We start from the raw sequence: 72,089 nt of genomic DNA, 5'->3' as shown, positions 1-72,089 counted from the left end.
AGAGAAAGGAGAGGGTAAGAGTCGGTTTGGATGGTTGGGCGGTGAGGCGGCTGGGTGGACACACGGACTGGCGGCACTCGACGTTCCCGGCTGGCGGCGGCGCGGCTGGACGGTGGCTCCGGCGTGGGCTACTCACGGCCGAGCAAGAAGGAGAAGGGAGAGAGGAGAGTTGGCGTGGAGGGTGGAGTGGCCGGAGGTGGTGAGGGAAAAATGAAGGAGAGAGAGTGAGTGGAGAGCTAAATTATTGGTGTGACTAATGGGGGTTTGACCAACTTTCCCTTAATGCCCATCTTGCCCTTAATCTAATGGCCAAGATCAAGCCTAACACAATTATCTAGGGGCATTCTAGACCAAAATTTTTTTGAATTATTTAGGCTGATTAGACCAAGATTTAGTCCCCAAAATACCCTCCAACAAATCCCAAAATTCGGAATACAAGGCATAGACTTAGGGGCAAAATCGTAATTTTCCGATTCCGGGCCGAATTTCCATTTTTCGACCGTATTGATCCCAAATATAGTTGGCCACACTAAAATGACGTTGTCCTCGCAAAATAGTCGTGTACGTCCACGAAATTCGACGTCCAAGTCCGAATTCAATTTTGCGATCAAAATTGCTCAATTACAATTTTAGGGTCTCTCACTAACGTGCGGCCGTTTAGGGGTTACGCGTATCGATCTAGGGTTACTCGAGTCGTGACGGTCTCGATTACCAAGAGAAGGTGAGGATTTATTGCTAGTTCCTGAGGTCGCAATCGTTCGGATTAAGTTCGGGGTTTGTTCGCCACACGTACCCTCGGTCGTGCGGAATCACCCGAGATATGATCGTACGTCGTTGGCCAAACTCAATCCGTCACCTTCCTAGGATCGGCCCATATTGACCCAAAATATTTCCTGATCGTTTCTCGGAATCGTTACCCGATTCGCGATCGAGTCCCTGATCCACGCACCATTTTCCTAGATAGCCATTCCCTTTTGGTCAGTATCCCGAGAGTGATCAATTCCGGGGAAACTCACTAAAATGAAATGAAAAATAATATCCATTTCATTGATCCCGGGATTGGGTCGAAATTTAGAGTGTTACACAAAACGTCTGTTTCCCGCCATCGGCTTCTTCCCGAAGCGGCGGTTGTCCTTAGCCGGGGTAAACCGCGATCCAGATGCGGCGGCTCTATCTGTTACATCCTGCTCGATAGCCTGAGCCCTCTCATATAATTCCTCATAAGTTCTCAAATTCACTGGTATCAACTGATTGCGAATGTCGGCTCTTAGTCCATCCCGAAACCTTCGCGCCTTGTCCTCAAGATGATCTACCATCCTTGGCGCAAACTTAGACAGCCTAGCAAATTCTGCCTCATACTGATCCACAGTCATCTGGTTCTAACGCAGTCTAAGGAAAGCTGTCATCTTCCTTTCTCGGGCACTTACCGAGAAATACTTCTCGTTAAAAACCTGAACGAAGGCCGTCCAATTCTGATCCACGGCCATAGGAAACACTCGGCCCTGCGTGGCTTTCCACCAGTCATTCGCATTACCTTGAAGCTGGTACACTGCCAGCGTCACTTTCTCTGTTTCAGTGCACCCTAATAGAGCAAAAGCCTTTTCCAACTCCTCGACCCATTTAGAAGCAGCCTCAGGATCCCCTATTCCTTTAAACTTCGATGGTTTTAGCTTCAGAAATTGCTCCACCAACTGATGCATCTGTCTATTCCCAACTACCTGAGCCTGCCCCTGATTGGCCTGATTCCCATTAACAGCAGCAGCTGCTGCGGCCTCAGCAGCTTGGGCAATGTTGGCAGCCCTTTCTTGAGCTTGCCTTCCCATCAGATTTCCTATCTCCTGTAATGTCCGAATAACCTCATCAAGCCTTGGGTCTCTCGCTTCTTGGCCCATTGCACTCGACTGCCCTCTTGTCCCTATTCCTCTGCTCATCCTTATGGGTTTCCTCACTACTCACCTACCTGCTATAATTCCATTCAGGAATTAGAGACCTATGCCAAACTATACCAGTCTATGGTCTTAGGCAAAAATCACAATAATCAATCACTCAGCAGGCAGTCAAACACGAGCAGCATGAAGTCTCAACCAAAGAGATATGCGTACTTACCTCGGGTCCTGCCGCACCTGCACTTTACGGATCATTCACAGCAATCACTCAATCATGCAATTCAAACAGTCTGGAGGTACACATAGCACACAAGTCTCCCTATTTAGCTACCCAAGGTCATCGCTCTTTATCACTCCAGACTTCGACCGAGTTGGATCGAGCTGACCTTGCTCTGATACCAAATCAACAGGGGATGTCACGCCTCGAACCCTACGGCACGCGACAACCCTACCGCGATCGAATTTGTGCGACGTCCCAGGATGCGTCGCCGACCCAAAACCCAGAACAGAGAATAATACACATGCGAAAGCAAACCAACACCCGTACATAAATGAAACACGATCAAGGATAGCAACGAACATTACAAATACAAACTTACATTAATGCCAGGGGATTTACAATATCCAATACACAGAGATACACACAAACCAAAATGGGTTAGCGGCCACTAACATAAAAAAGGGGTATGTGGCTCGGGGCGGTCAGGTGTTATCTAAAAGGGCTCATTCAAAAAGTGTCGACCCTAAACCTAACTATGGTCGAGGCTAAACCCTAGGGCAACTAGTCCGGGTCGGATCCCGAGGACTCGGACGACTCGGACCCGGAATCCATCAAATCCACTGGCTCCTCCTCGGAATCATCCTCCGGCTCTGGCTCCAGCTCCATCGGCTCCGGCTTGGGATCGAACTCCCACTCCATCGGCTCCTCCTCATCAGGATCGGAATCCATCTCGAAGATGACTGGCCGGGGGTAAAATCCTCCTCGGATACGGCTTCGGGCTGGCCACCTCCCCATCAGCTGACTGTGGATCCCAATGACCTAGCCCATCTATCGGGACATCAAAAGTCCTAAGGGGTCCATAAACGCCGAACAGGTCCCGAAAACACCAACCAAGATACTGATGAGCCTGGAACTGTGGCTCGCCCACGTCGACCCAAACGGTAGTAAAACGTCTAACATAAGTCTCCCCGTTCCCAACGGGGTACTCGATCACCGAACGCTCTATGCGATACGGGATCCCAAAACGTATTGATACGCCGACCATCCTCAAGTTCGGGGGTCTGAAAAGTGGGGTTTTAACAACAGTGAGAATAAATCTCAGCGAGTAGGCCCCCCTAAACCTAAACTAGACTAACATGCACCTCCAGACAAGCAACTAATCAAACATCAGTCCAGCACTCAAGTGACTTAGGCCCTCGGCCCAAATCAAACATATTATTGACGCTGCAGGTTAGGCACATAATACTAATAACACTGAATCCAGCAATGCACATCCACATATCGATTGGCCATGATCACTTGCTATGCACATGCTTACACCAAACCATACGTACTTCGCACACATACCATTGCCATGCACATGCTCATGCTCATTTGTGCACACCTGCACACGTACCAATTTCTCAATTCACTTCCGACCCGCGTAAAACGCATCAGGTCCGACCCGCGTAAAACGCATTAGGTCTATCCTTTCTCAATCAACCTCCGGCCCACGTTAAACGCATCAGGCTCATGACACAACCCGTGTAAAACGCATCAGGTCCGACCCGCGTAAAACGCATCAGGTCGGACCCGCGTAAAACGCATCAGGTCTATCATTTCTCAATCAACCTTCGGCCCGCGTTAAACGCATCAGGCTCATGACACAACCCGCGTAAAAAGCATCAGGTTGGCCATCTTCCGGTAGTCCGGGCATCGTCCTTCGTTAAACGCCTCAGGACGGGTTCAATACCCCGCGTAACATGCATCAGGGCTTATGTGATCACACATACACATTCCACCAATTATTATCTGAACCCCGCATAAAACGCATCAGGGCAATTTAGGTGATCACATGCTCATGCCAATCGTGCACACTTACATAATGCACATGTTATGCCAACACCCATTATGTACAATGCATGGCCATAACATTCCACATTCGGGCATTCGTAAAATTCACATTGGGCACTCAATTTAACACAATCAAATGCTCAAGTCATGCCACGATATGCTCAATTCAGCCACGGCACATAATTAACCCACAAAAATCACACAATCAAGCCATTATTGAAGGGCAATTTGGGGAATGAGCAAGAGTGATGGGGGCCTTATTGTCCATCATTTTCGGCACTAATAGGGGCTGATTAAGACCATTTTATCTTCCAAAATTCCGAACTAAGGCATGGGGCTTAAGGGCAAAACGGTAATTTTCCACTTTCGGTCCAAAATTCCATTTTTTGATTATACCGACCCCAAATATGATTGGCCACACTAATATGACGTTGTCCTTGCAAAATAGTCGCATACGTCCGTAAAATTCAACACTCAAGTCCGGATTCAATTCCACGATCAATTTCGCTCAAATGCGATTTTAGTGTCTCTCACTAACGGGCGGCTATTTAGGGGTTACGCGTATCGACCTAAGGTTACTCGAGTCGTGACGGTCTCGATTTCCAAAAGAACACGTGGATTTATCGCTAGTTCCGAGGGTCGTGATCGTTCGGAATAAGTTTAGGATTGTTTGCCACGCGTACTCTCGGTCGTCCGGAATCACCCGCGATCCGATCGTACGTCGTTGGCCAAACCCAATCCGTCACCCTCCTCGGATCGGCCCACATTGGCTCAAAATATTCCCTCGTCGTTCCTTGGAGTCGGGGCCCGACTCACGGTCGAGTTCTTGGGTCCACATATCGTTTTCCTAGTTAGCCATTCCCTATTGGTTAGCATCCCGAGAATGATCAGTTCAGGGCGAGACTTACTAAAACGAAATGAGAAATACATATCCATTTCATTGATCACAAAAGTGGGTCGAATTCAGGATGTCACAGATTTATTCTCATTGTTGTTAAAACCCCACTTTTCGGACCCCCGACCTTGAGGATGGCAGGCGTACCATCACGTTTTGGGATCCCGAACTATATAGACCGTTCGGTAACCGAGTACCCCGGTTGGAACGGGGAGGCATATATTAGATATTATACCATTGTCTGGGTCGATGAGGGCGGGCCACAGCTCAAGGTCCATCCTTATCTTGGTTGGTGCTACTGGGACGAGACTGGCTTCTACGGACCCCTTAGGACTTTCAACATCCCGTTCGACGGGCTAGGCCAGTGGGACCCACATCCTACTGATGGGGAGATAGTGAGCCCCGACGCCGTATTCGATGAGGATTCTGACCCCCGGCCAGTCATCATCGAGTCCGATATGGATTTCGACCCCAAGGAGGAGGAGCCGATAGAGTGAGAGTCTGATCCCGAGCCGGAGCCAATGGAGCTGGAGCCAGAGCCGGAGGATGATCCCGAGGAGGAGCCAATGGAGGCCAAGTCCGAGCCAGAGTCTATGGACTTTGAGTCTGAGTCATCCGATGATTCATCCAAGTCTTCGGGATCCGACCCGGACTGGGTACCATAGGGGTTAGCCTGACCATAGCTAGGGTTTAGCCTTGAACATAGTTAGGTAGGGCCGACACTTTTTGGAATGAGCCCTTTTAGATAGATTACCTAACCGCCCCGAGCCACGTATCCCTTTTTGATGTTAGTGGCTTACTGACCCGTTTTGGTTTATGTATATTTCTGTTAATGGATATTGTAAATTATCTTTATTAATGTAAGTATGTGTTTATGGTATGTGTTGCTACCTTGGTCAGGTTTAATTATGTACTGGTGTATGATTGCTTCCGCATGTGTATTATTCTCTTATTTGGGTTTTGGGTCTGCGACGCATCCTAGGACGTCGCACCAATACGACCAATGAAGGGTGTAACATCCTGAATTCGACCCACTTTCTTGATAAATGAAATGGATATGTATTTCTCATTTCGTTTTAGTAAGTCTCGCCCGGAACTGATCATTCTCGGGATACTGACCGATAGGGAATGGCTAACTAGGAAAATGGTACGCGGACCCAAGAACTCGACCGTGAATCGAGCTCCGATTCCGAGGAACGACGAGGGAATATTTTGGGCCAATGTGGGCCGACCCAAGGAGGGTGATGGATTTGGTTTGGCCAACGACGTACGATAGGATCGCGGGTGATTCCGCACGACCGAGAATACACGTGGCGAACAATCCTGAACTTATTCCGAATGAACGCAACCCCCGAAACTAGCGATAAATCCTCGCGTTCTCTTGGAAATCGAGACCGTCACGACTCGAGTAATCCTAAGTCGATACGCGTAATCCCTAAATAGCCGCCCGTTAGTAAGAGATGCTAAAATCGCATTTGAGCGAAATTGATCGGGAATTGAATCCGGACTTGGGTGTTGAATTTCACGGACGTACGCGGCTATTTGCTAGGACGACATCGTATTAGTGTAACCAATCATATTTGGGATCGGTATGATCGAAAAATAGAATTTCGGACCGGAAGTGAAAAATTACCATTTTGCCCTTGGATCCTAAGCTTTAATTCCGAAAATTGGGGGCTTAATTTTGGTCTAGATCAGCCCCCTAGTGGCCGAAAATCCTTGGACCATAATGCCCCCACCACTCTTGCTCAATCCCCAAAGTCCCCCTAGATATTTTGTGTTAGAACCAATCTTGGCCATTGATCTTGGATGTGAATGATGGGTGCTTGAATTTCAGCCCTTAGATCAATGTGTTAGTGGAGTGGTTAGTTTGGACATTGTGAGTGGAGTGGTTCAACCACTCCCACTCAAGGCTTTGGCTTAAACACTCTCTCAATCTCTCTCTCCTCTCATTCTCTCCCTAACCGGCCACTCCCCTCTCATTCTCGCCACTCTCTCACTCTCCCCTTCTCCCCCTTGCCGAGTGAAGCAGCCTTGCCGGAGCAGCCCAGCAGCGGCCACGCCGCCGCGGCTCGCCGCCCGCCGGGACCGTACGCCGTCACCATCTCGCCTTACCACCACCACTCGACCATCTCTCTCTCTCTCTCTTCCTTCTCATTTCGGCGCCATCACCAGCCCCCACCTTGGCCGTGCATCGCCGTTCGTGCACCGTCGCCGCCGGCCGTGACCGCCTCACGTGCGCCGCCGCGCGCCACCTCAGCCGACCTCGCCTTTCCTTCTGCATTTCCATGACACCACCACCGTCACCAGCAACCCCCCTTAGCCGCCGTGATCAGCCGTGGGCCGCCAACCCACCGTTCGTCGCCGTGAGAGTCGCCGGCATTACTGCTAGTTTTGCCACGAGCCGGTGACCATCCAGCCCGTTCTCCCCCTTGTTCAGCCACTTTTGGAGCTTAAAACCTTGTGAGTGGAAATCCTAATCCTTAATTAGGCTATTGTGCAATTCTAGATAGGTTTAGGGGTTTAATTAGGGTGTTTTAGGGGTTAATTAGTGGATGGTGATTAGGGCTGGTAATGAGGTGATTAAGGTGGCCTAATGTGATGATTTGATGGTGATTTAGTGGCCTAGAGTGGACTGATTAGTGGCTGGTCATTGTGGGATCAATGAATTACCATGTGTGCCTTGATTTGATCATGATGTGGCTAAATTCTAAATGAATTGTGATCAATTATGTGATGCAATGTTAAGTGTTAGTGTGGCCGTGAATTGAGAGGCTTTGTGGGCCATGGACTTGTGCAATTTTAATGGTTTAATTGTGTGATTTACGAGCGCCAATTATGCACCGTGGCTGAATTGATTTAATTGATTAATTGGGCACATTGATATATTAAATTGAGCATGTGGCTAAGTTAAAAATGAATGCTCGATGTGAAATTTATGAATGCCCGAGTTTCGGATGTTATGGCCATGAGTGGTGCACATTAAGCATTGGCATAACATGTGCATCATGTGAGTGTGCACGATTGGCATGAGCATGTGATCGCCTAAATTGCCCTGATACGTTTTACGCAGGGTTCAGATAATAATTGGTGGAATGTGTACGTGTGATCACATAAGCCCTGATGCGTGTTACGAGGGTATTGAACCCGTCCTGAGACGTTTAACGCCGGACGATACCCGGATTATCGGAAGATGGCCAACCTGAGGCGTCGTTCACGCAGGTTGTGTCATGAGCCTGATGCGTTTAACACGGGCCGAAGATTGATGGGAAAGTGACATACCTGATGCATTTAACGCGGGTCGGACCTGATGCGTTTAACGCGGGTCGGTGATTAAATGAAAAATTGGCTCGTGTGCGAAGTGCATATTAATGAGTATGAGCATGTGCATGGCCAGTGATTATGGCCAATTGAGAATGTGTATGTGCCATAATTGATTTACTCGGTGTTACTATTGTGCCTAACCTGTAAGGTCAATGGTATGTTGATTTGGGCCCGAGGGCCTAAGTCGTTTGAATAATGAACTGTATGTTTATGTAGTTGCTTGTTCTAGAGGTGCATGTTAGCCTAGTTTAGGTTTAGGGGGCCTACTCGCTGAGATTTATTCTCATTATTGTTAAAACCCAACATTTCAGACCTCCGACCTTGAGGATGGCAGGCATACCAATACATTTTGGGATCCCGTATTGCATAGAGCGTTCGGTGATCGAGTACCCGGTTGGGGATGGGAAGACTTATGTTAGACATTTTACTACCGTTTGGGTCGACGTGGGCGAGTCGCAGTTCCAGGCTCATCAGTATCTCGGTTGGTGTTTTCGGGACCAGTTCGGTATTTATGGACCCCTTAAGACTTTTGATGTTTCGATAGACGGGCTAGGTCATTGGGATCCACAGACAGCTGATGGGGAGGTGGCCAGCCCCAAAGCCGTGTCCGAGGAGGATTCTGACCCCCGACCAGTCATCTTCGAGATGGATTCCGATCCTGAGGAGGATGAGCCGATGGAGTGGGAGTCCGATCCTGAGCCAGAGCTGATGCAACTGGAGCCAGAGCTAGAGGATGATTTCGAGGAGGAGCCTGTGGAGGCCGAGTCCGAGCCAGATTCTATGGATTCCGAGTTCGGGTCGTCTGACGATTCGTCCGAGTCCTCGAGATCCGACCCGGACTGGTCTCCCTAAGGTTTAGCCTTGACCATAGTTAGGTTTACGGCCGACACTTTTTGGAAGGAGCCCTTCGTAGGTTTAGTACCCTGACCGCCCCGAGCCACATACCCCTTTTTGATGTTAGTGGCTACTGACCCATTTTGGTTTGTGTATATCTTTGTGTATTGAATGTTGTAAATCCCCTGGTATTAATGTAAGTTTGTATTTATGATGTCGTTGCTATCCTTGGTCATGTTTCGTTTATGTATGGGTGTTTATTTGCTTCCGCATGTGTATTATTCTCTGTTCTGGGTTTTAGGTCGGCAATGCGTCCTGGGACATCGCACAAATTCGACCGCGGTAAGGTTGTCGCGTGCTGTAGGGCTCGGGGCGTGACATCCCCCGTTGATTTGGTATCAGAGCAAGGTCAGTTCGATCCAACTCGGTCGAAGTCTGGAGTGATAAGGAGCGATGACATGGGGTAGCTGAATAGGAAGTCTTGTGTTCTACGTGTACCTCCAGACTGTTTGAATTGCATGATTGAGTGATTGTTGTGAATGACCTGTAAAGTGCAGGTGCGGCAGGACCCAAGGTAAGTACGCATATCTCTTGGGTTGAGACTTCATGCTGCTCGTGTTTGACTGCCTGCTGAGTGATTGATTATTGTGATGTTTGCCTAGGACCATAGACTGGTATAGTTTGGCCTAGGTCTCTAATTCCTGAATGAAATTATAGCAAGTAGGTGAGTAGTGAGAAAACCTGTGAGGATGAGCAGTGGAATGGGGATAAGAGGTCAGTGGAGTGCAATGGGCCAAGAAGCGAGAGACCCAAGGCTTGATGAGGTCATTCGGACACTACAGGAGATAGGAAATCTGATGGGAATGCAGGCTCAAGAAAGGGCTGCCAATATTGCCCAAGCTGCTGAGGCCGCAGCAGCTGCTGCTGTTAATAGGAATGAGGCCAATCAGGGGCAGGCTCAGGTAGTTGGGAATAGACAGATACATCAGTTGGTGGAGCAATTTTTGAAGTTGAAACCACCGAAGTTTGAAGGAATAGGGGATCCTGAGGCTACTTCTATATGGGTCGATGAGTTGGAAAAGGCTTTTGCTCTATTAGGGTGCACTGAAGCAGAGAAAGTGAAGCTGGCAGTGTACCAGGTTCAGGGTAATACGAATGACTGGTGGAAGGCCACGCAGGGCCAAGTGTTTCCTACGGGCGTGGATTAGAATTGGACGGCCTTCGTTCAGGCTTCTAACGAGAAGTATTTCTTGGTAAGTGCCCGAGAAAGGAAGATGACAGCTTTGCTTAAACTACGTCAGAACCAGATGACTGTGGATCAGTATGAGGCAAAATTTGCTAGGCTGTCTAAGTTTGCACCAAGGATAGTAGATCATCCTGAGGACAAGGCGCGAAGGTTTCGGGATGGACTGAGAGCCGACATTCGCAGTCAGTTGATACCGGTGAATTTGAGAACTTATGACGAATTATATGAGAGGGCTCAGGCTATCGAGCAGGATATAACAGATAGGGCCGCCGTATCTGGATCACGATTTGCCCCGGCTAAGGAAAACCGCCGCTTCGGGAAGAAGCCGATGGCGGGAAACAGGCATTTTGTCCTTCCCGTAAAGAAGAACATCGGGAAGCCGAACCACCCACAGAACAGGTTTGGGGCATGTTTCAAGTGCGGGAGCATAGACCACCAGATAAGACATTGCCCTCAACAACATCCAGTAGGACCGCCCATCCAACCACAGCAGCCCCGAGCCGGAAATCAGGCAGGAAATCCCCTGCCGGCTATTCAGGGTAGACCGCCAGCGTAAAGAAGGTGTATGCGATGGCGCGAAGGGAGGGTGAGGACACACCAGGCATGGTCACAGGTACGGTCTCTCTCTGTGATCATGCTACGTATGCGTTGTTTGATCCGGGGGCTACCCACTCGTTTATATCAGAGCAATTTGTTAGAATGATTGGAATTGAACCGGTTATGCTTGAGGTTATGCTTTGTGTGACGACCCCATTGAATGATAAGGTGTTAGTCTCGTTAGGGTGTCCTAACTGTAAGATAGTGATTGGGGGTAGAGAGGAAATGATAGACTTGGCAGTATTGACCATGTTCGATTTTGATGTGATTATCGGAATGGATTGGCTAGTTAAGCAGAAAGCCGTGATGGATTGTAGTAGCAGGGTGATCCAATTCAATTCGATTGGACATCCTAAATTTGAGTTTATGGGAAACCGAAGAGGAACCTCGATCCCTTGGATTTCTTCGCTTGAGGTAACCAAGTTGTTAGATGAGGGTTGTGAAGGGTACTTGGTGAATGTGGTTGATCCGACAGTCGCGGAGCCAAAATTGGAAGAGATACCCGTGGTGTGCAATTTTCCCGAAGTCTTTCCTCAGGAATTACCGGGTTTGCCACCCGAAAGAGAAGTGGAGTTCGTAATAGAGTTAGCCCCAGGAACTGAGCCGATCTCAAAGGCACCGTACCGGATGTCCTTGTCAGAATTAAAGGAGTTAAAGGTCCAGATGCAAGAATTATTAGACAAGGGTTTTATCCGCCCAAGTGCGTCTCCTTGGGGAGCGCCGGTATTGTTTGTAAGGAAGAAGGATGGAACCTTGGGGTTGTGTATTGACTACCGGCAGTTGAATCAAGTGACCGTCAAGAATAAGTACCCACTGCCGAGGATTGATGACCTATTCGATCAATTGCAAGGAGCCTCAGTGTTTTCTAAGATCGATCTACAGATGGGGTATCATCAGTTGAGGATTAGGAAAGAGGATATACCTAAGATGGCCTTTAGGATGAGGTATGGGCATTATGAGTTTACAGTGATGCCTTTTGGTTTAACTAATGCCCTAGCTGCCTTTATGGATTTGATGAATCGGGTATTTAAGAAGTTTTTGGATCGGTTTGTCATAGTCTTCATCGATGACATATTGGTATGCTCGAAGAGCCCGGAAAAGCATGAGGTGTATTTAAGTGAAGTACTACGGACCTTAAGAGAACACGCACTCTACGCCAAGTTCAGTATGTGCGAGTTCTGGCTCAACCGAGTGGCGTTTCTTGGACATATAATTTCCGGAGATGAAATCTCTGTGGACCCGACTAAGATTGAGGCAGTGACTAAGTGGCCAAGGCCGACATCAGTAATAGAGATTCGGAGTTTCTTAGGATTGGCAGGATATTACAGGCGTTTCGTAGAAGGATTCTCGTCAATAGCGATGCCGATGACACGGTTGCTCAAGAAAGAAACGAAGTTTGAATGGGACAATAAGTGTGAGAAGAGTTTTCAAGAGCTAAAGCATAGGCTGACGACTGCCCCCGTATTGATTATTCCGTCTGGATCAGGAGGATTTGAGGTTTACAGTGATGCTTCGTTGAGAGGACTTGGGTGTGTATTGATACAACATGGAAGGGTAGTTGCTTATGCGTCGCGTCAGTTGAGACCGCACGAAATGAATTATCCGACTCATGATTTGGAATTGGCTGCGATTATCTTCGCCCTTAAGATTTGGAGGCATTATTTGTTCGGGGAAAAGTTTAAGATTTACACAGACCATCAGAGTCTCAAGTATTTGTTTTCGCAGAAGGAGTTGAATATGAGGCAGCGTCGTTGGATGGAACTTCTCAAGGATTACGACTGAGACATTTTATATCACCCTGGAAAGGCTAATCGTGTGGCGGATGCGCTAAGTCGGAAGTCGAGTATGGTGCACATGATGGTCAAGGAGTGGACTTTATTAGAAATGATAAGAGATTCAGAATTTAAGTTTGAGGTGAGCCATGTGTCGAACCTACTTGCCACGTTGAGAATCGAACCGGAAATACAAATCAAGATTAAGGCTTTTCAGTCTACGGACCAAGAAATTCAGAAGATAGTTGAAATGGACGCCGCCAAGAGAAAATCGGATTTTCAAGTATTCGAGGACGGGATCTTGAAGTTCCGCGGACGATTGTGCGTGCCCGACGATATGGAACTTAAGGAGGAAATTTTGAAGGAAGCTCATCGTAGCAATTATAGCATTCATCCAGGCAGTATAAAGATGTATCAGAACTTGAGGTAACATTACTGGTGGAATGGTATGAAAACGGATATGGCCAAGCATGTGGCGAAATGTTTGACCTGTCAGCAAGTAAAGGCGTAGCATTGTAAGCCTGGAGGACTTCTGCGACCATTGGAAATCCCCGAATGGAAATGGGAACATATCACGATGGATTTTCTCACGGGATTACCAAGGAGTCAGAGAGGACACGATTCGATTTGGGTGATAGTGGACAGACTGATTAAGTCAGCGCACTTTCTGGCAGTGCGAAAGGATTTTGAGTTGGAAAGGTATACAGATTTATATGTTCGACAGATTGTCCGACTTCATGGAGTACTAGTGACGATCACTTCGGACCGTGATCCTCAGTTTATTGCCAATTTTTGGAAAAGTCTGCAAACGGCCTTAGAGACCAAGCTTCAGTTCAGTACGGCCTATCATCCGCAGATGGATGGCCAGTCGGAAAGGACGATCCAGACCTTGGAGGACATGTTGCATGCATGTGTATTGGATTTCCAAGGTAAATGGGAAGAGCAGTTACACCTGGTCGAGTTTACCTACAATAACAGCTACGAGCAGAGTATTCAGATGGCACCGTTTCAGGCATTGTATGGCAGAGCTTGCAGAACGCCAGTGTGTTGGGATGAAGTGGGAGAACGGAGTATAACGGGCCCAGAATTGGTGCAACAGACAGTTGAGGCAGTCGAGGTAATTCGGGAAAGATTAAAGACACAGAGTCGTCAGAAAAGTTATGCCGATCGGAGACGGAGACCTTTGGAATTTCAAGTTGGAGAGCACGTTTTTCTTAAGGTGTCGCCAATGAAAAGATTGTCCCGATTTGGCAAGAAAGGAAAGTTGAGCTCGAGATATATTGGTCCATTCGAAATTTTGGAAAAGATTGGAGATCTGGCCTATCGACTCGCTTTGCCACCTAATTTGTCCTAAGTGCATAGCGTATTCCACGTGTCAATGTTGAGTAAGTATAAGCCGAATCCGACCCACGTGCTGAGATATGAAGAAATAGACGTGGACGACAGGGTGTCGTACGTGGAAAGGCCAGTGAGGATCGAAGATAGGAAGGATCGGGTGCTGCGAAACAAGACGATTCCTATGGTCAAGGTCGTTTGGGAGCATCATGGAACGGAAGGTGCCACCTGGGAAAGTGAAGAAGCGATGCGACGTCAACACCCCCAGTTGTTTGAGTAGATGGGTTTGGATTGTAAATTTCGAGGACGAAATTTTTGTAAGGGGGGAAGAGTTGTAACATCCTGAATTCGACCCACTTTCGTGATCAATGAAATGGATATGTATTTCTCATTTTGTTTTAGTAAGTCTCGCTCGGAACTGATCATTCTCGGGATACTAACCGATAGGGAATGGCTAACTAGGAAAACGGTAAGTGGACCCAAGAACTCGACCGTGAATCGAGCTCCGATTCCGAGGAACGACGAGGGAATATTTTGGGCCAATGTGGGCCGACCCAAGGAGGGTGACGGATTTGGTTTGGCCAACGATGTACGATCGGATCGCGGGTGATTCCGCACGACCGAGAGTACGCGTGGCGAGCAATCCTGAACTTATTCCGAACGATCGCGACTCCCAGAACTAGCGATAAATCCTCGCGTTCTGTAACATCCTGAATTCGACCCACTTTCGTGATCAATGAAATAGATGTTATTTCTCATTTCGTTTTAGTAAGTCTCGCTCGGAACTGATCATTCTCGGGATACTGACCAATAGGGAATGGCTAACTAGGAAAACGATACGTGGACCCAAGAACTCGACCGTGAATCGAGCTCCGATTCCGAAGAACGACGAGGGAATATTTTGGGCCAATGTGGGCCGATCCAAGGAGAGTGACGGATTTGGTTTGTCCAACGACATACGATCGGATCACGGGTGATTCCGCACGACCGAGAGTATGCGTGGTGAACAATCCCGAACTTATTCCGAACAATCGTGACCTCCGGAACTAGCGATAAATTCTCGCGTTCTCTTGGAAATCGAGACCGTCACGACTCGAGTAATCCTAAGTCAATACGCATAACCCCTAAACAGCCACCCGTTAGTAAGAGACGCTAAAATCGCAATTGAGCGAAATTGATCGTCGAATTGAATCCGGACTTGGGTGTCGAATTTCACGGATGCACGCGACTATTTTGCAAGGACGACGTCGTATTAGTGTGGCCAAATATATTTAGGATCGGTGTGAGCGAAAAATGGAAAATTACAGTTTTACCCCTGGACCCCTAAGCTTTAATTCCGAATTTTGGAGGATTAATATTGGACTTGTTCAGCCCATTGGTGACTGAAAATATTGGACAATAATGCCCCCACCACTCTTGCTCATTCCCCAAAGTGCCTTTGGATATTTTGTGTCAGATTGAATCTTGGCCATTGAAAGTGGATTGATTAGATTAGGCTTCAAATATTGGCCATTAGATCAAGTAGATAGTGGGGTGGGTGTGATGGTAATTTTTGGTGGAGTGGTTCAACCACTCCACTCACCCATTTCATCAAAACTCTTGCAATCTCTCTCTTTCCCCTCACTTCTTCATTTTCAGCCGGCCACTCCCCCATTCTCGCCTCACTCTCTCTCCCCTTTCCTTTCCTTGGCCGCGTGAGGAGTCGCCAGAGCAGCCGCCGCCGCTCACGCCGCCTGTCCGCCAGAACCACCGCCACAACCACCCTCATCTTTCCCTCTCCATTTCCGTGACACCACCACCATCACCGTCGCCCCCTTAGTTGTGTGAGATCAGCCGAGAGCTACCAGCCTCGCCGCCACCGCCACCGAACACCGCCGTGAGAGCCCCGGCGCCGCCGCTGGTTCCGCCGCAAGCCGGTGACCGCCCAGCTCATTTTCCCCCTTGTCCGGCCGCCTTTGGAGCTTATGAGATTAGGTGAGTACAAACCCTAAACCCTAATTAAGCTATTATGCATTTCTAGATAGGTTTAGGGGTTAATTAGTGGCTGGTAATTAGGGCTGGTAATGAGGTGATTAAGTTGGCCTAATGTGATGATTTGATGGTGATTTAGAGGCCTAAGGTGGATTGATTAGTGGCTGGCCATTGTGGACTTGATCGGGCATTGTTCGGCGAAATTGTGGAATAATTGTGTAATTGCCGTGTGTGCTTGAATTGTCCATGATGTGGCTGAATTGGGTGTGATTGGTAATTAATATTGTGATGCCATGTTGTGTGTTTGGTGTGGCCGAATGATGGGATGCTTGGTGAGCCTTAAGCATGCGTAATTACATTGGCTTAATCGCGTGATTTTGCGTGCCAATTAGGTACCATGGCTAATTTGAATGAATTGGTTAAATGGGCATGCTAATATGTCGAATTGAGCGTGTGGCTAAGTTAAATTGAATGCTCAATGTGGAATTTATGGATGCCCGAGTGTTGGTTGTTATGGTCATGAGTTGTGCATATTAATCATTGGCATAACATGTGCATCATGTGAGTGTGCACGATTAGCATCGAGCATGTGATCACCTAAATTGCCCTGATGCGTTTTACGCGAGGTTCAGATAATAATTGATGGTATGTGTACGTGTGATCACATAAAACCCTAATGCGTCTTACGCGGGGTGTTAAACCCGTCCTGATGCGTTTTACGCGAGACGATGCCCGGACTACGGGAAGATGGCCAACCTGATGCGTTTTACGTGGGCCGGTGATCGATCGAAATGTGATAGACCTGATACGTTTTACGCGGGTCGGACCTGATGCGTTTTACGCGGGTCGAAGATAAATGGAAAGTTGGCATGTGTGCAAGTGTGCAGAAATGAACATGAGCATTTGCATAGTGATGGCACGGGTGTAAGAGTGCATTATCGAGTGCAAGCATGTGCATGGCATGTGTTCGTGGCCAAGTGATTTTGTGTATGTGCGGTGATGGGGTTCTGAGCTATTATTGCTATCATTATGCGCCTAACTTGCAGGGTCAGTTATATGTTGGATTTGGACCGAAGGCCTAAGTCGTGTGACTGCATGATTGTGTGTTTGGTTAATACTTGTCCGGAGGTGCATGTTAGCTTAGTTTAGGTTTAGGGGGCCTACTCGCTGAGATTTATTCTCATTGTTGTTTAAACCCCCACTTTTTAGACCCTCGACCTTGAGATGGCAGAAGCACCACTTCGTTTTGGGATCCCGTATCACATAGAGCGATCGGTGACCGAGTACCCCGTAAGGAACGGGGAGACTTATGTTAAGTATTATAATATTATTTGGGTCGATGAGGGCGGGCTACAGCTCCAGGCCCATCCTTATCTCGCTTGGTGTTTCCGGGACCAGTTCGGCACCTACGGACCTCTTAGGACCTTCGATGTCCCGTTCGACGCGTTAGGCCAGTTGGATCTGCAGGCCGCTGATGGGGAAATCGTGAGCCCCGCTGCCACATCTGAGGAGGATTCCGACCCCTAGCCAATCATCATCGGGATGGATACCGAATCCGAGGAAGAGCAGCCGATGGAATGGGAGTCCGATCTTGAGCCAAAGCCGGAGCCCATGGAGCAGGAGCCAGAGCCGGAGGATGATTCCGGGGTAGAGTCAGTAGACGTCGAGTCCAAGCCGGATTCGATGGATACCGAGTTTGATTCGTTTGACGATTCGTCCGAGTCTTCAGGATCTGACCCGGACTGGTTACCCTAGGGTTTGTCCTTGACCATGGTTAGGTAGGGCCGACACTTTTTGATAGAGCCCTTTCTAGAGTTAGTGCCTGACCGCCCGAGCCACATACCCTTTTTTTTATGATAGTGGCTGTTGACCCATTTTGGTTGGTGTATATTGCCTGTCAATGGATATTGTAAATCTCCTAGTATTAATGTAAGTTGTACTTAATGTATTTATTGCTATCCTTGGTCATGTTGTTTATTTATGTACAGGTGTTGGTTGCTTCCGCATGTGTTTCTTTCTCTGATTTTGGGTTTCGGGTCGGCGACGCGTCCTGAGACGTCGCACTGAATCGACCGCAGTCGGGTTGTCGCGTACCGTAGGGTTCGGGGCGTGACACGTTCTCTTGGAAATCGAGACCGTCACGACTCGAGTAATCCTAAGTCGATACGCGTAACCTCTAAACAGCCGCCCGTTAGTAAGAGACGCTAAAATCGTATTTGAGCGAAATTGATCGTGGAATTGAATTCAGACTTGGGTGTCGAATTTCACGGATGTATGCGACTATTTGCTAGGACGACATCGTATTAGTGTGGCCAATCATATTTGGGATCGGTATGATCGAAAAATGGAATTTCGGACCGGAAGTGAAATATTACCGTTTTGCCCTTGGACCCTAAGCTTTAATTCCGAAAATTGGAGGGTTAATTTTGGTTTAGATCAGCCCCCTAGTGGCCAAAAATCCTTGGACCATAATGCCCCCACCACTCTTGCTCAATCCCCAAAGTGCCCCTAGATATTTTGTGTTAGAACCAATCTTGGCCATTGATCTTGGCCATGAATGATGGGTGCTTGAATTTCAGCCCTTAGATCAATGTGTTAGTGGAGTGGTTAGTTTGGACATTATGAGTAGAGTGGTTCAACCACTCCCACTCAAGGCTTTGGCTTAAACACTCTCTCAATCTCTCTCTCCTCTCATTCTCTCCCTCACCGACCACTCCCCTCTCATTCTCGCCACTCTCTCACTCTCTCCTTCTCCCTCTTGCCGAGTGAAGCAGCCCCGCCGGAGCAGCCCAGCTGCGGCCACTCCGCCGCCGCTCGCCGGGACCACACGCTATCACCATCCCGCCTCACCACCACCACTCGACCATCTCTTTCTCTCTCTTCCTTCTCATTTCGACGCCACTACCAGCCCCCACCTTAGCCGTGCACCGCCGGCCGTGACCGCCTCACGCGCGCCACCTCAGTCGACCTCGCCTTTCCCTCTCCATTTCCGTGACACCACCACCACCACCACCGCCAGCAACCCCCCTAGCCGCCGTGATCAGCCGTGGGCTGCCAATCCACCGTTCGACGCCGTGAGAGCCGCTAGCGCCGCCGCTAGTTCCGCCGCGAGCCGATGACCGTCCATCCCGTCTTCCCCCTTGTTCAGCCACTTTTGGAGCTTAAAACCTTGTGAGTGGAAACCCTAACCCTTAATTAGGCTATTGTGCATTTCTAGATAGGTTTAGGGGTTAATTAGGGTGTTTTAGGGGTTAATTAGTGGCTGGTGATTTGGGCTGGTAATGACGTGATTAAGGTGGCCTAATGTGATGATTTGATGGTGATTTAGTGGCCTAGAGTGGACTGATTAGTGGCTGGTCATTGTGGGATCAATTGGACCTTGCACGCCTAAATTGTGGTTTACTCATGAATTACTATGTGTGCCTTGATTTGATCATGATGTGGCTGAATTCTAAATGAATTGTGATCAATTATGTGATGCAATGTTAAGTGCTAGTGTGGCCGTGAATTGAGAGGCTTTGTGGGCCATGGACTTGTATAATTTTAATGGTTTAATTGTGTGATTTACAAGCGCCAAGTATGCACTGTGGCTGAATTGATTTAATTGATTAATTGGGTACGTTGATATATTAAATTGAGCCTGTGGCTAAGTTAAAAATGAATGCTCGATGTGGAATTTATGAATGCCCGAGTTTCGGATGTTATGGCCATGAGTGGTGCATATTAAGCATTGGCATAACATATGCATCATGTGAGTGTGCACGATTGGCATGAGCATGTGATCACCTAAATTGCCCTGATGCGTTTTACGCGTGGTTCAGATAATAATTGGTGGAATGTGTACGTGTGATCACATAAGCCCTGATGCGTGTTACGCGGGGTATTGAACCCGTCCTGAGGCGTTTAACGCTGGACGATGCCCGGATTACCGGAAGATGGCCAACCTGAGGCATCATTCATGCGGGTTGTGTCATGAGCCTGATGCGTTTAACGCGGGCCTGAGATTGATGGGAAAGTGATAGACCTGATGCGTTTAACGCGGGTCGGTGATTAAATGAGAAATTGGCTCGTGTACGAAGTGCATATTAATGAGTATGAGCATGTGCATGGCCAGTAATTGTGGCCAATTAAGAATGTTACTATTAAGTGCCTAACCTGCAGGGTCAATGGTATGTTGATTTGGGCCCGAGGGCCTAAGTCGTTTGAATAATGAACTGTATGTTTGTGTAGTTGCTTGTTCTGGAGGATAATGTTAGCCTAGTTTAAGTTTAGGGGGCCCACTCGCTGAGATTTATTCTCATTGTTGTTAAAAGCCAACATTTCAGACCCCCGACCTTGAGGATGGCAGGCGTACCAATACGTTTTGGGATCCCGTATCGCATAGAGCGTTCGGTGATCGAGTACCCCATTGGGGACGGGGAGACTTATGTTAGACATTTTACTACCGTTTGGGTCAACGTGGGCGAGCCGCAATTCTAGGCTCATCAGTATCTCGGTTGGTGTTTTTGGGATCAATTCGACATTTATGGACCCCTTAGGACTTTTGATGTTCTGATAGACGGGCTAGGTCATTGGGATCCACAGACAGCTGATGGGGAGGTGGCTAGCCCCAAAGCCGTGTCCGAGGAGGATTCTGACTCCCGACCAGTCATCTTCAAGATGGATTCCGATCCTAAGGAGGAGGAGACGATGGAGTGGGAGTCCGATCTCAAGTCGAAGCCGATGGAACTGGAGCCAGAGCCGGAGGATGATTCCGAGGAGGAGCCCGTGGTGGCCGAGTCCAAGCCGGATTCTATGGATTCCGAGTCCGAGTCGTCTGACGATTCGTCCGAGTCCTTGAGATCCGACCCAGACCGGTTACTCTAGGGTTTAGCCTTGACCATAGTTAGATTTAGGGCCGACACTTTTTGGAAGGAGCCCTTCTTAGGTTTAGTATCCTGATCTCCCTGAGCTACATACCCCTTTTTGATGTTAGTGGTTGCTGACCCATTTTGGTTTGTGTATATCTCTGTGTATTGGATGTTGTAAATCCCCCGGTATTAATGTAAGTTTGTATTTATGATGTCGTTGCTATCCTTGGTCATGTTTCATTTATGTACGGGTGTTTGTTTGCTTCGGCATGTGTATTATTCTCTGTTCTGGGTTTTGGGTCGGCGACGCGTCCTGGGACGTCGCACAAATTCAACCGCGGTAGGGTTGTCGCGTGCCATAAGGCTCGGGGCGTGACATCCCCCGTTGATTTGGTATCAAAGCAAGGTCAGCTTGATCCAACTCGGTCGAAGTCTGGAGTGATAAGGAGCGATGACCTTGGGTAGCTGAATAGGAAGTCTTGTGTTCTACGTGTGCCCCCAGACTGTTTGAATTGCATGATTGAGTGATTGTTGTGAATGACCTGTAAAGTGCAGGTGCGGCAGGACCCAAGGTAAGTACGCATATCTCTTGGGTTGAGACTTCATGCTGCTCGTGTTTGACTGTCTGCTGAGTGATTGATTATTGTGATGTTTGCCTAAGACCATAGACTGGTATAGTTTGACCTAGGTCTCTAATTCCTGAATGGAATTATAGCAGGTAGGTGAGTAGTGAGAAAACCTCCTGAATGGAATTATAGCAGGTAGGTGAGTAGTGAGAAAACCTGTGAGGATGAGCAGAGGAATGGGGACAAGAGGTCAGTGGAGTGCAATGGGCTAAGAAGCGAGAGACCCGAGGCTTGATGAGGTCATTCGGACACTACAGGAGATAGGAAATCTGATGGGAAGGCAGGCTCAAGAAAGGGCTGCCAACATTGCCCAAGCTGCTGTTAATGGGAATGAGGCCAATCAGGGGTAGGCTCAGGTAGTTGAGAATAGACAGATGCATCAGTTGGTAGAGCAATTTCTGAAGCTGAAACCACCGAAGTTTGAAGGAATAGGGGATCCTGAGGCTGCTTCTATATGGGTCGAGGAGTTGGAAAAGGCTTTTGCTCTATTGAGGTGCACTGAAGTAGAGAAAGTGATGCTGGTAGTGTACCAGCTTCAGGGTAATGCGAATGACCGGTGGAAGGCCACGCAGGGCCGAGTGTTTCCTACGGGCGTGGATCAAAATTGGACGGCCTTCGTTCAGGCTTTTAACGAGAAGTATTTCTCGATAAGTGCCCGAGAAAGGAAGATGATAGCTTTCCTTAGGCTGCATCAGAACCAGATGACTGTGGATCAGTATGAGGCAGAATTTGCTAGGCTGTCTAAGTTTGCGCCAAGGATGGGAGATCATCCTGAGGACAAGGCGCAAAGGTTTCGAGATGGACTGAGAGCCGACATTCGCAGTTAGTTGATACCGGTGAATTTGAGAACTTATGAGAAATTATATGAGAGGGCTCATGCTATCGAGCAGGATATAACAGATAGGGCCGCCGCATCTGGATCACGGTTTGCCCCCACTAACGACAACCGCCGCTTCGGGAAGAAGCCGATGGCATGAAACAAGCGTTTTGTCCCTCTCGTCAAGAAGAACATCGGGAAACCGAACCACCCGCAGAACAGGTTTGGGGCATGTTTCAAGTGCGGGAGCATGGACATCCAGATAAGACATTGCCCTCAACAACGTCCAGCAGGATCGCCCATCCAACAACAGAGCCCCGGGCAGGAAATCAGGCAGGAAATGCCCCTCCGGCTATTCAGGGTAGACTGCCAGCGCAAAGAAGGGTGTATGCGATGGCGCGAAGGGAGGCTGAGGACACGCCATGCATGGTCATAGGTACGGTCTCTCTCTGTGATCATACTGCGTATGCCTTATTTGATCTGGGGGCTACCCACTCTTTTATATCAGAGCAATTTGTTAGACTGATTGGAATTGAACTAGTTATGATTGAGGTTATGCTTTGTGTGACGACCCCATTGAATGATAAGGTGTTAGTCTTGTTAGGGTGTCCTAACTGTAAGATAGTGATTGGGGGTAGAGAGGAAAGGATAGATTTGGCAGTATTGACCATGTTCAATTTTGATGTGATTATCGGAATGGATTGGCTAGTTAAGCAGAAAGCCATGATGGATTGTAGTAGTAGGGTGATCCAATTCAATCCGATTGGACATCCTAGATTTGAGTTTATGGGAAACCGAGGAGGAATCTCGATCCCTTGGATTTCTTCGCTTGAGGTAACCAAGTTATTAGATGAGGGTTGTGAATGGTACTTGGTGAATGTGGTTGATCCGACAGTTGCGGAGCCAAAATTGGAAGAGATACCTGCGGTGTGCAATTTTCCCAAAGTCTTTCCTCAAGAATTGCCGAGTTTGCCACCAGAAAGAGAAGTGGAGTTCGTAATAGAGTTGGCCCCAGGAACTGAGCTGATCTCGAAGGCACCGTACCGAATGGCCCTGTCAGAATTGAAGGAGTAAAAGGTCCAGATGCAAGAATTATTGGACAAGGGTTTTATCCGCCCAAGTGCGTCTCCATGGGGAGCACCGGTATTGTTTGTAAGGAAGAAGGATGGAACCTTGAGGTTGTGTATTGACTACCGGCAGTTGAATCAAGTGACCGTTAAGAATAAGTACCCACTGCTGAGGATTGATGACCTATTCGATCAATTGCAAGGAGCCTTAGTGTTTTCTAAGATCGATTTACGGACAGGGTATCATCAGTTGAGAATTAGGAAAGATGATATACCTAAGACGGCCTTTAGGACGAGGTATGGGCATTACGAGTTTAGAGTGATGCCTTTTGGTTTAACTAATGCCCCAGCTGCTTTTATGGATTTGATGAATCGGGTATTTAAGGAGTTCTTGGATCGGTTTGTCATAGTCTTCATCGATGACATATTGGTATACTCGAAGAGCCCGGAAGAGCATGAGGTGCATTTAAGTGAAGTACTATGGACCTTAAGAGAACACACACTCTACGCCAAGTTCAGTATGTCACACCCAGAACCCTACGGCACGCAACAACCCCTTCGTCGGTCGATTCAGTGCGACGTCTCAGGACGCGTCACCGACCCAAAACCCAAAACAGAGAACAATACACATGCGGAAGCAACATAACACCCGAACAAATTTAAACCACATGACCAAGGATAGCAATAATTACAACTTGCATTAATAACAGGGATTTATAATATCCATTATAAACAGAACCATACACCAACCAAAATATGGGTCAATAGCCACTGACATCAAAAAGGGGTAGGTGGCTCGGGCGATCAGGCACTAACTCTAAAAGGGCTCTATCAAAAAGTGTCGGCCCTACCTAACCATGGTCAAGAATAAACCCTAAGGTAACCAGTCCAGGTCGGATCCCGAGGACTCGGACGAGTCATCAGACGACTCAAACTCCGAATCCATCGAATTCGGCTCGGACTTGGTGTCCACTGACTCCTCCCCGGAATCATCCTCCAGCTCTAGCTCCTGCTCCATAGGCTCCGGCTCCGGCTCGATGTCGGACTCCCAGTCCATCGGGTCCTCTCCCTCGGACTCGGTATCCATCCCGATGATGACTGGCTGGGCGCCGGAATCCTCCTCGGGCGTGGCAGCGGGGTTCACGATCTCTCCATCGTTGGCCTGAGGATCCGACTGGCCTAGTATGTCGAACGGGACGTCGAAGGTCCTAAGAGATCCATGAGTACCGAACTGGTCCCGGAAACACCGAGCAAGATAAGGATGGGTCCGGAAATGTGGCCCGCCCTCGTTGACCCAAACTATAGTGTAGTACCTAACATAAGTCTCCCCGTTCCCTACGGGGCACTCGATCACCGATCGCTCTATGCGATACGAGATCCCAAAACGAAGCGGCGCATCTACCATCTTCAGGGTCGGGGGTCTGAAAAGTGGGGTTTAAACAAAAATGAGAATAAATCTCAGCGAGTAGGCCCCCTAATCCTAAACTAGGCTAACATGCACCTCCCTGACAAGTATCAACTAAACACATAATTTAATAATCACCTGACTTAGGCCCTCGGCCCAAATCCAACATATAATTAACCCTGCATGTTAGGCACATAATAATAATAATACTATGCCCAACAATGCACATACACATATCATTCAATTGGCCACGGTCACATGCCTCGCATATGCTTGCACTCGTTATGCACTTTTAACACACTTTCCAAGGTCATGCTCATGCTTGCACAAATTCAATGCACACTTTCACACTTGCACATGTGCCAACTTTCCATTTATTCACTGACCTGCGTAAAACGTATCAGGTCCGACCCGCGTAACACGCATCAGGTCTATCACTTTTCGATCGATCTCCGGCCCACGTAGAACGCATCATGCTCGTGACACAACCCGCGTAAAACGCATTAGGTTGGCCATCTTCCGGTAGTCCGAGCATCGTCCCTCGTAACACGCATTAGGACGAGTTCAATACCTCACGTAAGACACATGAGGGCTTTATGTGATCATACGTACTCATACCACCAATTATTATCTGAACCTCGCGTAAGACGCGTCAGGGCGAGTTTCCCTGAAATTCAAATCGAGGATACCTAATCGGGTTAAACTGGATCACCCTATTGCCGCAATCCATTACGGCTTTCTGCCTTACTAGCCAATCCATTCCAATTATCACATCAAAATCAAACATGGCCAGTACTGCCAAGTCAATCCTTTCTTCTCTACCCCCAATCACTATTTTACAGCTAGGACACCCTAACGACACTAATACCTTACCGTTTAATAGGGTCATCACACATAGCACAGTCTCAAGCATAACAGGCTCAATCCCAACCAGTCTAACAAATTGCTCTGATATAAATGAGTGGGTCGCCCCCGGATCAAATAATGCATACGCAGCATGATCACATAGAGAAATCGTACCTGTGACCACGTCCGGCGCGTTCTCAGCCTCTCTACGTGCCATCGCATAAACTCGTCCTTGCGCTGGCGGTCTACTCTGATTAGCTGGTGGAGGATTTCTGGATTGATTCCCAATTCTGGGCTGTTGCGGTTGCATCGAAGGCCCTGTGGGGCGCTGTTGGGGATAATTTCTTATATGATGTTCCAAACTCCCACACTTGAAGCAAGCCCCAAATCGGTTCGGTTGATGGCTCGGCTTCCCGATATTCTTTCTAGCCAGTAGGACGAATCGCCTATTTCCCGCCATCGGTTTCTTCCCGAAAGGGCGATTGTCCCTATTCTGGGCAAACCAAGATCCAGAAGCGGCTATCCTTTCCATCTGATCTCGCTCAATGGCCTGAGCCTGTTCATACATTTCCTTATAATCTCTGATGTTCAAAGAAATCATATGACTTCTAAGATCCGGCTTCAATCCATCCCGGAATATCCGAACCTTATCTTGCGGATTTTCAACCATTCTAGGATCTCTGGCCTCTTGGCCCATAGCACTCGGCTGCCCTTGGGTTTCCTTTCCTCTTCTTCTCATCTTTACTGACCTCACTACCCACCTACCTGCTATAATTCCATTCAGGAATTAGAGACCTAAACCAAGCTAAACCGGTCTAAGGTCTTAGGCAGGGAACTAGCACAACAGCAATCAATCACTCAGCATGCGGCTAGTCACAAAAAGCATAAGATCTCAATCAAGGAGATACACATACTTACCTCGAGTCCTGCCGCACCTGCACTTTACGGGTCAATTCATATAAGCACTCAATCAAATCACAGACAGTCAGGAGGTACAATTAGCATACAAGGTCTTCCTACTGGCTACCCAAGGTCATCGCTCCTTATTACTCCAGGCTTCGACTAAATTGGACCGAACTGACCTTAATCTGATACCAAATCAACGGGGGATGTCATGCCCCGAACCCTACGGCGCGTGAGAATCCCAAACCGAGGTCGAGCTTGTGCAACGCCCCAGGAAGCGTCGCTGACCCAAAACCCAAACAGAGATCGAGACACATGCGGAAGCAACATAAACACCCGTACAAATAAAACAACACGAGACCAAGGATAGCATGAACAACAAACAATGGGATAACAAATATACACTTGTATTAACCAGGGAAACATATACATTATCCATTTATACCAAAATACACATCGCGAACCAAAAACGGGTCGACGGCCACTACTAACAAAAAGGGGTAGGTGGCCAGGCGGTTAGACTACTACCTAAGGTGGGGCTCCGATCAAAAGGGTACTGGCCCGACCTAACTGAGGCTAAGGCTAACCCTATGGGACCCAGTCCGGGTCGAATTCCGAGGACTCGGAAGAGCTATCAAGCAGCTCGACCTCGGAGTCTAGGGAATCTAGCTCGGACTCGGACTCGGCCTCTGCCGGCTCCTCCTCAGAATCCATCTCCTCAGGCTCGCCCTCCTACTCGAGGTCCTGCTCCATGGGCTCCGAGTCAGAGTCCCAATCCACCGGCTCCTCGTCCATCGGGTCTGGCTCATCCACCTCCTAGACGACGGGTTCGGCGCTAGAACTCGAACTCCCCTCGGTTGTTGCTTCGGGACTCGCCAGGTCTCCATTGGCACACTGTGGATCCATCTCGCCCAGCCCGTTGAACGAGAAAGTCTGAAGAGGTCCAAACTCCCCGGAGTCGTTCCTAAAGCACCAAGATACGTACTCGTGGGTCTCGTAATACGTTTCCCCCACATCAACCCATACTATAGTATAATGTCTAATATACGTGTCCCCGTTCCCTACGGGGTACTCGGTCACCGCTCTCTCTATCTGATGCGGGATCCCAAAACGTACAGGAACCTCTGACATCCTCAGGGCGGGGGGTCTGAAATGATGGGTTTTAACAACCGTGAGAACAAATCTCAGTGAGTAAAACCCCCTTAAACCTAAACTAGGCTAACATGCACCTCCTGATAGGCAAACAAAGCATATATAACCAATAACATTTGACAATCAATTGACCTAGGCCCTCGGGCCTAGATTGAGCACATAATTGACCCTGCAGGTTAGACAGTTCATAATATTACTCATGGCACATACACAATCATACTTAGTCACACGTATGCCATACACATGCTCATATTTATTAGTGCCTTCCTCATGTTCGAGTCACCGGTACGCACATGCTTGCACACATATGCCATCAATATGTTCATGCTCATAATCTGGTTCAATAATGCACACTGGCATACTGTTCATTTCTCAATTAGAGTTCAACCCGTGTAAAACGCATCGGGTCTATCATTCAATACCAACACTTCCTGGCTCGCGTAAAACGCATCAGGCGCAACACTGATCTCCTTATACGGACCGAACCCGCATAAAATGCATCAGGTTGGCCATCTTCCGGCAATCCGGGTATCGTCCCGCGTAAAACCCATCAAGACTTATAATGATCACACATGCACACAGCCAATTTTATCTGAACCCCACGTAAAACGCATCAGGGCAATTAGGCGATCACATACTCATGTCAGGCACGCATATTCGCACAACTCTCAATTCAAGCCAATACTCAGCATGCAAAATGCGTGGCCATGCAATCCGGTATTCGGGCAATAATGCAACTCACCAAGAGCACAAAATACTAACATAGGCACATCAATAAATTATGCCAAAATCAACTTGCATTACAACGTGCTCAATGCCATCAATAACTTGATTAAATGCTCCAACAACTCAATCCAGCCATAACATGGTTGACTAATAATTTAGCACGATTAAAACGTCACATTGATATGCCCAATTAGTCAATTTAACACCAATTGAATCACGGCCCACAACAACACATAAGCCACATGCACTTAGTCATGTAAAACACATAATTAATGGCCCGATAACTTTCTCACTATTTGGCCATAGTGTGCATGCAGCACGGCATCACAAACCAACCAACAAACAACACGAATAAGCCAATTCAAGGCAATCACGGCAATTACATGGTTAAGCCTAAATTAGCCAAACTCGGTCCAATCTAATCCACATTGGCCGGCCACACCCAGCCCACTCTAGGGCATTAAATTCGCCTCCAAGTCATCGTATTAGGCTAACCAAATCACCACAACATCAGCCATAATCAACCAGCCGCTAATTACCCCTAAATTGCACTATTTAATCACTAAATACCCTAAACATATCTAGAAATGCATAATTATCCTAATTAAGGTTTATGGACTAATACTCACTAGTCCTAAGCTCCGAAGGTGGATGAACCGGTGAGGAAATGAGCGGACCGAGCTGGTTTCACGGCGGCGCGAGCGGCGACCTACACGGCGGTGATCAGTGTGGACGGCGAGCGGCCAAGGGGGCTGATCCTCACGGCTAAAAGGGAAGGAAATGAGGTGGAGGAGAGGTGGGGACGGTCGGGTGGTGGTGGTGACGGTGAGACGGCGGACGAGCGGACTTGGCGAGCGGCGGCGGCTTGTCCGGCGGGCGACGTTCACGCGGCCGAGAGAGAAAGGAGAGGGTAAGAGTCGGTTTGGATGGTTGGGCGGTGAGGCGGCTGGCTGGACACACGGACTGGCGGCACTCGACGTTCCCAACCGGCGGCGGCGCGACTGGACGGTGGCTCCGGCGTGGGCTGCTCACGGCCGAGCAAGAAGGAGAAGGGAGAGAGGAGAGTTGGCGTGGAGGGTGGAGTGGCCGGAGGTGGTGAGGGAAAAATGAAGGAGAGAGAGTGAGTGGAGAGCTAAATTATTGGTGTGACTAATGGGGGTTTGACCAACTTTCCCTTAATGCCCATCTTGTCCTTAATCTAATGGCCAAGATCAAGCCTAACACAATTATCTAGGGGCATTCTAGACCAAAATTTTTCTGAATTATTTAGGCTGATTAGACCAAGATTTAGTCCCCAAAATACCCTCCAACAAATCCCAAAATTCGGAATACAAGGCATAGACTTAGGGGCAAAATTGTAATTTTCCGATTCCGGGCCGAATTTCCATTTTTCGACCGTACTGATCCCAAATATAGTTGGCCACACTAAAATGACGTCGTCCTCGCAAAATAGTCGTGTACGTCCACGAAATTCGACGTCTAAGTCCGAATTCAATTTTGCGATCAAAATTGCTCAATTACAATTTTAGGGTCTCTCACTAACGTGCGGCCGTTTAGGGGTTACGCGTATCGATCTAGGGTTACTCGAGTCGTGACGGTCTCGATTACCAAGAGAAGGTGAGGATTTATTGCTAGTTCCTGAGGTCGCGATCGTTCGGATTAAGTTCGGGGTTTGTTCGCCACGCGTACCCTCGGTCGTGCGGAATCACCTAAGATCTAATCGTACGTCGTTGGCCAAACTCCATCCGTCACCTTCCTAGGATCGGCCCATATTGACCCAAAATATTTGCTGATCGTTTCTCGGAATCGTTACGCGATTCGCGATCGAGTCCCTGGTCCACGCACCATTTTCCTAGATAGCCATTCCCTTTTGGTCAGTTTCCCGAGAGTGATCAATTCCGGGCGAAACTCACTAAAATGAAATGAAAAATAATATCCATTTCATTGATCCCGGGATTGGGTCGAAATTTAGAGTGTTACACAAAACGTCTGTTTCCCGCCATCGGCTTCTTCCCGAAGCGGCGGTTGTCCTTAGCCGGGGTAAACCACGATCCAGATGCGGCGGCCCTATCTGTTACATTCTGCTCGATAGCCTGAGCCCTCTCTTACAATTCCTCATAAGTTCTCAAATTCACCGGTATCAACTGATTGCGAATGTCGACTCTTAGTCCATCCCGAAACCTTCGCGCCTTGTCCTCAAGATGATCTACCATCCTTGGCGCAAACTTAGACAGCCTAGCAAATTCTGCCTCATACTGATCCACAGTCATCTGGTTCTAACGCAGTCTAAGGAAAGCTGTCATCTTCCTTTCTCGGGCACTTACCGAGAAATACTTCTCGTTAAAAGCCTGAACGAAGGCCGTCCAATTCTGATCCACGGCCATAGGAAACACTCGGCCCTGCGTGGCTTTCCACCAGTCATTCGCATTACCTTGAAGCTGGTACACTGCCAGCGTCACTTTCTCTGTTTCAGTGCACCCTAATAGAGCAAAAGCCTTTTCCAACTCCTCGACCCATTTAGAAGCAGCCTCAGGATCCCCTATTCCTTTAAACTTCGATGGTTTTAGCTTCAGAAATTGCTCCACCAACTGATGCATCTGTCTATTCCCAACTACCTGAGCCTGCCCTTGATTGGCTTGATTCCCATTAACAGCAGCAGCTGCTGCGACCTCAGCAGCTGCTGCAATGTTGGCAGCCCTTTCTTGAGCCTGCCTTCCCATCAGATTTCCTATCTCGTGTAATGTCCGAATGACCTCATCAAGCCTTGGGTCTCTCGCTTCTTGGCCCATTGCACTCGACTGCCCTCTTGTCCCTATTCCTCTGCTCATCCTTATGGGTTTCCTCACTACTCACCTACCTGCTATAATTCCATTCAGGAATTAGAGACCTATGCCAAACTATACCAGTCTATGGTCTTAGGCAAAAATCACAATAATCAATCACTCAGTAGGCAGTCAAACACGAGCAGCATGAAGTCTCAACCAAAGAGATATGCGTACTTACCTCGGGTCCTGCCGCACCTGCACTTTACGGATCATTCACAGCAATCACTCAATCATGCAATTCAAACAGTCTGGAGGTACACATAGCACACAAGTCTCCCTATTTAGCTACCCAAGGTCATCGCTCCTTATCACTCCAGACTTCGACCGAGTTGGATCGAGCTGACCTTGCTCTTATACCAAATCAACAGGGGATGTCACGCCTCGAACCCTACGGCACGCGACAACCCTACCGCGATCGAATTTGTGCGACGTCCCAGGATGCGTCGCCGACCCAAAACCCAGAACAGAGAATAATACACATGCGAAAGCAAACCAACACCCGTACATAAATGAAACACGATCAAGGATAGCAACGAACATTACAAATACAAACTTACATTAATGCCAGGGGATTTACAATATCCAATACACAGAGATACACACAAACCAAAATGGGTCAGCGGCCACTAACATAAAAAAGGGGTATGTGGCTCGGGGCGGTCAGGTGTTATCTAAAAGGGCTCATTCAAAAAGTGTCGACCCTAAACCTAACTATGGTCGAGGCTAAACCCTAGGGCAACTAGTCCGGGTCGGATCCCGAGGACTCGGACAACTCGGACCCGGAATCCATCAAATCCACTGGCTCCTCCTCGGAATCATCCTCCGGCTCTGGCTCTAGATCCATCGGCTCCGGCTTGGGATCGAACTCCCACTCCATCGGCTCCTCCTCATCAGGATCGGAATCCATCTCGAAGATGACTGGCCGGGGGTAAAATCCTCCTCGGATACGGCTTCGGGCTGGCCACCTCCCCATCAGCTGACTGTGGATCCCAATGACCTAGCCCATCTATCGGGACATCAAAAGTCCTAAGGGGTCCATAAACGCCGAACGGGTCCCGAAAACACCAACCAAGATACTGATGAGCCTGGAACTGCGGCTCGCCCACGTCGACCCAAACGGTAGTAAAATGTCTAACATAAGTCTCCCCGTTCCCAACGGGGTACTCGATCACCGAATGCTCTATGCGATACGGGATCCCAAAACGTATTGATACGCCGGCCATCCTCAAGTTCGGGGGTCTGAAAAGTGGGGTTTTAACAACAGTGAGAATAAATCTCAGCGAGTAGGCCCCCCTAAACCTAAACTAGACTAACATGCACCTCCAGACAAGCAACTAATCAAACATCAGTCCAGCACTCAAGTGACTTAGGCCCTCGGCCCAAATCAAACATATTATTGACACTGCAGGTTAGGCACATAATACTAATAACACTGAATCCAGCAATGCACATCCACATATCGATTGGCCACGATCACTTGCTATGCACATGCTTACACCAAACCATACGTACTTCGCACACATACCATTGCCATGCACATGCTCATGCTCATTTGTGCACACCTGCACACGTACCAATTTCTCAATTCACTTCCGACCCGCGTAAAACGCATCAGGTCCCACCCGCGTAAAACGCATTAGGTCTATCCTTTCTCAATCAACCTCCGGCCCGCGTTAAATGCATCAGGCTCATGACACAACCCGCGTAAAACGCATCAGGTCCGACCCGCGTAAAACACGTCAGGTCTATCATTTCTCAATCAACCTTCGGCCCGCGTTAAACGCATCAGGCTCATGACACAACCCGCGTAAAAAGCATCAGGTTGGCCATCTTCCGGTAGTCCGGGCATCGTCCTACGTTAAACACCTCAGGACGGGTTCAATACCCCGCGTAACATGCATCAGGGCTTATGTGATCACACATACACATTCCACCAATTATTATCTGAACCCCGCATAAAACGCATCAGGGCAATTTAGGTGATCACATGCTCATGCCAATCGTGCACACTTACATAATGCACATGTTATGCCAACACCCATTATGTACAATGCATGGCCATAACATTCCACATTCGAGCATTCGTAAAATTCACATTGGGCACTCAATTTAACACAATCAAATGCTCAAGTCATGCCACGATATACTCAATTCAGCCACGGCACATAATTAACCCACAAAAATCACACAATCAAGCCATTAAAACTTGCTCGAGTCTAGGGTCCACAATGCCTCTCATCATTCGGCCACAGTAACACCCAATAAGGCATTGCATAATTGATCACAAATCATTTACAATTCAGCCACTTCATGATCAAATCAAAGCACACATGATAATTCACGATTAAACCACAATTTAGCCTAATAAAGTCCAGTTAATCTCACAATGACCAGCCACTAATCAGCCCACTCTAGGCCACTAAATCACCATCAAATCATCACATTAGGCCACCTTAATCACCTCATTACCAGCCACTAATTAACCCCTAAAACACCATAATTAACCCCTAAACCTATCTAGAAATGCACAAGAGCCTAATTAAGGGTTAGGGTTTCCACTTACTAGGTTTTAAGCTCCAAATGTGGCTGAACAAGGGGGAAAGATGGGCTGGATGGTGGCTGGTTCAAGCCGGTTCAGTGGCGACGCCGGCGTCTCCCACGACGGCGACTCGAGGGCGGCGACGGCGACGGTTCGGGGCTGATCCCAAATGGCGAGAGAGAGGGGGTGATGGTGGTGAGGCAGAAATGAGAGAGGGAGAATGGTGAGAGTGGCTGAGGCGGTGGTGAGATGGTCACGGGCCGGCGGCAACGGCGGCACTTGGGCGGCGGCGCATGGCCAAGGGTTGGCCGAACGGTGCTGGTCGGTGGCGCCGAAATGAGAAGGGAAGAGAGAGAGAGATGGTCGAGTGGTGGTGGTGAGGTGAGATGGTGGCGGACGGGCGGTGGTGAATAGCCTCGGCGAGCGGCGGCGGCGTGGCCGCGGTGACGGGCTGCTCCGGCGGGGCTGGCTTCTTTACGTGGCTAAAGGGGAGGAGAGAGTGGAGAGGGAGAGTTGGCGTGAGGGAGAGTTGAGTGGCCAGTGGTGGTGGGAATGAGGGGAGAGAGAGAGAGAGAGAGAGAGAGAGAGAGAGAGAGAGAGAGAGAGAGAGAGAGGGTGATGGGTTTTTGTGAAAATGGGTGAGTGGGGTGGTTGAACCACTCCACTAAAAATTACCCTTCTAACACTCCCACTAAGGCCTAATCCAATGGCCACAATTTAAACATCCATCAAATCCATCTAAGATCAAGGGCCAAGATTGATTTTTACACAAAATATCCAAGGGCAATTTGGGGAATGAGCAAGAGTGATGGGGGCTTTATTGTCCAAGGATTTTCGGCCACTAATAGGGGCTGATTAAGACCATTTTATCCTTCAAAATTCGGAACTAAGGCATGAGGCTTAGGGGCAAAACGGTAATTTTCCACTTTCGATCCAAAATTCCATTTTTTGATCATACCGACCCCAAATATGATTGGCCACACTAATATGACGTTGTCCTTGCAAAATAGTCGCATACGTCCGTAAAATTCGACACTTAAGTCCGGATTCAATTCCACGATCAATTTCGCTCAAATGTGATTTTAGTGTCTCTCACTAACGGGCGGCTATTTAGGGGTTACGCGTATCGACCTAAGGTTACTCGAGTCGTGACGGTCTCGATTTCCAAAAGAACACGTGGATTTATCGCTAGTTCCGAGGGTCGTGATCGTTCGGAATAAGTTTAGGATTGTTTGCCACGCGTACTCTCGGTCGTCCGGAATCACCCGCGATCCGATCGTACGTCGTTGGCCAAACCCAATCCGTCACCCTCCTCGGATCGGCCCACATTGGCTCAAAATATTCCCTCGTCGTTCCTTGGAGTCGGGGCCCGACTCACGGTCGAGTTCTTGGGTCCACATATCATTTTCCTAGTTAGCCATTCCCTATTGGTTAGCATCCCGAGAATGATCAGTTCAGGGCGAGACTTACTAAAACGAAATGAGAAATACATATCCATTTCATTGATCACAAAAGTGGGTCGAATTCAGGATGTCACAGATTTATTCTCATTGTTGTTAAAACCCCACTTTTTGGACCCCCGACCTTGAGGATGGCAGGCGTACCATCACGTTTTGGGATCCCGAACTATATAGACCGTTCGGTAATCGAGTACCCCGGTTGGAACGGGGAGGCATATATTAGATATTATACCATTGTCTGGGTCGATGAGGGCGGGCCACAGCTCAAGGACCATCCTTATCTTGGTTGGTGCTACCGGGACCAGACTGGCTTCTATGGACCCCTTAGGACTTTCAACATCCCGTTCGACGGGCTAGGCCAGTGGGACCCACATCCTACTGATGGGGAGATAGTGAGCCCCGACGCCGTATTCGATGAGGATTCTGACCCCCGGCCAGTCATCATCGAGTCCGATTTGGATTTCGACCCCAAGGAGGAGGAGCCGATAGAGTGAGAGTCCGATCCCGAGCCGGAGCCAATGGAGCTGGAGCCAGAGCCGGAGGATGATCCCGAGGAGGAGCCAATGGAGGCCAAGTCCGAGCCAGAGTCTATGGACTTTGAGTCTGAGTCATCCGATGATTCATCCAAGTCTTCGGGATCCGACCCGGACTGGGTACCATAGGGGTTAGCCTAACCATAGCTAGGGTTTTGCCATGAACATAGTTAGGTAGGGCCGACACTTTTTGGAATGAGCCCTTTTAGATAGATTACCTAACCGCCCCGAGCCACGTACCCCTTTTTGATGTTAGTGGCTTACTGACCCGTTTTGGTTTATGTATATTTCTATTAATGGATATTGTATATTATCTTTATTAATGTAAGTATGTGTTTATGGTATGTGTTGCTACCTTGGTCAGGTTTAATTATGTACTGGTGTATGATTGCTTCCGCATGTGTATTATTCTCTTATTTGGGTTTTGGGTCTGCGACGCATCCTAGGACGTCGCACCAATACGACCAATGAAGGGTGTAACATCCTGAATTCGACCCACTTTCTTGATAAATGAAATGGATATGTATTTCTCATTTCGTTTTAGTAAGTCTCGCCCGGAACTGATCATTCTCGGGATACTGACCGATAGGGAATGGCTAACTAGGAAAACGGTACGCGGACCCAAGAACTCGACCGTGAATCGAGCTTCGATTCCGAGGAACGACGAGGGAATATTTTGGGCCAATGTGGGCCGACCCAAGGAGGGTGATGGATTTGGTTTGGCCAACGACGTACGATAGGATCGCGGGTGATTCCGCACGACCGAGAATACACGTGGCGAACAATCCTGAACTTATTCCGAATGAACGCAACCCCCGAAACTAGCGATAAATCTTCGCGTTCTCTTGGAAATCGAGACCGTCACGACTCGAGTAATCCTAAGTCGATACGCGTAACCCCTAAATAGCCGCCCGTTAGTAAGAGATGCTAAAATCGCATTTGAGCGAAATTGATCGGGAATTGAATCCGGACTTGGGTGTTGAATTTCACGGACGTACGCGGCTATTTGCTAGGACGACGTCGTATTAGTGTAACCAATCATATTTGGGATCGGTATGATCGAAAAATAGAATTTCGGACCGGAAGTGGAAAATTACCATTTTGCCATTGGATCCTAAGCTTTAATTCCGAAAATTGGGGGCTTAATTTTGGTCTAGATCAGCCCCCTAGTGGCCGAAAATCCTTGGACCATAATGCCCCCACCACTCTTGCTCAATCTCCAAAGTGCCCCTAGATATTTTGTGTTAGAACCAATCTTGGCCATTGATCTTGGATGTGAATGATGGGTGCTTGAATTTCAGCCCTTAGATCAATGTGTTAGTGGAGTGGTTAGTTTGGACATTGTGAGTGGAGTGGTTCAACCACTCCCACTCAAGGCTTTGGCTTAAACACTCTCTCAATCTCTCTCTCCTATCATTCTCTCCCTAACCGGCCACTCCCCTCTCATTCTCGCCACTCTCTCACTCTCTCCTTCTCCACCTTGCCGAGTGAAGCAGCTCTGCCGGAGCAGCCCAGCTGCGGCCACGCCGCCGCGGCTCGCCGCCCGCCGGGACCGTACGCCGTCACCATCTCGCTTTACCACCACCACTCGACCATCTCTCTCTCTCTCTCTTCCTTCTCATTTCGGCACCACCACCAGCGCCCACCTTGGCCGTGCATCGCCGTTCGTGCACCACGGCCGCCGGCCGTGACCGCCTCACGTGCGCCGCCGCGCGCCACCTCAGCCGACCTCGCCTTTCCTTCTGCATTTCCGTGACACCACCACCGTCACCAGCAACCCCCCTTAGCGCCGTGATTAGCCATGGGCCGCCAACCCACCGTTCGTCGCCGTGAGAGCCACCGGCATTACTGCTGGTTTTGCCACGAGCCGGTGACCGTCCAACCCGTTCTCCCCCTTGTTCAGCCACTTTTGGAGCTTAAAACCTTGTGAGTGGAAATCCTAACCCTTAATTAGGCTATTGTGCAATTCTAGATAGGTTTAGGGGTTTAATTAGGGTGTTTTAGGGGTTAATTAGTGGATGGTGATTAGGGCTGGTAATGAGGTGATTAAGGTGGCCTAATGTGATGATTTGATGGTGATTTAGTGGCCTAGAGTGGACTGATTAGTGGCTGGTCATTGTGGGATCAATGAATTACCATGTGTGCCTTGATTTGATCATGATGTGGCTAAATTCTAAATGAATTGTGATCAATTATGTGATGCAATGTTAAGTGTTAGTTTGGCCGTGAATTGAGAGGCTTTGTGGGCCATGGACTTGTGCAATTTTAATGGTTTAATTGTGTGATTTACGAGCGCCAATTATGCACCGTGGCTGAATTGATTTAATTGATTAATTGGGCACATTGATATATTAAATTGAGCCTGTGGCTAAGTTAAAAATGAATGCTCGATGTGGAATTTATGAATGCCCGAGTTTCGGATGTTATGGCCATGAGTGGTGCATATTAAGCATTGGCATAACATGTGCATCATGTGAGTGTGCACGATTGGCATGAGCATGTGATCGCCTAAATTGCCCTGATACGTTTTACGCAGGGTTCAGATAATAATTGGTGGAATGTGTACGTGTGATCACATAAGCCCTGATGCGTGTTACGAGGGTATTGAACCCGTCCTAAGACGTTTAACGCCGGACGATACCCGGATTATCGGAAGATGGCCAACCTGAGGCGTCGTTCACGCAGGTTGTGTCATGAGCCTGATGCGTTTAACACGGGCCGGAGATTGATGGGAAAGTGACATACCTGATGCATTTAACGCGGGTCGGACCTGATGCGTTTAACGCGGGTCGGTGATTAAATGAAAAATTGGCTCGTGTGCGAAGTGCATATTAATGAGTATGAGCATGTGCATGGCCAGTGATTATGGCCAATTGAGAATGTGTATGTGCCATAATTGATTTACTCAGTGTTACTATTGTGCCTAACCTGTAGGGTCAATGGTATGTTGATTGGGCCCGAGGGCCTAAGTCGTTTGAATAATGAACTGTATGTTTATGTAGTTGCTTGTTCTAGAGGTGCATGTTAGCCTAGTTTAGGTTTAGGGGGCCTACTCGCTGAGATTTATTCTCATTGTTGTTAAAACCCAACATTTCAGACCTCCGACCTTGAGGATGGCAGGCGTACCAATACATTTTGGGATCCCGTATTGCATAGAGCGTTCGGTGATCGAGTACCCGGTTGGGGATGGGAAGACTTATGTTAGACATTTTACTACCGTTTGGGTCGACGTGGGCGAGTCGCAGTTCCAGGCTCATCAGTATCTCGGTTGGTGTTTTCGGGACCAGTTCGGCATTTATGGACCCCTTAAGACTTTTGATGTTTCGATAGACGGGCTAGGTCATTGGGATCCACAGACAGCTGATGGGGAGGTGGCCAGCCCCAAAGCCGTGTCCGAGGAGGATTCTGACCCCCGACCAGTCATCTTCGAGATAGATTCCGATCCTGAGGAGGATGAGCCGATGGAGTGGGAGTCCGATCCTGAGCCGGAGCTGATGGAACTGGAGCCAGAGCTAGAGGATGATTTCGAGGAGGAGCCTGTGGAGGCCGAGTCCGAGCCAGATTCTATGGATTCTGAGTTCGAGTCGTCTGACGATTCGTCCGAGTCCTCGAAATCCGACCCGGACTGGTTACCCTAAGGTTTAGCCTCGACCATAGTTAGGTTTACGGCCGACACTTTTTGAAAGGAGCCCTTCTTAGGTTTAGTACCCTGACCGACCCGAGCCACATACCCCTTTTTGATGTTAGTGGCTACTGACCCATTTTGGTTTGTATATATCTTTGTGTATTGAATGTTGTAAATCCCCTGGTATTAATGTAAGTTTGTATTTATGATGTCGTTGCTATCCTTGGTCATGTTTCATTTATGTATGGGTGTTTATTTGCTTCCGCATGTGTATTATTCTCTGTTCTGGGTTTTGGGTCGGCAATGCGTCCTGGGACATCGCACAAATTCGACCGCGGTAAGGTTGTCGCGTGCTGTAGGGCTCGGGGCGTGACATCCCCCGTTGATTTGGTATCAGAGCAAGGTCAGCTCGATCCAACTCGGTCGAAGTCTGGAGTGATAAGGAGCGATGACATGGGGTAGCTGAATAGGAAGTCTTGTGTTCTACGTGTACCTCCAGACTGTTTGAATTGCATGATTGAGTGATTGTTGTGAATGACCTGTAAAGTGCAGGTGCGGCAGGACCCAAGGTAAGTACGCATATCTCTTGGGTTGAGACTTCATGCTGCTCGTGTTTGACTGCCTGCTGAGTGATTCATTATTGTGATGTTTGCCTAGGACCATAGACTCGTATAGTTTGGCCTAGGTCTCTAATTCCTGAATGAAATTATAGCAGGTAGGTGAGTAGTGAGAAAACCTGTGAGGATGAGCAGAGGAATGGGGATAAGAGGTCAGTGGAGTGCAATGGGCCAAGAAGCGAGAGACCCAAGGCTTGATGAGGTCATTCGGACACTACAGGAGATAGGAAATCTGATGGGAAGGCAGGCTCAAGAAAGGGCTGCCAATATTGCCCAAGCTGCTGAGGCCGCAGCAGCTGCTGCTGTTAATAGGAATGAGGCCAATCAGGGGCAGGCTCAGGTAGTTGGGAATAGACAGATACATCAGTTGGTGGAGCAATTTTTGAAGCTGAAACCACCGAAGTTTGAAGGAATAGGGGATCCTGAGGCTACTTCTATATGGGTCGACGAGTTGGAAAAGGCTTTTGCTCTATTAAGGTGCACTGAAGCAGAGAAAGTGACGCTAGCAGTGTACCAGGTTCAGGGTAATGCGAATGACTGGTGGAAGGCCACGCAGGGCCAAGTGTTTCCTACGGGCGTGGATTAGAATTGGACGGCCTTCGTTCAGGCTTTTAACGAGAAGTATTTCTTGGTAAGTGCCCGAGAAAGGAAGATGACAGCTTTGCTTAGACTGCGTCAGAACCAGATGACTGTGGATCAGTATGAGGCAAAATTTGCTAGGCTGTCTAAGTCTGCACCAAGGATAGTAGATCATCCTGAGGACAAGGCGCGAAGGTTTCGGGATGGACTGAGAGCCGACATTCGCAGTCAGTTGATACCGGTGAATTTGAGAACTTATGAGGAATTATATGAGAGGGCTCAGGCTATCGAGCAGGATATAACAGATAGGGCCGCCGTATCTGGATCACGATTTGCCCTGGCTAAGGAAAACCGCCGCTTCGGGAAGAAGCCGATGGCGGGAAACAGGCGTTTTGTCCTTCCCGTAAAGAAGAACATCGGGAAGATGAACCACCCACAGAACAGGTTTGGGGCATGTTTCAAGTGCGAGAGCATAGACCACCAGATAAGACATTGCCCTCAACAACATCCAGTAGGACCGCCCATCCAACCACAGCACCCCCGAGCCGGAAATCAGGCAGGAAATCCCCTGCCGGCTATTCAGGGTAGACCGCCAGCGTAAAGAAGGTGTATGCGATGGCGCGAAGGGAGGGTGAGGACACACCAGGCATGGTCACAGGTACGGTCTCTCTCTGTGATCATGCTACGTATGCGTTGTTTGATCCGGGGGCTACCCACTCGTTTATATCAGAGCAATTTGTTAGAATGATTGGAATTGAACCGGTTATGCTTGAGGTTATGCTTTGTGTGACGACCCCATTGAATGATAAGGTGTTAGTCTCGTTAGGGTGTCCTAACTGTAAGATAGTGATTGGGGGTAGAGAGGAAAGGATAGACTTGGCAGTATTGACCATGTTCGATTTTGATGTGATTATCGGAATGGATTGGCTAGTTAAGCAGAAAGCCGTGATGGATTGTAGTAGCAGGGTGATCCAATTCAATCCGATTGGACATCCTAAATTTGAGTTTATGGGAAACCGAAGAGGAACCTCGATCCCTTGGATTTCTTCGCTTGAGGTAACCAAGTTGTTAGATGAGGGTTGTGAAGGGTACTTGGTGAATATGGTTGATCCGACAGTCGCGGAGCCAAAATTGGAAGAGATACCCGTGGTGTGCAATTTTCCCGAAGTCTTTCCTCAGGAATTACCGGGTTTGCCACCCGAAAGAGAAGTGGAGTTCGTAATAGAGTTAGCCCCAGGAACTGAGCCGATCTCAAAGGCACCGTACCGGATGTCCTTGTCAGAATTAAAGGAGTTAAAGGTCCAGATGCAAGAATTATTAGACAAGGGTTTTATCCGCCCAAGTGCGTCTCCTTGGGGAGCGCCGGTATTGTTTGTAAGGAAGAAAGATGGAACCTTGGGGTTGTGTATTGACTACCGGCAGTTGAATCAAGTGACCGTTAAGAATAAGTACCCACTGCCGAGGATTGATGACCTATTCGATCAATTGCAAGGAGCCTCAGTGTTTTCTAAGATCGATCTACAGACGGGGTATCATCAGTTGAGGATTAAGAAAGAGGATATACCTAAGATGGCCTTTAGGATGAGGTATGGGCATTATGAGTTTACAGTGATGCCTTTTGGTTTAACTAATGCCCTAGCTGCCTTTATGGATTTGATGAATCGGGTATTTAAGGAGTTCTTGGATCGGTTTGTCATAGTCTTCATCGATGACATATTGGTATACTCGAAGAGCCCGGAAGAGCATGAGGTGCATTTAAGTGAAGTACTATGGACCTTAAGAGAACACACACTTTACGCCAAGTTCAGTATGTCACACCCCGAACCCTACGGCACGCGACAACCCCTTCGTCGGTCGATTCAGTGCGACGTCCCAGGACGCGTCACCGACCCAAAACCCAAAACAGAGAACAATGCACATGCGGAAGCAACATAACACCCGAACAAATTTAAACCACATGACCAAGGATAGCAATAATTACAACTTGCATTAATAACAGGGATTTATAATATCCATTATAAACAGAACCATACACCAACCAAAATATGGGTCAACAGCCACTAACATCAAAAAGGGGTAGGTGGCTCGGGCGATCAGGCACTAACTCTAAAAGGGCTCTATCAAAAAGTGTCGGCCCTACCTAACCATGGTCAAGAATAAACCCTAAGGTAACCAGTCCAAGTCGGATCCCGAGGACTCGGACGAGTCATCAGACGACTCAAACTCTGAATCCATCGAATTCGGCTCGGACTTGGTGTCCACTGACTCCTCCCCGGAATCATCCTCCAGCTCTAGCTCCTGTTCCATAGGCTCCGGCTCCGGCTCGATGTCGGACTCCCAGTCCATCGGGTCCTCTCCCTCGGACTCGGTATCCATCCCGATGATGACTGGCTGGGCGCCGGAATCCTCCTCGGGCGTGGCAGCGGGGCTCACGATCTCTCCATCGTTGGCCTGCGGATCCGACTGGCCTAGTATGTCGAACGGGACGTCAAAGGTCCTAAGAGATCCATGAGTACCGAACTAGTCCTGGAAACACCGAGCAAGATAAGGATGGGTCCGGAAATATGGCCCGCCCTCGTTGACCCAAACTATAGTGTAGTACCTAACATAAGTCTCCCCGTTCCCTACGGGGCACTCGATCACCGATCTCTCTATGCGATACGAGATCCCAAAACGAAGCGGCGCATCTACCATCTTCAGGGTCGGGGGTCTGAAAAGTGGGGTTTAAACAACAATGAGAATAAATCTCAGCGAGTAGGCCCCCTAATCCTAAACTAGGCTAACATGCACCTCCCTGACAAGTATCAACTAAACACATAATTTAATAATCACCTGACTTAGGCCCTCGGCCCAAATCCAACATATAATTGACCCTGCAGGTTAGGCACATAATAATAATAATACTATGCCCAACAATGCACATACACATATCATTCAATTGGCCACGGTCACATGCCTCGCATATGCACTTTTAACACACTTTCCAAGGTCATGCTCATGCTTGCACAAATTCAATGCACACTTGCACACTTGCACATGTGCCAACTTTCCATTTATTCACTGACCCGCGTAAAACGTATCAGGTCCGACCCGCGTAACACGCATCAGGTCTATCACTTTTCGATCGATCTCCGGCCCACGTAGAACGCATCATGCTCGTGACACAACCCGCGTAAAACGCATTAGGTTGGCCATCTTCCGGTAGTCCGAGCATCGTCCCGCGTAACACGCATTAGGACGAGTTCAATACCTCACGTAAGACACATGAGGGCTTTATGTGATCATACGTACTCATACCACCAATTATTATCTGAACCTCGCGTAAGACGCGTCAGGGCGAGTTTCCCTGAAATTCAAATCGAGGATACCTAATCGGGTTAAACTGGATCACCCTATTACCGCAATCCATTACTGCTTTCTGCCTTACTAGCCAATCCATTCCAATTATCACATCAAAATCAAACATGGCCAGTACTGCCAAGTCAATCCTTTCTTCTCTACCCCCAATCATTATTTTACAGCTAGGACACCCTAACGACACTAATACCTTACCGTTTAATAGGGTCATCACACATAGCACAGTCTCAAGCATAACAGGCTCAATCCCAACCAGTCTAACAAATTGCTCTGATATAAATGAGTGGGTCGCCCCCGGATCAAATAATGCATACGCAGCATGATCACATAGAGAAATCGTACCTGTGACCACGTCCGGCGCGTTCTCAGCCTCTCTACGTGCCATCGCATAAACTCGTCCTTGCGTTGGCGGTCTACCCTGATTAGCTGGTGGAGGATTTCTGGCTTGATTCCCAATTCTGGGCTGTTGCGGTTGCATCGAAGGCCCTGTGGGGCGCTGTTGGGGATAATTTCTTATCTGATGTTCCAAACTCCCACACTTGAAGCAAGCCCCAAATCGGTTCGGTTGATAGCTCGGCTTCCCGATATTCTTTCTAGCCGGTAGGACGAATCGCCTATTTCCCGCCATCGGTTTCTTCCCGAAACGGCGATTGTCCCTATTCTGGGCAAACCGAGATCCAGAAGCGGCTATCCTTTCCATCTGATCTCGCTCAATGGCCTGAGCCCGTTCATACATTTCCCTATAATCTCTGATGTTCAAAGAAATCATATGACTTCTAAGATCCGGCTTCAATCCATCCCGGAATCTCCGAACCTTATCTTGCGGATTTTCAACCATTCTAGGATCTCTGGCCTCTTGGCCTATAGCACTCGGCTGCCCTTGGGTTTCCTTTCCTCTTCTTCTCATCTTTACTGACCTCACTACCCACCTACCTGCTATAATTCCATTCAGGATTTAGAGACCTAAACCAAGCTAAACCGGTCTAAGGTCTTAGGCAGGGAACTAGCACAACAGCAATCAATCACTCAGCATGCGGCTAGTCACAAAAAGCATAAGATCTCAATCAAGGAGATACACATACTTACCTCGAGTCCTGCCGCACCTGCACTTTACGGGTCAATTCATATAAGCACTCAATCAAATCACAGACAGTCAGGAGGTACACTTAGCATACAAGGTCTCCCTACTGGCTACCCAAGGTCATCACTCCTTATTACTCCAGGCTTCGACTAAATTGGACCGAGCTGACCTTGCTCTGATACCAAATCAACGGGGGATGTCACGCCCCGAACCCTACGGCGCGTGAGAATCCCAAACCGAGGTCGAGCTTGTGCAACGCCCCAGGAAGCGTCGCTGACCCAAAACCCAAACAGAGATCGAGACACATGCGGAAGCAACATAAACACCCGTACAAATAAAACAACACGAGACCAAGGATAGCATGAACAACAAACAACGGGATAACAAATATACACTTGTATTAACCAGGGAAACATATACATTATCCATTTATACCAAAATACACATCGCGAACGAAAAACGGGTCAACGGCCACTACTAACAAAAAGGGGTAGGTGGCCAGGCGGTTAGACTACTACCTAAGGTGGGGCTCCGATCAAAAGGGTACTGGCCCGACCTAACTGAGGCTAAGGCTCAACCCTATGGGACCCGATCCGGGTCGAATTCCGAGGACTCGGAAGAGCTATCGAGCGACTCGACCTCGGAGTCTAGGGAATCTAGCTCGGACTCGGACTCGGCCTCTGCCGGCTCCTCCTCGAGAATCCATCTCCTCGAGGCTCGCCCTCCTACTCGAGGTCCTGCTCCATGGGCTCCGAGTCAGAGTCCCAATCCACCGGCTCCTCGTCCATCGGGTCTGGCTCATCCACCTCCTAGACGACAGGTCCGGCGCTAGAACTCGAACTCCCCTCGGTTGTTGCTTCGGGACTCGCCAGGTCTCCATTGGCACACTGTGGATCCATCTCGCCCAGCCCGTTGAACGAGAAAGTCTGAAGAGGTCCAAACTCCCCGGAGTCGTTCCTAAAGCACCAAGATACGTACTCGTGGGTCTCGTAATACGTTTCCCCCACATCAACCCATACTATAGTATAATGTCTAATATACGTGTCCCCGTTCCCTACGGGGTACTCGGTCACCGCTCTCTCTATCTGATGCGGGATCCCAAAACGTACAGGAACCTCTGACATCCTCAGGGCGGGGGGTCTGAAATGATGGGTTTTAACAACCGTGAGAACAAATCTCAGTGAGTAAAACCCCCTTAAACCTAAACTAGGCTAACATGCACCTCCTGACCGGCAAACAAAGCACATATAACCAGTAACATTTGACAATCAATTGACCTAGGCCCTCGGGCCTAGATTGAGCACATAATTGACCCTGCAGGTTAGACAGTTCATAATATTACTCATGGCACGTACACAATCATACTTAGTCACACGTATGCCATACACATGCTCATATTTATTAGTGCCTTCCTCATGTTCGAGTCACCGGTACGCACATGCTTGCATACATATGCCATCAATATGTTCATGCTCATAATCTGGTTCAATAATGCACACTGGCATACTGTTCATTTCTCAATTAGAGTTCAACCCGTGTAAAACGCATCGGGTCTATCATTCAATACCAACACTTCCTGGCTCGCGTAAAACGCATCAGGCGCAACACTGATCTCCTTATACGGACCGAACCCGCGTAAAATGCATCAGGTTGGCCATCTTCCGGCGATCCGGGTATCGTCCCGCGTAAAACGCATCAAGACTTATAGTGATCACACATGCACACAGCCAATTTTATCTGAACCCCACGTAAAACGCATCAGGGCAATTAGGCGATCACATACTCATGTCAGGCACGCATATTTGCACAACTCCCAATTCAAGCCAATACTCAGCATGCAAAATGCGTGGCCATGCAATCCGGTATTTGGGCAATAATGCAACTCACCAAGACCACAAAATACTAACATAGGCACATCAATAATTTATGCCAAAATCAACTTGCATTACAACGTGCTCAATGCCATCAATAACTTGATTAAATGCTCCAACAACTCAATCCAGCCATAACATGGTTGACTAATAATTTAGCACGATTAAAACGTCACATTGATATGCCCAATTAGTCAATTTAACACCAATTGAATCACGGCCCACAACAACACATAAGTCACATGCACTTAGTCATGTAAAACACATAATTAATGGCCCGATAACTTTCTCACTATTTGGCCATAGTGTGCATGCAGCACGGCATCACAAACCAACCAACAAACAACACGAATAAGCCAATTCAAGGCAATCACGGCAATTACACGGTTAAGCCTAAATTAGCCAAACTCGGTCCAATCTAATCCACATTGGCCGGCCACACCCAGCCCACTCTAGGGCATTAAATTCGCCTCCAAGTCATCGTATTAGGCTAACCAAATCACCACAACATCAGCCATAATCAACCAGCCGCTAATTACCCCTAAATTGCACTAATTAATCACTAAATACCCTAAACATATCTAGAAATGCATAATTATCCTAATTAAGGTTTATGGACTAATACTCACTAGTCCTAAGCTCCGAAGGTGGATGAACCGGTGAGGAAATGAGCGGACCGAGCTGGTTTCACGGTGGCGCGAGCGGCGACCTACACGGCGGTGATCGGTGTGGACGGCGAGCGGCCAAGGGGGCTGATCCTCACGGCTAAAAGGGAAGGAAATGAGGTGGAGGAGAGGTCGGGACGGTCGGGTGGTGGTGGTGACGGTGAGACGGCGGACGAGCGGCCTTGGCGAGCGGCGGCGGCTTGTCCGGCGGACGGCGTTCACGCGGCCGAGAGAGAAAGGAGAGGGTAAGAGTCGGTTTGGATGGTTGGACGGTGAGGCGGCTGGCTGGACACACGGACTGGCGGCACTCGACGTTCCCGGCTAGCGGCGGCGCGGTTGGACGTTGGCTCCGGCGTGGGCTACTCACGGCCGAGCAAGAAGGAGAAGGGAGAGAGGAGAGTTGGCGTGGAGGGTGGAGTGGCCCGAGGTGGTGAGGGAAAAATGAAGGAGAGAGAGTGAGTGGAGAGCTAAATTATTGGTGTGACTAATGGGGGTTTGACCAACTTTCCCTTAATGCCCATCTTGCCCTTAATCTAATGGCCAAGATCAAGCCTAACACAATTATCTAGGGGCATTCTAGACCAAAATTTTTCTGAATTATTTAGGCTGATTAGACCAAGATTTAGTCCCCAAAATACCCTCCAACAAATTCCAAAATTCGGAATACAAGGCATAGACTTAGGGGCAAAATCGTAATTTTCCGATTCCGGGCCGAATTTCCATTTTTCGACCGTACTGATCCCAAATATAGTTGGCCACACTAAAATGACGTTGTCCTCGCAAAATAGTCGTGTACGTCCACGAAATTCGACGTCCAAGTCCGAATTCAATTTTGCGATCAAAATTGCTCAATTACAATTTTAGGGTCTCTCACTAACGTGCGGCCGTTTAGGGGTTACGCGTATCGATCTAGGGTTACTCGAGTCGTGACGGTCTCGATTACCAAGGAAGGTGAGGATTTATTGCTAGTTCCTGAGGTCGCGATCGTTCGGATTAAGTTCGGGGTTTGTTCGCCACGCGTACACTCGGTCGTGCGAAATCACCCGAGATCTGATCGTACGTTGTTGGCCAAAATCAATCCGTCACCTTCCTAGGATCGGCCCATACTGACCCAAAATATTTCCTGATCGTTTCTCGGAATCGTTACCCGATTCGCGATCGAGTCCCTGGTCCACGCACCATTTTCCTAGATAGCCATTCCCTTTTGGTCAGTATCCCGAGAGTGATCAATTCCGGGGAAACTCACTAAAATGAAATGAAAAATAATATCCATTTCATTGATCCCGGGATTGGGTCGAAATTTAGAGTGTTACACAAAACGTCTGTTTCCCGCCATCGGCTTCTTCCCGAAGCGGCGGTTGTCCTTAGCCGGGGTAAACCGCGATCCAGATGCGGCGGCTCTATCTGTTACATCCTGCTCGATAGCCTGAGCCCTCTCATATAATTCCTCATAAGTTCTCAAATTCACCGGTATCAACTGATTGCGAATGTCGGCTCTTAGTCCATCCCGAAACCTTCGCGCCTTGTCCTCAAGATGATCTACCATCCTTGGCGAAAACTTAGACAGCCTAGCAAATTCTGCCTCATACTGATCCACAGTCATCTGGTTCTAACGCAGTCTAAGGAAAGCTGTCATCTTCCTTTCTCGGGCACTTACCGAGAAATACTTCTCGTTAAAAGCCTGAACGAAGGCCGTCCAATTCTGATCCACGGCCATAGGAAACACTAGGCCCTGCGTGGCTTTCCACCAGTCATTCGCATTACCTTGAAGCTGGTACACTACCAGCGTCACTTTCTCTGTTTCAGTGCACCCTAATAGAGCAAAAGCCTTTTCCAACTCCTCGACCCATTTAGAAGCAGCCTCAGGATCCCCTATTCCTTTAAACTTCGATGGTTTTAGCTTCAGAAATTGCTCCACCAACTGATGCATCTGTCTATTCCCAACTACCTGAGCCTGCCCCTGATTGGCTTGATTCCTATTAACAGCAGCAGCTGCTGCGGCCTCAGCAGCTTGGGCAATGTTGGCAGCCCTTTCTTGAGCCTGCCTTCCCATCAGATTTCCTATCTCCTGTAATGTCCGAATGACCTCATCAAGCCTTGGGTCTCTCGCTTCTTGGCCCATTGCACTCGACTGCCCTCTTGTCCCTATTCCTCTGCTCATCCTTATGGGTTTCCTCACTACTCACCTACCTGCTATAATTCCATTCAGGAATTAGAGACCTATGCCAAACTATACCAGTCTATGGTCTTAGGCAAAAATCACAATAATCAATCACTCAGCAGGCAGTCAAACACGAGCAGCATGAAGTCTCAACCAAAGAGATATGCGTACTTACCTCGGGTCCTGCCGCACCTGCACTTTACGGATCATTCACAGCAATCACTCAATCATGCAATTCAAACAGTCTGGAGGTACACATAGCACACAAGTCTCCCTATTTAGCTACCCAAGGTCATCGCTCTTTATCACTCCAGACTTCGACCGAGTTGGATCGAGCTGACCTTGCTCTGATACCAAATCAACAGGGGATGTCACGCCTCGAACCCTACGGCACGCGACAACCCTACCGCGATCGAATTTGTGCGACGTCCCGGGATGCGTCGCCGACCCAAAACCCGGAACGAGAGAATAATACACATGCGAAAGCAAACCAACACCCGTACATAAATGAAACACGATCAAGGATAGCAACGAACATTACAAATACAAACTTACATTAATGCCAGGGGATTTACAATATCCAATACACAGAGATACACACAAACCAAAATGGGTCGGCGGCCACTAACATAAAAAAGGGGTATGTGGCTCGGGGCGGTCAGGTGTTATCTAAAAGGGCTCATTCAAAAAGTGTCGACCCTAAACCTAACTATGGTCGAGGCTAAACCCTAGGGCAACTAGTCCGGGTCGGATCCCGAGGACTCGGACGACTCGGACCCGGAATCCATCAAATCCACTAGCTCCTCCTCGGAATCATCCTCCGGCTCTGGCTCCAGCTCCAGCTCTATCGGCTTCGGCTTGGGATCGAACTCCCACTCCATCGGCTCCTCCTCATCAGGATCAGAATCCATCTCGAAGATGACTGGCCGGGGGTAAAATCCTCCTCGGATACGACTTCGGGCTGGCCACCTCCCCATCAGCTGACTGTGGATCCCAATGACCTAGCCCATCTATCGGGACATCAAAAGTCCTAAGGGGTCCATAAACGCCGAACAGGTCCCGAAAACACCAACCAAGATACTGATGAGCCTGGAACTGCGGCTCGCCCACGTCGACCCAAACGGTAGTAAAATGTCTAACATAAGTCTCCCCGTTCCCAACGGGGTACTCGATCACCGAACGCTCTATGCGATACGGGATCCCAAAACGTATTGATACGCCGGCCATCCTCAAGTTCGAGGGTATGAAAAGTGGGGTTTTAACAACAGTGAGAATAAATCTCAGCGAGTAGGCCCCCCTAAACCTAAACTAGACTAACATGCACCTCCAGACAAGCAACTAATCAAACATCAGTCCAGCAGTCAAGTGACTTAGGCCCTCGGCCCAAATCAAACATATTATTGACGCTGCAGGTTAGGCACATAATACTAATAACACTGAATCCAGCAATGCACATCCACATATCGATTGGCCACGATCACTTGCTATGCACATGCTTACACCAAACCATACGTACTTCGCACACATACCATTGCCATGCACATGCTCATGCTCATTTGTGCACACCTGCACACGTACCAATTTCTCAATTCACTTCCGACCCGCGTAAAACGCATTAGGTCTATCCTTTCTCAATCAACCTCCGGCCCGCGTTAAACGCATCAGGCTCATGACACAACCCGCGTAAAACGCTTCAGGTCCGACCCGCGTAAAACACATCAGGTCTATCATTTCTCAATCAACCTTCGGCCCGCGTTAAACGCATCAGACTCATGACACAACCCGCGTAAAAAGCATCAGGTTGGCCATCTTCCGGTAGTCCGGGCATCGTCCTGCGTTAAACGCCTCAGGACGGGTTCAATACCCCGCGTAACATGCATCAGGGCTTATGTGATCACACATACACATTCCACCAATTATTATCTGAACCCCGCATAAAACGCATCAGGGCAATTTAGGTGATCACATGCTCATGCCAATCGTGCACACTTACATAATGCACATGTTATGCCAACACCCATTATGTACAATGCATGGCCATAACATTCCACATTCGGGCATTCGTAAAATTCACATTGGGCACTCAATTTAACACAATCAAATGCTCAAGTCATGCCACGATATGCTCAATTCAGCCACGGCACATAATTAACCCACAAAAATCACACAATCAAGCCATTAAAACTTGCTCGAGTCTAGGGTCCACAATGCCTCTCATCATTCGGCCACAGTAACACCCAACAAGGCATTGCATAATTGATCACAAATCATTTACAATTCAGCCACTTCATGATCAAATCAAAGCACACATGATAATTCACGATTAAACCACAATTTAGCCGAATAAAGTCCAGTTAATCTCACAATGACCAGCCACTAATCAGCCCACTCTAGGCCACTAAATCACCATCAAATCATCACATTAGGCCACCTTAATCACCTCATTACCAGCCACTAATTAACCCCTAAAACACCATAATTAACCCCTAAACCTATCTAGAAATGCACAAGAGCCTAATTAAGGGTTAGGGTTTCCACTTACTAGGTTTTAAGCTCCAAATGTGGCTGAACAAGGGGGAAAGATGGGCTGGATGGTGGCTGGTTCAAGCCGGTTCAGTGGCGACGCCGGCGTCTCCCACGACGGCGACTCGGGGGCGGCGACGGCGACGGTTCGGGGCTGATCCCAAACGGCGAGAGAGAGGGGGTGATGGTGGTGAGGCAGAAATGAGAGAGGGAGAATGGTGAGAGTGGCTGAGGCGATGGTGAGATGGTCACGGGCCGGCGGCAACGGCGGCACTTGGGCGGCGGCGCATGGCCAAGGGTTGGCCGAACGGTGCTAGTCGGTGGCGCCGAAATGAGAAGGGAAGAGAGAGAGAGATGGTCGAGTGGTGGTGGTGAGGTGAGATGGTGGCGGACGGGCGGTGGTGAACAGCCTCGGCGAACGGCGGCGGCGTGGCCGCGGCGACGGGCTGCTCCGGCGGGGCTGGCTTCTTTACGTGGCTAAAGGGGAGGAGAGAGTGGAGAGGGAGAGTTGGCGTGAGGGAGAGTTGGCGTGAGGGAGAGTTGAGTGGCCAGTAGTGGTGGGAATGAGGGGAGAGAGAGAGAGAGAGAGAGAGAGAGAGAGAGAGAGAGAGAGAGAGAGAGAGAGGGGGAGATGGGTTTTTGTGAAAATGGGTGAGTGGGGTGGTTGAACCACTCCACTAAAAATTACCCTTCTAACACTCCCACTAAGGCCTAATCCAATGGCCACAATTTAAACATCCATCAAATCCATCTAAGATCAAGGGCCAAGATTGATTTTTACACAAAATATCCAAGGGCAATTTGGGGAATGAGCAAGAGTGATGGGGGCCTTATTGTCCATCATTTTCGGCCACTAATAGGGGCTGATTAAGACCATTTTATCTTCCAAAATTCGGAACTAAGGCATGGGGCTTAAGGGCAAAATGGTAATTTTCCACTTTCGGTCCAAAATTCTATTTTTTGATTATACCGACCCCAAATATGATTGGCCACACTAATATGAGTTGTCCTTGCAAAATAGCGCATACCTCCGTAAAATTCAACACTCAAGTCCGGATTCAATTCCACGATCAATTTCGCTCAAATGCGATTTTAGTGTCTCTCACTAACGGGCGGCTATTTAGGGGTTACGCGTATCGACCTAAGGTTACTCGAGTCGTGACGGTCTCGATTTCCAAAAGAACACGTGGATTTATCGCTAGTTCCGAGGGTCGTGATCGTTCGGAATAAGTTTAGGATTGTTTGCCACGCGTACTCTCGGTCGTCCGGAATCACCCGCGATCCGATCGTACGTCGTTGGCCAAACCCAATCCGTCACCCTCTTCGGATCGGCCCACATTGACTCAAAATATTCCCTCGTCGTTCCTTGGAGTCGGGGCCCGACTCACGGTCGAGTTCTTGGGTCCACATACCGTTTTCCTAGTTAGCCATTCCCTATTGGTTAGCATCCCGAGAATGATCAGTTCAGGGCGAGACTTACTAATACGAAATAAGAAATACACATCCATTTCATTGATCACAAAAGTGGGTCGAATTCAGGATGTCACAGATTTATTCTCATTGTTGTTAAAACCCCACTTTTCGGACCCCCGACCTTGAGGATGACAGGCGTACCATCACGTTTTGGGATCCCGAACTATATAGACCGTTCGGTAACCGAGTACCCCAGTTGGAACGGGGAGGCATATATTAGATATTATACCATTGTCTGGGTCGATGAGGGCGGGCCACAGCTCAAGGCCCATCCTTATCTTGGTTGGTGCTACCGGGACGAGACTGGCTTCTATGGACCCCTTAGGACTTTCAACATCCCGTTCGACGGGCTAGGCTAGTGGGACCCACATCCTACTGATGGGGAGATAGTGAGCCCCAACGCCGTATTCGATGAGGATTCTGACCCCCGGCCAGTCATCATCGAGTCCGATATGGATTTCGACCCCAAGGAGGAGGAGCCGATAGAGTGAGAGTCCGATCCCGAGCCGGAGCCAATGGAGCTGGAGCCAGAGCCGGAGGATGATCCCGGAGGAGCCAATGGAGGCCAAGTCCGAGCCAGAGTCTATGGACTTTGAGTCTGAGTCATCCGATGATTCATCCAAGTCTTCGGGATCCGACCCGGACTGGGTACCATAGGGGTTAGCCTGACCATAGCTAGGGTTTAGCCTTGAACATAGTTAGGTAGGGCCGACACTTTTTGGAATGAGCCCTTTTAGATAGATTACCTAACCGCCCCGAGCCACGTACCCCTTTTTGATGTTAGTGGCTTACTGACCCGTTTTGGTTTATGTATATTTCTGTTAATGGATATTGTAAATTATCTTTATTAATGTAAGTATGTGTTTATGGTATGTGTTGCTACCTTGGTCAGGTTTAATTATGTACTGGTGTATGATTGCTTCCGCATGTGTATTATTCTCTTATTTGGGTTTTGGGTCTGCGACGCATCCTAGGACGTCGCACCAATACGACCAATGAAGGGTGTAACATCCTGAATTCGACCCACTTTCTTGATAAATGAAATGGATATGTATTTCTCATTTCGTTTTAGTAAGTCTCGCCCGGAACTGATCAATCTCGGGATACTGACCGATAGGGAATGGCTAACTAGGAAAACGGTACGCGGACCCAAGAACTCGACCGTGAATCGAGCTCCGATTCCGAGGAACGACGAGGGAATATTTTGGGCCAATGTGGGCCGACCCAAGGAGGGTGATGGATTTGGTTTGGCCAACGACGTACGATAGGATCGCGAGTGATTCCGCACGACCGAGAATACACGTGGCGAACAATCCTGAAGTTTTTCCGAATGAACGTAACGCCCGAAACTAGCGATAAATCCTTGCGTTCTCTTGGAAATCGAGACCGTTACGACTCGAGTAATCCTAAGTCGATACGCGTAACCCCTAAATAGCCGCCCGTTAGTAAGAGATGCTAAAATCGCATTTGAGCGAAATTGATCGTGGAATTGAATCCGGACTTGGGTGTCGAATTTCACTGACGTACGTGACTATTTGCTAGGACGACATCGTATTAGTGTGGCTAATCATATTTGGGATCGGTATGATCCAAAAATGAAATTTCGGACCGGAAGTGGAAAATTACCGTTTTGCCCTTGGACCCTAAGCTTTAATTCCGAAAATTGGAGGGTTAATTTTGGTCTAGATCAGCCCCCTAGTGGCCGAAAATCCTTGGACCATAATGCCCCCACCACTCTTGCTCAATCCCCAAAGTGCCCCTAGATATTTTGTGTTAGAACCAATCTTGGCCATTGATCTTGGATGTGAATGATGGGTGCTTGAATTTCAGCCCTTAGATCAATGTGTTAGTGGAGTGGTTAGTTTGGACATTGTGAGTGGAGTGGTTCAACCACTCCCACTCAAGGCTTTGGCTCAAACACTCTCTCAATCTCTCTCTCCTCTCATTCTCTCCCTAACCGGCCACTCCCCTCTCATTCTCGCCACTCTCTCACTCTCTCCTTCTCCCCCTTGCCGAGTGAAGCAGCCCTGCCGGAGCAGCCCAGCTGCGGCCACGCCGCCGCGGCTCGCCGCCCGTCGGGACCGTACGCCGTCACCATCTCGCCTTACCACCACCACTCGAGCATCTCTCTCTCTCTCTTCCTTCTCATTTCGGCGCCACCACCAGCCCCCACCTTGGCCGTGCATCGCCGTTCGTGCACCGTTGCCGCCAGCCGTGACCGCCTCACGTGCGCCGCCGCGCGCCACCTCAGCCGACCTCGCCTTTCCTTCTGCATTTCCGTGACACCACCACCGTCACCAGCAACCCCCCTTAGCCGCCGTGATCAGCCGTGGGCTGCCAACCCACCGTTCGTCGCCGTGAGAGCCACCGGCATTACTGCTGGTTTTGCCACGAGCCGGTGACCGTCCAGCCCGTTCTCCCCCTTGTTCATCCACTTTTGGAGCTTAAAACCTTGTGAGTGGAAATCCTAACCCTTAATTAGGCTATTGTGCAATTCTAGATAGGTTTAGGGGTTTAATTAGGGTGTTTTAGGGGTTAATTAGTGGATGGTGATTAGGGCTGGTAATGAGGTGATTAAGGTGGCCTAATGTGATGATTTGATGGTGATTTAGTGGCCTAGAGTGGACTGATTAGTGGCTGGTCATTGTGGGATCAATGAATTACCATGTGTACCTTGATTTGATCATGATGTGGCTGAATTCTAAATGAATTGTGATCAATTATGTGATGCAATGTTAAGTGTTAGTGTGGTCGTGAATTGAGAGGCTTTGTGGGCCATGGACTTGTGCAATTTTAATGGTTTAATTGTGTGATTTACGAGCGCCAATTATGCACCGTGGCTGAATTGATTTAATTGATTAATTGGGCACATTGATATATTAAATTGAGCCTGTGGCTAAGTTAAAAATGAATGCTCGATGTGGAATTTATGAATGCCCGAGTTTCGGATGTTATGGCCATGAGTGGTGCACATTAAGCATTGGCATAACATGTGCATCATGTGAGTGTGCACGATTGGCATGAGCATGTGATCGCCTAAATTGCCCTGATACGTTTTACGCAGGGTTCAGATAATAATTGGTGGAATGTGTACGTGTGATCACATAAGCCCTGATGCGTGTTACGAGGGTATTAAACCCGTCCTGAGACGTTTAACGTCGGACGATACCCGGATTATCGGAAGATGGCCAACCTGAGGCGTCGTTCACGCAGGTTGTGTCATGAGCCTGATGCGTTTAACACGGGCCGGAGATTGATGGGAAAGTGACATACCTGATGCATTTAACGCGGGTCGGACCTGATGCGTTTAACGCGGGTCGGTGATTAAATGAAAAATTGGCTCGTGTGCGAAGTGCATATTAATGAGTATGAGCATGTGCATGGCCAGTGATTATGGCCAATTGAGAATGTGTATGTGCCATAATTGATTTACTCGGTGTTACTATTGTGCCTAACCTGTAGGGTCAATGGTATGTTGATTTGGGCTCGAGGGCCTAAGTCGTTTGAATAATGAACTGTATGTTTATGTAGTTGCTTGTTCTAGAGGTGCATGTTAGCCTAGTTTAGGTTTAGGGGGCCTACTCGCTGAGATTTATTCTCATTGTTGTTAAAACCCAACATTTCAGACCTCCGACCTTGAGGATGGCAGGCGTACCAATACATTTTGGGATCCCGTATTGCACAGAGCGTTCGGTGATCGAGTACCCGGTTGGGGATGGGAAGACTTATGTTAGACATTTTACTACCGTTTGGGTCGACGTGGGCGAGTCGCAGTTCCAGGCTCATCAGTATCTCGGTTGGTGTTTTCGGGACCAGTTCGGCATTTATGGACCCCTTAAGACTTTTGATGTTTCGATAGACGGGCTAGGTCATTAGGATCCACAGACTGCTGATGGGGAGGTGGCCAGCCCCAAAGCCGTGTCCGAGGAGGATTCTAACCCCCGACCAGTCATCTTCGAGATGGATTCCGATCATGAGGAGGATGAGCCGATGGAGTAGGAGTCTGATCCCGAGCCGGAGCTGATGGAACTGGAGCCAGAGCTGGAGGATGATTTCGAGGAGGAGCCTGTGGAGGCTGAGTCCGAGCCAGATTCTATGGATTCCGAGTCCGAGTCGTCTGACGATTCGTCCGAGTCCTCGAGATCCGACCCGGACTGGTTACCATAAGGTTTAACCTCGATCATAGTTAGGTTTGCGGCCGACACTTTTTGGAAGGAGCCCTTCTTAGGTTTAGTACCCTGACCGCCCCGAGCCACATACCCCTTTTTGATGTTAGTGGCTACTGACCCATTTTGGTTTGTGTATATCTTTGTGTATTGAATGTTGTAAATCCCCTGGTATTAATGTAAGTTTGTATTTATGATGTCGTTGCTATCCTTGGTCATGTTTCATTTATGTATGGGTGTTTATTTGCTTCCGCATGTGTATTATTCTCTGTTCTGGGTTTTGGGTCGGCAATGCATCCTGGGACATCGCACAAATTCGACCGCGATAAGGTTGTCGCGTGCTGTAGGGCTCGGGGCGTGACATCCCCCATTGATTTGGTATCAGAGCAAGGTCAGCTCGATCCAACTCGGTTGAAGTCTGGAGTGATAAGGAGCGATGACATGGGGTAGCTGAATAGGAAGTCTTGTGTTCTACGTGTACCTCCAGACTGTTTGAATTGCATGATTGAGTGATTGTTGTGAATGACCTGTAAAGTGCAGGTGCTGCTGGACCCAAGGTAAGTACGCATATCTCTTGGGTTGAGACTTCATGCTGCTCGTGTTTGATTGCCTGCTGAGTGATTGATTATTGTGATGTTTACCTAGGACCATAGACTGGTATAGTTTGGCCTAGGTCCCTAATTCCTGAATGAAATTATAGCAGGTAGGTGAGTAGTGAGAAAACCTGTGAGGATGAGCAGAGGAATGGGGATAAGAGGTCAGTGGAGTGCAATGGGCCAAGAAGCGAGAGACCCAAGGCTTGATGAGGTCATTCGGACACTACAGGAGATAGGAAATCTGATGGGAAGGCAGGCTCAAGAAAGGGCTGCCAATATTGCAGCAGCTGCTGAGGCCGCAGCAGCTGCTGCTGTTAATAGGAATGAGGCCAATCAGGGGCAGGCTCAGGTAGTTGGGAATAGACAGATACATTAGTTGGTGGAGCAATTTTTGAAGCTGAAACCACCGAAGTTTGAAGGAATAGGGGATCCTGAGGCTACTTCTATATGGGTCGACGAGTTGGAAAAGGCTTTTGCTCTATTAGGGTGCACCGCGCAGAAAGTGACGCCCGGCAAAGGTACCGGTTCAGTGGTAATGCGAATGATCGTGGAAGGCCACACAGGGCCAAGTGTTTCCTACGGGCGTGGATTAGAATTGGACGGCCTTCGTTCAGGCTTTTAACGAGAAGTATTTCTTGGTAAGTGCCCGAGAAAGGAAGATGACAGCTTTGCTTAGACTGCGTCAGAACCAGATGACTATGGATCAGTATGAGGCAAAATTTGCTAGGCTGTCTAAGTTTGCACCAAGGATAGTAGATCATCCTGAGGACAAGGCGCGAAGGTTTCGGGATGGACTGAGAGCCGACATTCGCAGTCAGTTGATACCGGTGAATTTGAGAACTTATGAGGAATTATATGAGAGGGCTCAGGCTATCGAGCAGGATATAACAGATAGGGCCGCCATATCTGGATCACGATTTGCCCCGGCTAAGGACAACCGCCGTTTCGGGAAGAAGCCGATGGCGGGAAACAGGCATTTTGTCCTTCCCGTAAAGAAGAACATCAGGAAGCCGAACCACCCACAGAACAGGTTTGGGGCATGTTTCAAGTGCGGGAGCATAGACCACCAGATAAGACATTGCCCTCAATAACATCCAGTAGGACCGCCCATCCAACCACAGCACCCCCGAGCCGGAAATCAGGCAGGAAATCCCCTGCCGGCTATTCAGGGTAGACCGCCAGCGTAAAGAAGGTGTATGCGATGGCGCGAAGGGAGGGTGAGGACACACCAGGCATGGTCACAGGTACGCTCTCTCTCTGTGATCATGCTACGTATGCGTTGTTTGATCTGGGGGCTACCCACTCATTTATATCAGAGCAATTTGTTAGAATGATTGGAATTGAACCGGTTATACTTGAGGTTATGCTTTGTGTGACGACCCCATTGAATGATAAGGTGTTAGTCTCGTTAGGGTGTCCTAACTGTAAGATAGTGATTGGGGGTAGAGAGGAAAGGATAGACTTGGCAGTATTGACCATGTTCGATTTTGATGTGATTATCGGAATGGATTGGCTAGTTAAGCAGAAAGCCGTGATGGATTGTAGTAGCAGGGTGATCCAATTCAATCCGATTGGACATCCTAAATTTGAGTTTATGGGAAACCGAAGAGGAACCTCGATCTCTTGGATTTCTTCGCTTGAGGTAACCAAGTTGTTAGATGAGGGTTGTGAAGGGTACTTGGTGAATGTGGTTGATCCGACAGTCGCGGAGACAAAATTGGAAGAGATACCCGTGGTGTGCAATTTTCCCGAAGTCTTTCCTCAGGAATTGCCGGGTTTGCCACCCGAAAGAGAAGTGGAGTTCGTAATAGAGTTAGCCCCAGGAACTGAGCCGATCTCAAAGGCACCGTACCGGATGTCCTTGTCAGAATTAAAGGAGTTAAAGGTCCAGATGCAAGAATTATTAGACAAGGGTTTTATCCGCCCAAGTGTGTCTCCTTAGGGAGCGCTGGTATTGTTTGTAAGGAAGAAGGATGGAACCTTGGGGTTGTGTATTGACTACCGGCAGTTGAATCAAGTGACCGTCAAGAATAAGTACCCACTGCCGAGGATTGATGACCTATTCGATCAATTGCAAGGAGCCTCAGTGTTTTCTAAGATCGATCTACAGACGGGTATCATCAGTTGAGGATTAGGAAAGAGGATATACCTAAGATGACCTTTAGGATGAGGTATGGGCATTATGAGTTTACAGTGATGCCTTTTGGTTTAACTAATGCCCTAGCTGCCTTTATGGATTTGATGAATCGGGTATTTAAGAAGTTTTTGGATCGGTTTGTCATAGTCTTCATCGATGACATATTGGTATACTCGAAGAGCCCGGAAAAGCATGAGGTGTATTTAAGTGAAGTACTACGGACCTTAAGAGAACACGCACTCTATGCCAAGTTCAGTAAGTGCGAGTTCTGGCTCAACTGAATGGCGTTTCTTGGACATATAATTTCCGGAGATGAAATCTCTGTGGACCCGACTAAGATTGAGGCAGTGACTAAGTGGCCAAGGCCGACATCAGTAATAGAGATTCGGAGTTTCTTAGGATTGGCAGGATATTACAGGCGTTTCGTAGAAGGATTCTCGTCAATAGCGATGCCAATGACACGGTTGCTCAAGAAAGAAACGAAGTTTGAATGGGACGATAAGTGTGAGAAGAGTTTTCAAGAGCTAAAGCATAGGCTGACGACTGCCCCCGTATTGATTATTCCGTCTGGATCAGGAGGATTTGAGGTTTACAGTGATGCTTCGTTGAGAGGACTTGGGTGTGTATTGATGCAACATGGAAGGGTAGTTGCTTATGCGTCGCGTCAGTTGAGACCGCACGAAATGAATTATCCGACTCATGATTTGGAATTGGCTGCGATTATCTTCGCCCTTAAGATTTGGAGGCATTATTTGTTCGGGGAAAAGTTTCAGATTTACACAGACCATCAGAGTCTCAAGTATTTGTTTTCGCAGAAGGAGTTGAATATGAGGCAGCGTCGTTGGATGGAACTTCTCAAGGATTATGACTGCGACATTTTATATCACCCCGGAAAGGCTAATCGTGTGGCGGATGCGCTAAGTCGGAAGTCGAGTATGGCGCACATGATGGTCAAGGAGTGGACTTTATTGGAAATGATAAGAGATTCAGAATTTAAGTTTGAGGTGAGCCATGTGTCGAACCTACTTGCCACGTTGAGAATCGAACCGGAAATACAAATCAAGATTAAGGCTTTGCAGTCTACGGACCAAGAAATTCAGAAGATAGTTGAAATGGACGCCGCCAAGAGAAAATCGGATTTTCAAGTATTCGAGGACGGGATCTTGAAGTTCCGCAGACGATTGTGCGTGCCCGACGATATGGAACTTAAGGAGGAAATTTTGAAGGAAGCTCATCGTAGCAATTATAGCATTCATCCAGGCAGTATAAAGATGTATCAGAACTTGAGGTAACATTACTGGTGGAATGGTATGAAAACGGATATGGCCAAGCATGTGGCGAAATGTTTGACCTGTCAGCAAGTAAAGGCGTAGCATTGTAAGCCTGGAGGACTTCTGCGACCATTGGAAATCCCCGAATGGAAATGGGAACATATCACGATGGATTTTCTCACGGGATTACCAAGGAGTCAGAGAGGACACGATTCGATTTGGGTGATAGTGGACAGACTGATTAAGTCAGCGCACTTTCTGGCGGTGCGAAAGGATTTTGAGTTGGAAAGGTATGCAGATTTATATGTTCGACAGATTGTCCGACTTCATGGAGTACCAGTGACGATCACTTCGGACCGTGATCCTCAGTTTACTGCCAATTTTTGGAAAAGTCTGCAAACGGCCTTAGAGACCAAGCTTGATTCGATGTGACCTATCATCCGCGAGATGGATGGCCGATCGGAAAGGACGATCCAGACCTTGGAGGACATGTTGCATGCATGTGTATTGGATTTCCAAGGTAAATGGGAAGAGCAGTTATACCTGGTCGAGTTTACCTACAATAACAGCTACGAGCAGAGTATTCAGATGGCACCGTTTCAGGCATTGTATGGCAGAGCTTGCAGAACACCAGTGTGTTGGGATGAAGTGGGAGAACGGAGTATAACGGGCCCAGAATTGGTGCAACAGACAGTTGAGGCGGTCGAGGTAATTCGGGAAAGATTAAAGACAGCACAGAGTCGTCAGAAAAGTTATGCCAATCGGAGATGGAGACCTTTGGAATTTCAGGTTGGAGAGCACGTTTTTCTTAAGGTGTCGCCAATGAAAAGATTGTCCCGATTTGGCAAGAAAGGAAAGTTGAGCTCGAGATATATTGGTCCATTCGAAATTTTGGAAAAGATTGGAGATCTGGCCTATCGACTCGCTTTGCCACCTAATTTGTCCTAAGTGCATAGCGTATTCCACGTGTCAATGTTGAGGAAGTATAAGCCGAATCCGATCCACGTGCTGAGATATGAAGAAATAGACGTGGACGACAGGGTGTCGTACGTGGAAAGGCCAGTGAGGATCGAAGATAAGAAGGATCGGGTGCTGCGAAACAAGACGATTCCTATGGTCAAGGTCGTTTGGGAGCATCATGGAACGGAAGGTGCCACCTGGGAAAGTGAAGAAGCGATGCGACGTCAACACCCCCAGTTGTTTGAGTAGATGGGTTTGGATTGTCAATTTCGAGGACGAAATTTTTGTAAGGGGGGAAGAGTTGTAACATCCTGAATTCGACCCACTTTCGTGATCAATGAAATGGATATGTATTTCTCATTTTGTTTTAGTAAGTCTCGCTCGGAACTGATCATTCTCGGGATACTAACCGATAGGGAATGGCTAACTAGGAAAACGGTACGTGGACCCAAGAACTCGACCGTGAATCGAGCTCCGATTCCGAGGAACGACGAGGGAATATTTTGGGCCAATGTGGGCCGACCCAAGGAGGGTGACGGATTTGGTTTGGCCAACGATGTATGATCGGATCGTGGGTGATTCCGCACGACCGAGAGTACGCGTGGCGAGCAATCCTGAACTTATTCCGAACGATCGCGACTCCCGGAACTAGCGATAAATCCTCGCGTTCTGTAACATCCTGAATTCGACCCACTTTCGTGATCAATGAAATAGATGTTATTTCTCATTTCGATTTAGTAAGTCTCGCTCGGAACTGATCATTCTCGGGATACTGACCAATAGGGAATGACTAACTAGGAAAACGATACGTGGACCCAAGAACTCGACCGTGAATCGAGCTCCGATTCCGAAGAACGACGAGGGAATATTTTGGGCCAATGTGGGCCGATCCAAGGAGAGTGACGGATTTGGTTTGTCCAACGACATACGATCGGATCACGGGTGATTCCGCACGACCGAGAGTATGCGTGGCGAACAATCCCGAACTTATTCCGAACAATCGTGACCTCCGGAACTAGCGATAAATTATCGCGTTCTCTTGGAAATCGAGACCGTCACGACTCGAGTAATCCTAAGTCAATACGCATAACCCCTAAACAGCCACCCGTTAGTAAGAGATGCTAAAATCGCAATTGAGCGAAATTGATCGTCGAATTGAATCCGGACTTGGGTGTCGAATTTCACGGATGCACGTGACTATTTTGCAAGGACGACGTCGTATTAGTGTGGCCAAATATATTTAGGATCGGTGTGAGCGAAAAATGGAAAATCGGACCGGGAGTGGAAAATTACAGTTTTACCCCTGGACCCCTAAGTTTTAATTCCGAATTTTGGAGGATTAATATTGGACTTGTTTAGCCCATTGGTGACTGAAAATATTGGACAATAATGCCCCCACCACTCTTGCTCATTCCCCAAAGTGCCTTTGGATATTTTGTGTCAGATTGAATCTTGGCCATTGAAAGTGGATTGATTAGATTAGGCTTCAAATATTGGCCATTAGATCAAGTAGATAGTGGGGTGGGTGTGATGGTAATTTTTGGTGGAGTGGTTCAACCACCCCACTCACCCATTTCATCAAAACTCTTGCAATCTCTCTCTTTCCCCTCACTTCTTCATTTTCAGCCGGCCACTCCCCCATTCTCGCCTCACTCTCTCTCCCCTTTCCTTTCCTTGGCCGCGTGAGGAGTCGCCAGAGCAGCCGCCGCCGCTCACGCCGCCTGTCCGCCAGAACCACCGCCACAACCACCCTCATCTTTCCCTCTCCATTTCCGCGACACCACCACCATCACTGTCGCCCCCTTAGTTGTGTGAGATCAACCGAGAGCTACCAGCCTCGCCGCCACCACCACCGAACACCGCCGTGAGAGCCCCGGCGCCGCCGCTGGTTCCGCCGCAAGCCGGTGACCGCCCAGCTCATTTTCCCCCCTGTCCGGCCGCCTTTGGAGCTTATGAGATTAGGTGAGTACAAACCCTAAACCCTAATTAAGCTATTATGCATTTCTAGATAGGTTTAGGGGTTAATTAGTGGCTGGTAATTAGGGCTGGTAATGAGGTGATTAAGTTGGCCTAATGTGATGATTTGATGGTGATTTAGAGGCCTAAGGTGGACTGATTAGTGGCTGGCCATTGTGGACTTGATCGGGCATTGTTCGGCGAAATTGTGGAATAATTGTGTAATTGCCGTGTGTGCTTGAATTGTCCATGATGTGGCTGAATTGGGTGTGATTGGTAATTAATATTGTGATGCCATGTTGTGTGTTTGGTGTGGCCGAATGATGGGATGCTTGGTGAGCCTTAAGCATGCGTAATTACATTGGCTTAATCGCGTGATTTTGCGTGCCAATTAGGTACCATGGCTAATTTGAATGAATTGGTTAAATGGGCATGATAATATGTCGAATTGAGCGTGTGGCTAAGTTAAATTGAATGCTCAATGTGGAATTTATGGATGCCCGAGTGTTGGTTGTTATGGTCATGAGTTGTGCATATTAATCATTGGCATAACATGTGCATCATGTGAGTGTGCACGATTAGCATCGAGCATGTGATCACCTAAATTGCCCTGATGCGTTTTACGCGAGGTTCATATAATAATTGGTGGTATGTGTACGTGTGATCACATAAAACCCTGATGCGTCTTACGCGGGGTGTTAAACCCGTCCTGATGCGTTTTACGGGAGACGATGCCCGGACTACGAGAAGATGGCCAACCTGATGCGTTTTACGTGGGCCGGAGATGGATCGAAATGTGATAGACCTGATACGTTTTACGCGGGTCAGACCTGATGCGTTTTACGCGGGTCAAAGATAAATGGAAAGTTGGCATGTGTGCAAGTGTGCAGAAATGAACATGAGCATTTGCATAGTGATGGCACGGGTGCAAGAGTGCATTATCAAGTGCAAGCATGTGCATGGCATGTGTTCGTGGCCAAGTGATTTCATGTATGTGCGGTGATGGGGTTCTGAGCTATTATTGCTATCATTATGCGCCTAACTTGCAGGGTCAGTTATATGTTGGATTTGGACCGAAGGCCTAAGTCGTGTGACTGCATGATTGTGTGTTTGGTTAATACTTGTCCGGAGGTGCATGTTAGCTTAGTTTAGGTTTATGGGGCCTACTCGCTGAGATTTATTCTCATTGTTGTTTAAACCCCCACTTTTTAGATCCCCGACCTTGAGATGGCAGAAGCACCACTTCGTTTTGGGATCCCGTATCACATAGAGCGATCGGTGACCGAGTACCCCGTAAGGAACGGGGAGACTTATGTTAAGTATTATAATATTATTTGGGTCGATGAGGGCGGGCCACAGTTCCAGGCCCATCCTTATCTCGCTTGGTGTTTCCGGGACCAGTTCGGCACCTACGGACCTCTTAGGACCTTCGATGTCCCGTTCGACGCGTTAGGCCAGTTGGATCTGCAGGCCGCTGATGGGGAGATCGTGAGCCCCGCTGCCACATCTGAGGAGGATTCCGACCCCTAGCCAATCATCATCGGGATGGATACCGAATCTGAGGAAGAGCAGCCGATGGAATGGGAGTCCGATCTCGAGCCAAAGCCGGAGCCCATGGAGCAGAAGCCAGAGCCGGAGGATGATTCCGGGGTAAAGTCAGTAGACGTCGAGTCCAAGCCGGATTCGATGGATACCGAGTTTGAGTCGTTTGACGATTCGTCCGAGTTCTCAGGATCTGACCCGGACTGGTTACCCTAGGGTTTGTCCTTGACCATGGTTAGATAGGGCCGACACTTTTTGATAGAGCCCTTTCTAGAGTTAGTGCCTGACCGCCCGAGCCACATACCCTTTTTTTTATGTTAGTGGCTGTTGACCCATTTTGGTTGGTGTATATTGCCTGTCAATGGATATTGTAAATCTCCTAGTATTAATGTAAGTTGTACTTAATGTATTTATTGCTATCCTTGGTCATGTTGTTTATTTATGTACGGGTGTTGGTTGCTTCCGCATGTGTTTCTTTCTCTGATTTTGGGTTTCGGGTCGGCGACGCGTCCTGAGACGTCGCACTGAATCGACCGCAGTCGGGTTGTCACGTACCGTAGGGTTCGGGGCGTGACACGTTCTCTTGGAAATCGAGACCGTCACGACTCGAGTAGTCCTAAGTCGATACGCGTAACCTCTAAACAGCCGCCCGTTAGTAAGAGACACTAAAATCGTATTTGAGCGAAATTGATCGTGGAATTGAATTCAGACTTGGGTGTCGAATTTCACGGATGTACGCGACTATTTGCTAGGACGACGTCGTATTAGTGTGGCCAATCATATTTGGGATCGGTATGATCGAAAAATGGAATTTCGGACCGGAAGTGGAAAATTACCGTTTTGCCCTTGGACCCTAAGCTTTAATTCCGAAAATTGGAGGGTTAATTTTGGTTTAGATCAGCCCCCTAGTGGCCGAAAATCCTTGGACCATAATGCCCCCACCACTCTTGCTCAATCCCCAAAGTGCCCCTAGATATTTTGTGTTAGAACCAATCTTGGCCATTGATCTTGGATATGAATGATGGGTGCTTGAATTTCAGCCCTTAGATCAATGTGTTAGTAGAGTGGTTAGTTTGGACATTATGAGTAGAGTGGTTCAACCACTCCCACTCAAGGCTTTGGCTTAAACACTCTCTCAATCTCTCTGTCCTCTCATTCTCTCCCTCACCGGCCACTCCCCTCTCATTCTCGCCACTCTCTCACTCTCTCCTTCTCCCCCTTGCCGAGTGAAGCAGCCCCGCCGGAGTAGCCCAGCTGCGGCCACTCCGCCGCCGCTCGCCGGGACCGCACGCTATCACCATCCCGCCTCACCACCACCACTCGACCATCTCTTTCTCTCTCTTCCTTCTCATTTCGGCGCCACTACCAGCCCCCACCTTAGCCGTGCACCGCCGGCCGTGACCGCCTCACGCGCGCCGCCGCGCGCCACCTCAGTCGACCTCGCCTTTCCCTCTCCATTTCCGTGACACCACCACCGCCACCAGCAACCCCCCTAGCCAACGTGATCAGCTGTGGGCTGCCAATCCACCGTTCGCCGCCGTGAGAGCCGCTAGCGCCGCCGCTAGTTCCGCCGCGAGCCGGTGACCGTCCATCCCGTCTTCCCCCTTGTTCAGCCACTTTTGGAGCTTAAAACCTTGTGAGTGGAAACCCTAACCCTTAATTAGGCTATTGTGCATTTCTAGATAGGTTTAGGGGTTAATTAGGGTGTTTTAGGGGTTAATTAGTGGCTGGTGATTTGGGCTAGTAATGAGGTGATTAAGGTGGCCTAATGTGATGATTTGATGGTGATTTAGTGGCCTAGAGTGGACTGATTAGTGGCTGGTCATTGTGGGATCAATTGGACCTTGCACGCCTAAATTGTGGTTTACTCATGAATTACTATGTGTGCCTTGATTTGATCATGATGTGGCTGAATTCTAAATGAATTGTGATCAATTATGTGATGCAATGTTAAGTGCTAGTGTGGCCGTGAATTGAGAGGCTTTGTGGGCCATGGACTTGTATAATTTTAATGGTTTAATTGTGTGATTTACAAGCACCAAGTATGCACTGTGGCTGAATTGATTTAATTGATTAATTGGGTACATTGATATATTAAATTGAGCCTGTGGCTAAGTTAAAAATGAATGCTCGATGTGGAATTTATGAATGCCCGAGTTTCGGATGTTATGGCCATGAGTGGTGCATATTAAGTATTGGCATAACATATGCATCATGTGAGTGTGCACGATTGGCATGAGCATGTGATCACCTAAATTGCCCTGATGCGTTTTACGCGTGGTTCAGATAATAATTGGTGGAATGTGTACGTGTGATCACATAAGCCCTGATGCGTGTTACGCGGGGTATTGAACCCGTCCTGAGTCGTTTAACGCTGGACGATGCCCGGATTACCGGAAGATGGCCAACCTGAGGCATCATTCATGCGGGTTGTGTCATGAGCCTGATGCGTTTAACGCGGGCCGGAGATTGATGGGAAAGTGATAGACCTGATGCGTTTAACGCGGGTCGGTGATTAAATGAGAAATTGGCTCGTGTACGAAGTGCATATTAATGAGTATGAGCATGTGCATGGCCAGTAATTGTGGCCAATTAAGAATGTTACTATTATGTGCCTAACCTGCAGGGTCAATGGTATGTTGATTTGGGCCCGAGGGCCTAAGTCGTTTGAATAATGAACTGTATGTTTGTGTAGTTGCTTGTTCTGGAGGATAATGTTAGCCTAGTTTAAGTTTAGGGGGCCCACTCGCTGAGATTTATTCTCATTGTTGTTAAAACCCAACATTTCAGACCCCCGACCTTGAGGATGGCAGGCGTACCAATACGTTTTGGGATCCCGTATCGCATAGAGCGTTCGGTGATCGAGTACCCCATTGGGGACGGGGAGACTTATGTTAGACATTTTAGTACCGTTTGGGTCAACGTGGGCGAGCCGCAATTCTAGGCTCATCAGTATCTCGGTTGGTGTTTTTGAGATCAATTCGGCATTTATGGACCCCTTAGGACTTTTGATGTTCTGATAGACGGGTTAGGTCATTGGGATCCACAGACAGCTGATGGGGAGGTGGCTAGCCCCAAAGCCATGTCCGAGGAGGATTCTGACCCCCGACCAGTCATCTTCAAGATGGATTCCGATCCTGAGGAGGAGGAGACGATGGAGTGGGAGTCCGATCTCAAGCCGAAGCCGATGGAACTGGAGCCAGAGCCGGAGGATGATTCCGAGGAGGAGCCCGTGGTGGCCGAGTCCAAGCCGGATTCTATGGATTCCGAGTCCGAGTCGTCTGACAATTCGTCCAAGTCCTCGAGATCCGACCCAGACCGGTTACTCTAGGGTTTAGCCTTGACCATAGTTAGATTTAGGCCGACACTTTTTGGAAGGAGCCCTTCTTAGGTTTAGTATCCTGATCGCCCCGAGCTACATACCCATTTTTGATGTTAGTGGTTGCTGACCCATTTTGGTTTATGTATATCTCTGTGTATTGGATGTTGTAAATCCCCCGGTATTAATGTAAGTTTGTATTTATGATGTCATTGCTATCCTTGGTCATGTTTCATTTATGTACGGGTGTTTGTTTGCTTCGGCATGTGTATTATTCTCTATTCTGGGTTTTGGGTCGGCGACGCGTCCTGGGACGTCGCACAAATTCAACCGCGGTAGGGTTGTCGCGTGCCATAAGGCTCGAGGCGTGACATCCCCCGTTGATTTGGTATCAAAGCAAGGTCAGCTTGATCCAACTCGGTCGAAGTCTGGAGTGATATGGAGCGATGACCTTGGGTAGCTGAATAGGAAGTCTTGTGTTCTACGTGTACCCCCAGACTGTTTGAATTGCATGATTGAGTGATTGTTGTGAATGACCTGTAAAGTGCAGGTGCGGCAGGACCCAAGGTAAGTACGCATATCTCTTGGGTTGAGACTTCATGCTGCTCGTGTTTGACTGTCTGCTGAGTGATTGATTATTGTGATGTTTACCTAGGACCATAGACTGGTATAGTTTGACCTAGGTCTCTAATTCCTAAATGGAATTATAGCAGGTAGGTGAGTAGTGAGAAAACCTGTGAGGATGAGCAGAGGAATGGGGACAAGAGGTCAGTGGAGTGCAATGGGCTAAGAAGCGAGAGACCCGAGGCTTGATGAGGTCATTCGGACACTACAGGAGATAGGAAATCTGATGGGAAGGCAGGCTAAAGAAAGGGCTGCCAACATTGCCCAAGCTGCTGTTAATGGGAATGAGGCCAATCAGGGGTAGGCTCAGGTAGTTGAGAATAGACAGATGCATCAGTTGGTAGAGCAATTTCTGAAGCTGAAACCACCAAAGTTTGAAGGAATAGGGGATCCCGAGAAATTTCTATATGGGTCGAGGAGTTGGAAAAGGCTTTTGCTCTATTGAGGTGCACGAAGTAGAGAAAGTGATGCTGGTAGTGTACCAGCTTCAGGGTAATGCGAATGACCGGTGGAAGGCCACGCAGGGCCGAGTGTTTCCTACGGGCGTGGATCAAAATTGAACGGCCTTCGTTCAGGCTTTTAACGAGAAGTATTTCTCGATAAGTGCCCGAGAAAGGAAGATGATAGCTTTCCTTAGGCCGCATCGTAACAGGATGAGTGGATCGAGATGAGGCGAGAATTTGCTAGGTCGTCTAAGTTTGCGCCAAGGATGGGAGATCATCCCGAGGACAAGGCGCAAAGGTTTCGGGATGGATCGAGAGCCGACATTCGCAGTCAGTTGATACCGGTGAATTTGAGAACTTATGAGAAATTATATGAGAGGGTTCAGGCTATCGAGCAGGATATAACAGATAGGGCCGCCGCATCTGTATCACGGTTTGCCCCCGCTAACGACAACCGCCGCTTCGGGAAGAAGCCGATGGCATGAAACAAGCGTTTTGTCCCTCCCGTAAAGAAGAACATCGGGAAACCGAACCACCCGCAGAACAGGTTTGGGGCATGTTTCAAGTGCGGGAGCATAGACATCCAGATAAGACATTGCCCTCAACAACGTCCAGCAGGATCTCCCATCCAACCACAGAGCCCCGGGCCGGAAATCAGGCAGGAAATCCCCCTCAGGCTATTCAGGGTAGACCGCCAGCGCAAAGAAGGGTGTATGCGATGGCGCGAAGGGAGGCTGAGGACACGCCATGCATGGTCATAGGTACGGTCTCTCTCTGTGATCATACTGCGTATGCCTTATTTGATCTGGGGGCTACCCACTCTTTTATATCAGAGCAATTTGTTAGACTGATTGGAATTGAACTGGTTATGATTGAGGTTATGCTTTGTGTGACGACCCCATTGAATGATAAGGTGTTAGTCTCGTTAGGGTGTCCTAACTGTAAGATAGTGATTGGGGGTAGAGAGGAAAGGATAGACTTGGCAGTATTGACCATGTTCAATTTTGATGTGATTATCGGAATGGATTGGCTAGTTAAGCAGAAAGCCGTGATGGATTGTAGTAGCAGGGTGATCCAATTCAATCCGATTGGACATCCTAGATTTGAGTTTATGGGAAACCGAGGAGGAATCTCGATCCCTTGGATTTCTTCGCTTGAGGTAACCAAGTTATTAGATGAGGGTTGTGAAGGGTACTTGGTGAATGTGGTTGATCCGACAGTCGCGGAGCCAAAATTGGAAGAGATACCTGTGGTGTGCAATTTTCCCAAAGTCTTTCCTCAAGAATTGCCGGGTTTGCCACCAGAAAGAGAAGTGGAGTTCGTAATAGAGTTGGCCCCAGGAACTGAGCTGATCTCGAAGGCACCGTACCGAATGGCCCTGTCAGAATTGAAGGAGTAAAAGGTCCAGATGCAAGAATTATTGGACAAGGGTTTTATCCGCCCAAGTGCGTCTCCATAGGG

The 72,089-nt window shown here is 48.4% G+C and overlaps 2 protein-coding genes across 2 annotated transcripts; both read left to right on the top strand.

Moving 5' to 3' along the window:
* The first annotated feature begins 10,266 nt into the window (after nt 1-10,266).
* LOC130137043 (uncharacterized) lies at nt 10,267-10,794 on the top strand. Its single transcript, XM_056307743.1, has one exon. The coding sequence runs from the start codon at nt 10,267-10,269 to the stop codon at nt 10,792-10,794; it is 528 nt and encodes a 175-aa protein (XP_056163718.1).
* A 24,853-nt stretch (nt 10,795-35,647) lies between these two features.
* Nucleotides 35,648-39,300, top strand: LOC130137042 (uncharacterized). Its single transcript, XM_056307735.1, has 2 exons — nt 35,648-35,782; nt 38,950-39,300. Exons 1-2 carry the CDS (start codon nt 35,648-35,650, stop codon nt 39,298-39,300), a joined length of 486 nt encoding a protein of 161 aa, XP_056163710.1.
* The last annotated feature ends 32,789 nt before the right edge of the window (nt 39,301-72,089 follow it).

The sequence above is a fragment of the Syzygium oleosum genome, unplaced genomic scaffold (genome assembly GCF_021117445.2).
Source record: "Syzygium oleosum isolate NSW1041296 unplaced genomic scaffold, Sole_v2.1 Sole_v2.02, whole genome shotgun sequence".
NCBI classification, from domain to species: Eukaryota; Viridiplantae; Streptophyta; class Magnoliopsida; order Myrtales; family Myrtaceae; genus Syzygium; species Syzygium oleosum.
The sequence above is the reverse complement of the archived record's forward strand: the minus strand, read 5'-3'. Positions and strand labels throughout refer to the sequence as shown.

Excerpts from the sequence above, each read along its gene's own strand:
- LOC130137043 (XM_056307743.1), top strand. The coding sequence starts at position 10,267 with ATGACAGCTTTGCTTAAACTACGTCAGAACCAGATGACTGTGGATCAG.
- LOC130137042 (XM_056307735.1), top strand. The coding sequence starts at position 35,648 with ATGGAGCTGGAGCCAGAGCCGGAGGATGATCCCGAGGAGGAGCCAATG. Across the intron at positions 35,783-38,949 it reads CGGGATCCGACCCGGACTGG|TTCGGCATTTATGGACCCCT; the intron begins GTACCATAGGGG and ends TTTCGGGACCAG.